This window comes from Nansenia antarctica (assembly GCF_963989245.1).
Source record: "Nansenia antarctica genome assembly, chromosome: 7".
NCBI lineage: Eukaryota > Metazoa > Chordata > Actinopteri > Argentiniformes > Microstomatidae > Nansenia > Nansenia antarctica.
This window is the reverse complement of record NC_137677.1, coordinates 64,321,691-64,382,677: the sequence shown is the minus strand read 5'-3', so window position 1 is coordinate 64,382,677 and position 60,987 is coordinate 64,321,691. Positions and strand designations below refer to the sequence as shown.

Sequence of the window (60,987 nt, the reverse complement as noted above, 5' to 3'; positions counted from 1 at the left end):
GGTGTTCCCGTGTGGAGGGAGGGAGGGGGCGTGGCCAGGGTGTTCCCGTGTGGAGGGAGGGGGCGTGGCGTGTGTGTGTGTGTGTGTGTGTGTGTGTGCTTGAGAGAGAGAGAGAGAGAGAGAGAGAGAGAGAGAGAGAGAGAGAGAGAGAGAGAGAGAGAGGGAGAGAGGGAGAGAGAGAGAGAGAGAGAGAGAAGGAGAGAGAGAGAGAGGGAGAGGGGGAGAGAGAGAGGGAGAGAGAGAGAGAGGGAGAGAGAAGGAGAGAGAGAGAGCTCATCGATCAATAAATCGTATTTCCCCAATTATTGTTTACATTGTTTAATACAATTCAATAACAAATAATTATCATACACAATAATTAGCCAGTCTACAACTTCTTACACCATAACCTATGTAAAAAATAAAAATAAAATGTTAACTACGATGTAGATCTCGCTACATACATACTCTTTAGTAGAAGTAATATAAAAACGACCTCTCACCGCCAGGGGGCAGCAAATAATCTTCTCCTGTCATGTTGGGCTCGTGTGGGCGTGTCTTTTCGTGTGGGCGTGTCTTCACATTTGTGGGCGTGTCTTTACATCGTGTGGGCGTGTCTTCACATCCGCTTTGATCATTCCGACAGATCATCTGACAGACACAGCGGAACAAGACAAGAGAGGGGGAAAGACAAACTCTTTGGAATAAAAAGAGTCATAATTTGCTTTAAAAAGCGATGGAGGAATACAGTTCCGGAGACTCGGAGGTAAGGCCTGCCTTAGACTCTGTGTTTAGTTTGACATTCTTAAGCTTTGTGATGATTATTGTGTTATTCAGCCCACTGCTACCATGGTGATGGTGAAGCTATCCAGTGCTAGCATGTCTAGCTTAGCTGGAAACGTCACACACGAGTAAGGCCCATTAACATCACTGACTAAGATTTCACATGAAACTGGACAAATAACAACAATAATAATCTGCTTAACACAACGAAATGTTGTTGATGTTCCTTCATTCATCCCTGTGCTCTGTGTTCATCTAATGTGCTACACATGATGTCATCATGGGTGTGGTTGGTCAGTAACCAGGGATGTTGATCCACACATAGTCATGTATCTGTAGTAGCTAGCTGTGCTAAGAGGCTATTATGTACGATCTGGCTATCTTGTTGAATGCTGCTGGCTGCTGGGACACTGCTAGCACAGCTAGCTAGCTAGCCATTTAAAGGCAATATTAAAAGGATGGGTTTTTATTCTTGACTTGAACATATGTGCTGAGGTTGCATCCCTAATGTAAACTGGCAGTGCATTCCACAATCTGGAGCATAAAATGAGAATGCAGCCTCACCAAATCTCTTCTTTTGTACATGTGGTACACAGAGAAAACCAGAAAACCATAAACCATTCATAAGGTTTATGAACAGTTTTTATGAACCTTATATATCTTCTTGCATCAGCAGCACTTGTTGGGTTGTCATCTCTCTCACAAAGGGAGGAGCTCTTCTAAAGCTATGAAGATGGAGCTATGATCGTGAGAACAAGCAGGGAAATGTAGGTCATAATAGCATGACCGAAGCATACAGTAGATCCAAAAGTACAAGCATGGAAGACAGTTTTGATAAATCACCTGATATTAAGAGAAAGAAACAATACAAGAAAACTAATAAGCGGTGCACAAGTACCCCAAAACATTCAGAGTCGAACACAAGCAGTGATTCCTTGGTTATAAAGAATGTGTCAGAAAATGATGGTCCCAAAAGGTATCACCTAAAAAAGCGGCTACCTGCTGCTGGAAATGAATTTCTCCATGGTGAAAAATACTCTACTATACTCTACTTTATCTACTCTAAATTGGCACTGAACAGAGGGTAAAATGATTAAATTAACATAAAGCAACATTTTGATATCAACATTAGAGTGTTCTCATTGATCAAAAAATCACACACCTGTAACAATATCATATAAATACAAAAATAAATCTGCTTACCACAGCTGTGAGATGTAGGGCAGACACTGAAGGAAACTCCTTGATGTCAAGAGGCTTCAAATTCTATGTTTCTTTCCTCTGAGAACACAGAACTAATTCCCAGTGTTCCGTAGTGTTCTAAACATTCCAACAGTGAAATGGTTGTTGTGTCTTGTTGTAGAGAGAGGAGAGACCTCAGATACAGGCCTCAGACTCCCAATCAGGAGGAGACACAGCACTCCAAACCGTGAGTTATCATCACCGCCAGAGATGTGAAGCAGCACATTCCAGGGCCAAACAATGTCCCTAAATATACCAAGCATTCCTCTAAAACATGTGTGAGGTCCCCTAATATGGGGGAGGGGGGGGGTCAGTGACCGGGATGGCTTGATGATAGGTTAGCATCAGGTTAGCATCAGCATGAATGGCAATATCAACAGCAGCAGCAAAGGCGTTTGTTTTCATCCTCTTTCAGTGAGGATAAATGTCAAATGTTTCATGTTAATCATCACTGCTCTCTCTCTCTGTTTATGTTTCTGTTCACAGGTTTCCTTCAACGCAGATGAAGCCAGCGTCTCTGTCAAAGAGGTACATTTCAAGCCTGCAAACTGCGACACTTTAAATAAATGTGCAATAACACTATTGTGCAATATGACAACCCTAGTCGTCTATCTGTACAGTATAGTACAGTGGATAGAGTACATAGCCTTTATTTATGTAAACCAGCTCCTTCCCTTCTTGTGATTTTTTTAAAAGTTTTTTTTTTTTTCTTTCCTAACACCAGGGGAGCCACCCCTCCTAAATTTCGTTGTTTGGTACCTGTACTGTAGCAATGACAATAAAGACCATTCATTCATTCATTCATTCATTCATAAATAGCTTTTCTCTTATATGCCTAACATGTTTGTGAGTCTACAGGGGTGTCTGTCTAACCCTCTAGCCTTTACTTTGATTTCACTAAATGAACTCCGGTTATTAACTTATTTCATTGGTTTTTAACTGTGGTCATGAACATTACTCTCCTTAATGATGATCTTGTGTATGTTTCAGTGTATTGAAAGTATTATCGGGGGAATCGACTACAACCAGAACAAAGTGAACCAGTGGACCGCCAGCATAGTGGAGCTCTCTCTTACTCACCTGGTCAAACCAGGCAGACTGTTCAAGTACATAGGTATGATGTTAGGAGAAGTGAATGATTGGCATAATGTATGCCATTTAGCTGACGCTTTTATCCAAAGCGACTTACATTGCAGTGTATGACATTTGCAGACATTTCAGTATATATGGTCCCAGTGGGAATCGAAACCCACAGCCTAAGCGTTGTTAGCGCCATGCTCTACCAACTGAGCCACAGAGGAACACTAACATGATTACAGCATAACATAACATTACATTACATGATTACAGGCATAACATGATTACAGCCACATCATAATAGTGTTGAAACATAGAAGAGACTGGTGGAGGTAGAAATAATTAAAAAAATCATTTTAATGCAAGGAATGGTGACAAACACACATGTTGAGAGTTGAAGTGTAAACAGAATGTAGAGAGTTGAAGTGTAAACAGAATGTAGAGAGTTGAAGTGTAAACAGAATGTTGAGAGTTGAAGTGTAAACAGAATGCTGAGAGTTGAAGTGTAAACAGAATGTTGAGAGTTGAAGTGTAAACAGAATGTTGAGAGTTGAAGTGTAAACAGAATGTTGAGAGTTGAAGTGTAAACAGAATGTTGAGAGTTGAAGTGTAAACAGAATGTTGAGAGTTGAAGTGTAAACAGAATGTTGAGAGTTGAAGTGTAAACAGAATGCTGAGAGTTGAAGTGTAAACAGAATGTTGAGAGTTGAAGTGTAAACAGAATGTTGAGAGTTGAAGTGTAAACAGAATGTTGAGAGTTGAAGTGTAAACAGAATGTTGAGAGTTGAAGTGTAAACAGAATGTTGAGAGTTGAAGTGTAAACAGAATGTTGAGAGTTGGAGTGTAAACAGAATGTTGAGAGTTGAAGTGTAAACAGAATGTTGAGAGTTGAAGTGTAAACAGAATGTAGAGAGTTGAAGTGTAAACAGAATGTAGAGAGTTGAAGTGTAAACAGAATGTTGAGAGTTGAAGTGTAAACAGAGTGTTGAGAGTTGAAGTGTAAACAGAATGTTGAGAGTTGAAGTGTAAACAGAATGTTGAGAGTTGAAGTGTAAGCAGCAGCAACAGTGTTTCCTGGTCTCTTGTCTTTCAGTGAACTGTGCCGTCATGCAAAAGAGTGGCGCTGGTCTTCACACAGCCAACTCCTGTTACTGGGACACTGCTACTGACGGTGAGAACCAGGGACCACACAACTACATTACCCAGGGCAGGGACCACCACAACTACATTACCCAGGGACCACCACACACAACTACATTAACCAGGGACCACACAACTACATTACCCAGGGACCACCACACACAACTACATTAACCAGGGACCACCCACAACTACATTAACCAGGGCAGGGACCACCACAACTACATTACCCAGGGACCACCACACACAACTACATTACCCAGGGACCACCACACACAACTACATTAACCAGGGACCACACAACTACATTAACCAGGGACCACACAACTACATTAACCAGGGACCACACACAACTACATTAACCAGGGACCACCACAACTACATTACCCAGGGACCACCACACACAACTACATTAACCAGGGACCACCACACACAACTACATTAACCAGGGACCACCACACACAACTACATTAACCAGGGACCACACAACTACATTAACCAGGGACCACACAACTACATTAACCAGGGACCACACACAACTACATTAACCAGGGACCACACACAACTACATTACCCAGGGACCACACACAACTACATTAACCAGGGACCACACAACTACATTAACCAGGGACCACCACACACAACTACATTAACCAGGGACCACACACAACTACATTACCCAGGGACCACACACAACTACATTACCCAGGGACCACCACACACAACTACATTACCCAGGGACCACCACACACAACTACCATTGCCGCCATTGGTGTGTGAATGGGTGAATGAGAGGCCATTGTAAAGCGCTTTGGAGCAGCAAAAAAGGCGCTATATAAGTGCAGTCCATTTACCATTTACCATTTACCTACCCTGAAACACTTTTTTGATTAAAACGCTATTTGATGTGTTTGAAGTACACAGTGTTATCACTACTATGATGTAACAACAAAGACATACATGTTTTATGACCTCATACCATTCCATGCATCACAGTGAGCTCGCACTGGATGTCACTTTCGAATCCTGATGTGACTGTGTGTGTTTGAATTCATTATTCTGTCGCTGTGTTCTTTCTGATTGTAACTGATTTGATGATCTCTGATCGACTGTCATCTGGACTTCTCTGATTGGTCTTTTTGTGGGTCTTTTTCTGTAGGAAGCTGCACGGTCAGATGGGAGAACCGCACCATGTACTGTGTGGTGAGCGTGTTCGCCGTGGCAGTGACCTTGTAACACAGGACCCTGTGTTTACTCTCCGGACCGCCCCCCCCCCCCCCCCCCCCTCTCACAGAGAGCCGCGCACACAAACTGGCACGCACGACGACCACCTCCAGCCTTCAAGATCCTTCGATGAGTACCTGTGACAGGAAATGTCTACCGTATAAAAATACCTCTCCATCCCCTGTTACGAATACGGTAACCTTAGGATGGGAACTCAGTGATGTTTATAAAGCGCTTTGGAAAGGGCACCTGGTGGGGAAGCACTAGCTAGATAAATCCAATTCGTTATCGTTGCGTGTGGAGACGTTGTGTTAACGTGGTGCTCTGTGGGGACCAGGGAAACAAAGCACTACTGAAACCAGTCGAGATCCTTTGAGTTGAGTAACGACAAACTTCTACTTCAAAGATGTGTGTGGAAAGATAGTATTAACTAGATCAATAAACTACTTTTTAAGATGACGATAATTCCCGTGGCTCATGCACAGTTTGCGTGAGTTGTAATACTATCTAGCTAACGTATTTATTTTAAGATTTCCACACCAGAGTGGAGTCTTTGAAGCTCAGTGATCAGTTTGAGTACATTCCCAAGAGAGGAGAGACCGCTGCGGGGGTTCCGTCTTTTTGCCAGCCTGAAGGAGCGCTTTTTAATTTAAGAACATGTTCAAGACTTATTCATTAAACATACCACAATGTATTTATTTCAAGTTAAACCCCTTCCTTTGTAGCAGGCTTCATGTATCATCTTTACCTTGCCCCATTTCTTTCAACGTCTCATATGATATGATGACTGCGATGACTCAATAATATGTTGTAATGGATTGTAACTGTATTTGTCAAATAACCGGTGTTGGTCTGATGCTCCAGGCGTTGGTCCCCCCCTTGAGGACAGTGTTACAGTTAACTGATGGTCCAGAACAGTGCTCTCTGCCGTGGCCTCTCCACCCTCCGGTCCTACCCGTGATGTGTGGAACACCTGGAGCCCAGCAGGGAACAAACACTATTAATCCAGCCATGCTGCGTCCGCTGTACTAACCTGCTTGTTCATGTATATTTCAGTTCATTAAATGTTTTATTTAACATATTTAACATGACACCGATGTCCTGTGTCTCTTTCTGAGTTGTTGAATCTGTGAAGCAGCAGGTAGATATGAGGTGCAGCAGCAAGCATACAGTAGGCAGGGTTTTTCCTGCATAGAGAATTACGAGGCGGCCGCCTCCGTCATATTTCTAGCCGCCTCCAGCTCTCGACGGTCGTATTTTCTACAAGCGTTGCACTCGGTGGATTTCTGTCATTTCGAACTGCATTTGCAAATAAGTTAGCTTTCGTGTTTGCTAGCGAAATAGCTGTTAGTTGATGTTGACTGCTCAAGGAGAATACATATGTTAAAGTACAGAATGCTTGAGAGCCTTATATTGCATTATATTACATTCTATTTTTAATGGTCATCTGGTGCCTGAATATTGTGTTCTCCTTTACATAAATAATGACATTTCCACCATAAATTGATGCAGAAAAGGCACAAATTGGTGCATCTAAATTCACCAGAATGCAAGAAATGAAGTGTTTGATGCTCGTTTAAGGACCCCCAGACAGCCTGGCTTCATGGGTCCCCCCGATGGCAAACGCCTCTGGTACCTCCGCCGCCTCATTTTGAGCCAGGAAAACCCCTGACAGTAGCTATAGGTCAGTCAGAGGTCAGTTACCTTCACATAGCGGTTTGGGAGCAAGATTCCTTATTGCAGTTCGGTCATCTTTGGGTTATAATAATAATAATAATAACTATTTGTATTGCGCTTTTCCTGCAAACGTTGCAGCTCAGTGCTTTAATCATTATATAATCTTAATTGAATTATTTAGTCATTTAAAGGCAATATTAAAAAGATGGGTTTTTAGTCTTGACTTGAACATATTTGCTGAGGTTGCATCCCTAATGTAAACTGGCAGTGCGTTCCACAATTTGGGTGCAATAGAGTCATTCTCTCCACTAGTTTTTATTACAGGAAGGAAATCAAGCTAAGGCCCATGTGAATAATCACATGTCCAAAACGATAAGTGAAACCCTTCGTTAATTCTATAAATAATGCAGTATTTAACTATACCCTGGCTTGTACACAAACATGACAAAACAGATGTTTGTCTCGAAGTGTTTATTCATTTTAAATTAAGGCGAATGTTGAGCATGAAAAGAGGCCGTCACATGAGAAATTGATCATATAGGTGAGATGGAACAAGGCTATTTCATGCCTGAGACAGGTTATGGATTTATACACTCACCAAACGCTTTATTAGGAACTCTATACTAATACTGGGTAGTAGGGCCTCCCTTTGCTCTCAAAACAGCCTAAATTATTTGTGGCATTGATTCCACAAGATGTTGGAAACATTCCTTTGAGATTCTGGTCCATGATGACATGATTGCATCACGCAATTCCTGCAGGTCAATTTTTCAGGTGAACTTTCAAGCTGTGAATCTCCTGTTCTACCACATCCCAAAGGTGTTCTATTGGATTCAGATCCAGTGACTGTGAAGGCCACAGAAGAACACTGAACTCAACGTCATGTTCATGAAACCAATTTGAGACAACTTTGGCTTTGTGACATGGTGCATTATCATGTTGGAAGTAGCCATTCGAAAATAACCTAAATAAATTGTGGCCATGAGGGGATGCACATGGTCAGCAACAATACTATAATGGTCTGTGGCATTCATGCGATTGGTATTAACAGGCCCAGAAAGCATGCCAAGAAAACATTCCCCACACCATTACACCACCTCCATGAATGAGAATGTGTACAACAAGTGTTCCTAATAAAGTGGTCGGTGAGTGTACGTTCTAGTACAACTTGTGCAATAAACCTCTGTAAATCCTCTCCCCATCAGTTTGGGCCACTGACCCTCAAGACTAGATTTATGAGCCTGGGAAACAAATGGAGTAATTGTGTTTGATTCAAGGCTAGAGATCCAAGTAATCAGGCGTGTTTACTAAATGTACCACTAGAGGGCAGTATGGACTCGGCTATGTGGTCTGATACCGTGGTCAAAACAAAACTACAGTAGTCACACATTAGATCACATGTACATTTTCTGTAGGACACTGTAATTAAAATATCACTTTTATTCATCTTAGTCTTTGTTAGCTTGATTCACAACACTGTGCGTTATATACATTTAGATTTCTCAAGGTTTTTCAAAATTCGGGTTTGGCTTTAAAGTCTTTTCAATACAAACTAGATGGATCATTCATATGATACTAAAGGTCGCTAACCCCTGTGCAACTGCATAACAAAAGATGAGCAAGTGAAAATAAATGACACAAAACAAATACATACATACATACACGCTATACACACATACAAGCTTTGAGCTAAGATGCATGAAAATGCATTTTTCACCATTCCAAATATCAACCACTTTCTTTTCAAATAGATATTGTGCAATTCTGTGTGTAATATAAATATCCTCAATAATAAATCACACCAGCATTGGCGGAAACAGACTCAGACTCAGGGACATACAATAGCACAGCATGAATTAGTAAAAGCCACAGACAAAACAACAACAGCTGCTGCTGCTCTCACAAGCTGTGGCTAGAGAAGTCCTTGGTCAGCATGCGGAAGACATGCAAGAGACGTGATACACAGAGAGAGAGAGAGAGAGTTTATCAGAGGCAGTTATCATGCATTTACATACAGTAATATGTTGGATGAGAAGATTGTTCTCTCAGTCATCATCATCAGTCATACATTAGTGCTAAGAGATCAACTGTCGCCACGTGTCATAAGCGCCAACACCTCACAGAAGCAGTGCGCATGATGATAAAGCTCTTTTTAAGGAAGTAGTAAAAAAAGCAGAGGCTGGTCACAGCTGTAAGACTAGAGGATTAAAAAAAGAAATCCAACCCTGTACAAAAACCCTACCGTTTCCCCCCCCCAACCCAACTGATATTTACGTGAAAACAGAAGAACTCTCAGGTAGTGGGAGGATCAGTACATGCACACCCCCCCCCCTGCCCCCCCACATGTGAAACTATGTAAATACAACAATACCAAAGAACATGGCTCATCAAAGCAGTAATGCACTGGAGGGAGGCTGGTGGAGATACAAACCAGAGGATGGTGCTCAATGTAATGCCTGGAACAGAATGAAGGACGGTATCAAACACATGATACACCCCGTCCTCCCTTTTCTACTTCCTCTAGCCTCGTGGAAACATGTCGATCCTCATTAGAAAGGCTGTGATGGCAGTCTGACTTCAATCAACCCAGTCATGCAGCTGAGGGACATCACTGTGTTAAAGGCTGCAGTCACCATTTTGGTTGAAAGAGTCTCTCTGCACCTAAAGGCCTAGTTTAATAATCCTGGAACATTTCCATTCTGTAGTTTCTGTAGTCCGCAAATGGACAATTCCCTATAACTCCACGGATTTGTACGGAGCTGCTGGCGTGTGTCACGTCGACCGCTGAAAGAATTGTAAGTCCCTCTCCATGGCAACCTAACAATGTCTTTTACTAGGGGGTTGGGCGGTTACAATTAAGGAGTATGGTGTCATAGGTCATAGTGGGGGTTTAAGGGTTAAACAAGATGCTAGACCATCGGGTGAGTTAGTGAGTTAGGGCCGTAGCTATGGGTCATGGTGGTTAGGAGGTTGAGACCAGAGGGCTTGGTGTGTAAACTTAACTGACAAAGCAGAGGGGTTCGTATGGCACTTAAAGGGTCACAGAGGGAGACAACAGCACCGCAGATGTTGCCTTGTGCTTCCGGGGCCTCCTCTGAACGGCACGTTTAACCAATCATGGCTCTCCTTAAGCGTTGCTGGTCTGGCTGTGGCTGAAGTCACCGTTCCTCTCGCCTGTACTCCCCTGACCTGGGACGTTGGGCACGCCCTGCGTCACCGAGTCACCGGCAAAGTCGTAGGTCAACGTGTCATTGGGCATTTCGTACACCGTGTCGTCGGACACGTCGTGGGCCGTGTCTGGGGGGACCGGTTCTTTATGAGCGGTGGTGGCGGTGGCGGTGGGTTCGGACGGTGGGTTCAGAGCGGCTTTCTCAGTTTTTCCGCCTCCGGCGTCCCCCCCCGAGGGGCGAGCGTCGCACAGCAGGCAGAGCAGGCCGGGGCAGTCCCAGAGCCCCTGGGTCATACTGGAGGAGAAGAGCTTCCGGCAGGGGTGACAGAACTGATAGAACACCAGCATGAAGAAGATGCCCAGAGCGTAGGCCACCAACAGCTGCAGCACCAGCAGCGGGGCGCAGATGAACCGGTAGAAGTCGGTCTTGTGGACGTACCACAGCAGCAGCAGCGAGGCGTTCTCCACGAAGCGCAGCATGTAGTACACCGTCATGCAGTACCAGTTCTGGGACTTGTTGATCAGGTCCGGGTCGCTGAGCTGGAGCTGCACGGCCGACCAGCAGAACATGTTGATCCCGGCGTAGAGAAAGGTGAGCAGGCAGAGGACGATGGTGGTCCCGACCCGCGTCAGGGTCTTCTCGATGTTCTCCGGGAACGGGGAGTGGCTGTGCCAGAACAGGACCCAGGGGTAGAAGAAGAAGAGGAAGAAGTTGACCAGCACCACGGGGAGGATCCAGATCTGCAGGACCGAGCTGAAGAGGACCAGGACCACCACCCGGGTGGCGATCTCGAAGCTCCGCCACAGGAAGACGCAGAGGTAGGCGCCGGGGCTCACGTCCACCTCGTAGTCGTCGTATTTGATCTTGATGGCCAGGATGTTGCAGCGCAGGGCGCCGTACACGATGGACAGGAGAGAGATCACCATCAGGGTGCCTGAGACAGAAAGAGAGAGAGAGGATTATCATTTTTAAATCCTCTTTATCATACGGCATACGGCAATTCCACAGACACTTAGGACATGGAAGACATCGACATCATCATCATCATCATCCTCCTCCTCCTCCTCCTCCCTGTTCCACAGACACCTAACCACTCAGGACAAAGACTATAAAGGACAAGGTTACAAATTCAGGACAAGGTTACAAATTCAGCATCAGACCGCCAGCATCATTGACAGTACACAAAACGTTTTCAGGCCCCAGATGCTCACTAATGTAGCTACCAAGGTTATCATTTGCGTGTGAGAGAGAGAGAGAGCGAGAGAGAGACTGAGGGGGAGAGAGAAGGGGCGGAGGGAGAGAAGGAGAGAAAGGCTAGAGGATATTGAATCGATAAAGGACAACCGTATCACCTGAGAAAGGGATATCTCTCCTACATATAGAACGGGCAATTTATTCAAGTTATCAAGGACAAAATAGACACAAACTCTTTTCCTCTGTCCTATAAGACTTTGTGGCAACCCCTCCTCATCCCAGCGGAGAGGTAAAGGCCTTCAGCACCTCAGACAGCGACCACCACGCCCTCCGTCATAGCCGGAAGGTACCGTCCCTTCGCTCAGCTGCCCCGCGTTAGGCAATCAGGCGGATGGCCGCAGGAAGCGCACCTCGACCTCGGGGCCAATCAGCCCATCCCGGTGCACCTGTGTCTCCCAGAGGCGGCACAGAGAAGGAGCCGGGAGACAGCCAGAAGGGGCTGAGAGGGGGCCGCCCGACAAGCAGTCAGAACGTGAGTCTTATGGTAGAATCACAAATATGAAAATATTAGGGCTGTCAAATATGTGTTTTTGTTTTATCATAACTTGTAGTGGTTAGAATTGCTGTGGGACAGTGTTGACCTCAACCCCGTCTCACACTGGCGGGTATGCCACCAGGTGGCAAGTGTGAGAGAGTGCAAAGGAGAGAGAGAGAGAGAGTGTGTGTGAGAGAGTGCAAAGGAGAGAGAGAGAGAGAGTGTGTGAGAGAGTGCAAAGGAGAGAGAGAGAGTGTGTGTGAGAGAGTGCAAAGGAGATAGAGAGAGTGTGAGAGAGTGCAAAGGAGAGAGAGGTTAGGTGTGTGTCCTCCTCTACACATGACAGAGAAACATTCAGACATCTCCTCTTTTTATTCCAAAATCAACTTTGTTCTATTGTGTAACGTGTTCTATTGTGTAACGTGTTCTATTCTGTAACGTGTTCTATCCTGTAACGTGTTCTACTCTGTAACGTGTTCTATTCTGTAACGTGTTCTATTGTGTAACGTGTTCTATTGTGTAACGTGTTCTATTGTGTAACGTGTTCTATTCTGTAACGTGTTCTATTGTGTAACGTGTTCTATTGTGTAACGTGTTCTATTCTGTAACGTGTTCTATTCTGTAACGTGTTCTATTGTGTAACGTGTTCTATTCTGTAACGTGTTCTATTGTGTAACGTGTTCTATCCTGTAACGTGTTCTATTCTGTAACGTGTTCTATCCTGTAACGTGTTCCATTCTTGCCTCCCCAGGAACGGCCGAGTGTGGCCAACCGAGTGGCCGTGGCGGGAGACACCCCCGAACGAGAGGCAGCTGCTCCAGGCTCAGACGAGCCATACCTGGGTCAATCTGACCCATACCTGGGTCAATCTCTCCCCTTTACCCACGAGACGAGGAAGAACCTTAGTTGGATGATTATTATTATTATTCAATACCGATTTTCTCTTTGTTTTATTGAATACGCCCAGAGTGGCTAAAGATATCCCCCGGTCTCTGTGTCGTTCTCCAGTCTGAGTGTGTGCTTTCCCCTCCCGGCCAGTACAAGTGATTGCCACAACGTGTACGTCTCAACAACGGAAATAAAACAGGAAGTGTTTGTAAACAACGTGATTCAAATGTGGCTTAACATATATACTCATGCTTATTGCAAAAGTTAGACATTTTCTCTGGCAAGCTGATGCAGAAGTGTTGCTTTTGTTATTACCCGTTTGGACTATTGTAACAGTCTCCTTTCTGGTTTTCCAAAGAAAGCTATTGGCCAGCTGCAATTAGTCCAAAATGCAGCAGCGAGAGTTTTAACCAAAACAAGCAGAAGAGCTCATATAACTCCTATTATTATTATTATTATTATTATTATTATTATTATTAGACTCTACACTGGCTTCCTGTTAAGTTCAGAATAGATTTCAAGATCCTTCTGCTTGTTTATAAAGCTCTCACTGGCACAGCATCAGAATATCTGAGAGACCTTTTGCTAGCATATCAGCCCAACAGAGCTCTCGGGTCTTCTGACGCTGTTTTTCTCTGTGTACCACATGTACAAAAGAGGAGATTTGGTGAGGCTGCATTCTCATTTTATGCACCCAGATTGTGAAATGCACTGCCAGTTTACATTAGGGATGCAACCTCAACAAATATGTTCAAGTCAAGACTAAAAACTCTTTAAAATCTATTTTCTAAAAAATATGATTGGAGCACTTTGAGCTTCAACGTTTGCAAGAAAAGCGCTATACAAATAAAAAGTTATTATTATTATTATGATTATTATTAATGAGATACTGTCAGCAGGTCTGGCTGCTCTTGAAATTAAACTGATCCAGCTTGAAAACATCCTGTACATTACATACTGTACATAAGCTACCTTAACTGTACATAGCTCATAACTGTATACTCTAAACTACCGTACATATCACTATCATTGTCATGTTTTTATATCATGTTTTTATATATATCATGTTCTTATATATCACTATATTATCACTTCTGGTTAGATGCTAAACTGCATTTCATTGTCTAGTACTTCTGCAATGACAAGTTGTTGAACAAAGTTGAATCTAATCTAATCAGCTTTGAGCTCTCTCTCTCTCTCTCTCTCTCTCTCTCTCTCTCTCTCTCTCTCTCTCTCTCTCTCTCTCTCTCTCTCTCTCTCTCTCTCTCTCTCTCTCTCTCTCTCTCTCTCTCTCTCTCTCTCTCTCTCTCTCTCTCTCTCTCTCTCTCTCTCTCTCTCTCTCTCTCACACACACACAGCTCAGAAAATGTGTTAGACAGCACCACACCAATTACCAGATACTACCCTTTATCATACTCAATATCAGAGAGAGAGAGAGAGAGAGAATGGCATTACATAACACCACTTTGAGTCATGAAAACACCATCCACTTATTTTCCACATGGCCGTTAGCTAATCAGCCCACACCACACTGACGCTGGGCTCTAGTGACTGTGTGTGTGTGTGTGTGTGTGTGTGTGTGTGTGTGTGTGTGTGTGTGTGTGTGTGTGTGTGTGTGGCTGTGGGAGATAGCTGCTGGCTCTCAGGGGGGAGAGACATGGAAGAAACTGTGTCTCAGTACAGAGGCCCTGTGGGAGGCAGCCAGCAGAGATAACTCAGCTATGTTAATGCAGCTGAACAGGGCTGAACAGGACTCCTTATAATATAGCCAGACTGGCTGGGGCCTCTTCTCTTCAGGTGGAGTCAGAGGGACAAGCATTCATCTAGCTAGTAAGACACAACCATACAAGAGCTGCATGCTTGAGTGTACGTACGTATACACGCATGTACAGTCAGACACACACTATCCACACGCATGCGACACACAAACACACTAGCGAGTACACTAGCGTGCACACCCACACACTCGAGCGACACACACCCACACACACACACACACTATCCACACACATGCGACACACAAACACACTCGAGCGACACACACACACACACACACACACACTATCCACACACATGCGACACACAAACACACTAGCGAGTACACTAGCGAGTACACTAGTGTGCACACCCACACACTCGAGCGACACGCACACGCACGCACACACACACACACACACACACACACGCACCCACACACACACACACACTCCCACTCACCTCTCCCGACGGACACGCCCTGTTGCAGGACACAGATGTAAGCCTGCAGGGTGAGCTGAGGGGCGGAGCCCAGGAAGGCCTGGATGACGGAGGTGCGGGCGAAGGCGGCCCGGTGTGTGAACAGCTTCCCCTCCGCCTGCCCCACCTGCCGCTCCACCTCCTCAGACTGACCCGCCCGGGGCATCTTGCGCTTCCTGGTGATGCTGACATAGGGCTCCTCCACGCCGCCCACGCTGCCGTAGATACAGAACGCCTCCAGACACCTGGAGACAGACCAGACAGGACAGAGAGACAGAACAGCCATCACTCTGCTTTCTCCTAACACCATATCTTTTTTTTCTTAAAGATGATGTCTAATATTTTCCATTTTTATTGACAGTTACAGTGAAGATTTTGACAGGAGGATGGGTGAGATAGAGGAGGGATGACATGCAGGATATGTCCCCGGCCGGAATCGAACCGGGAACCCTGCAGTTACATGGTCAGCGCTTAACCCGCCAAGCCACCTAAGCGCCCCAGTCACACGATACCTTACATACTCTGCATCTGCTGGTTGCAACACACAGAGACAGAGACAGACACAGACACAGAGACAGAGACAGAGACAGAGACAGACACAGACACAGACACACAGAGACACAGAGACACAGAGACACAGAGACACAGACACAGACACACCACACACCACCTGACTATAACCAATGCCTCTGGTTAACCTAACACCTACCACACACAACAACAGCAGCAGCAAGACCATCTACAAGTACCTATCCCATCCACACTTCAATGTGATTAGAGCTCAGTTAATGACACACTGAAGGCCTACAGTCATCTGCCAGCGGAGCACTAAAGTGGCTAAAGGCCTGGGTCTGGGTCTGGGTCCGGGCCCACGGCCAGGCTGTATAACTCACTCTGTTGGGACGGTTCACCGCTCTGCTCCACAGCTCCAATACAGGCCAGGCAGGGAGCAGGGAGTCAGCAGAGCAGCAACAGACAGGCTGATTATCAGGCTAAGCCACATCCCGGTGACATGCACAGTGGCTGTAGAGATGAATCAGCTGAGTGTTAGTGCTATACTCAGGGTTCCTACTCAGGAAGTTTCAACAAGTCAAATTTAAGACCTTTTTAGACCTTTTTTTAGACCTCTTTGAATAGAAAAGTTGACCTATTCGCGACACCATATCATAGCTTTTTGTCATCCTGTCGTAGCTTCGTTTGCCAATAATTTCTCCCGGGGGCAGCGAATTGGCATTTTTTGGGTTCCAGCTTGATTCATTTCCACGTAAATAGATGTGGTCGGACTGATTTCCTTGCAGGACAAGCTAATCTAATTTCTTAGACCTAGCACCTCATTCTTTAGACCTAATAGCTGAAACTTAAGACCTTTTTAGGCCTTATGAATCTGATTGCCGGATTTTAGACTTTAAGGCTTTTTAAGAACCAGCGCGGGAACCCTGCATACTAATCCTACTAACTGTTACTGTACACACCTGCTCAATTGTGGGGGGAAATATGCCTACTAAGACATTAACACATAAAATCCGCTGTATCTAGACTTTCTGGAGGAACCTTTGACTGTCAGGCTCGCATGATATGCTGTAAACTTTCCTCCTTTTGCAAAAGTAAATTAAATACCTTTTCCTATGCAATTTGAAACGAAGCAGGCTGCCTTTTTTAAAAATTCTATATTTAGATATAATCTACGACACAATACAGGGTTCACACGCCATTGAAAATACAGTATATCCTCCACATACCAAGCAGACCTAACTACCTCAGGGATTAGTCCCACATTTCCGGTCAGCCAAGTCCATTGAGTAAATGAGTGTGTGTGTGTGTGTGTGTGTGTGTGTGTGTGTGTGTGTGTGTGTGTGTGTGTGTGTGTGTGTGTGTGTGTGCGCGTGTGTGGTAACTAAAGACTGCAGGGGATTGACACTGGAACATAATTAAGTGTAACAGAGGAATGATCACATAGGCCTGCCTGCATGCAACAGAGAAGATCTGGAGCAGATACGTTTAGAGTGCATAATGGTTAAATTAATAAATAAACCAAGCTGAACCACTGCTGGTGATTATGCCAGAAAGGAGATACACACCGAACACCGAACAATCTCCAATAGAGGATATAGCTTATTTCTGGAATTCAACTTTTTCCAAATGAGCTCTAGGCAGCAAGAACCTTACATGGTTGTTTATAGACTTTCGTTGCGGGGCATAATAACATGTCTTGACAAGAGAGCTGCAGCCTATATGTGCTAGTGTGTATTTCCAGGAGGAAGTGTGCCTCTCTGCTTCAGTAATGACAGACACAACCCCTCTAGTTGTGTTGTCTCAGATAAGAGCCTTGCAGCAGCAGTAGCAGCAACACGTGCTATTCTTAGAGCCGGGGTTGTGCAGTGGAGCTGTTGGCAGACGTGCTTTTACCAATCATTCAATTTGAGACTGGGGCAGGCCCGTATCCAGAGGTCATTACTGGGGCATCAACACTCCTCCTGCTTCAAGTGATGTGACATCATATCATCATCGTATCCATCTGTTGGACTGGTGCACAAAACACAACACAACACAACGACAGTAAGAGTGTAAGAGAGAGAGTGTTGTCTTCTGTTTAACAAAGCCACCGATAGTTTGTACTGTTAGCCTCAAGCTTTGCATACTTTGAAACTAAACAACTCAACAGGGGGGGTCAAGGGGTCTCATCTGCCAGTTCTGGCTTGCTTTCGGGAGGATTCTCAGATTTGCATATTCCATAGCTGTGGGCTACAACGTTCCGTTGTGTGTGTGTGTGTGTGTGTGTGTGTGTGTGTGTGTGTGTGTGTGTGTGTGTGAGCCTCCCCCCTGTCCCAGTGACGGCACACTCGTGAAGTCCTATTACGAATATCTGCAATAATTGGCAGCCGGGCACATGTGGAGGAGAAGGTGTTGTACCTGTACCCTTAGACTCAGACTGACTCAGACTGTATAAAGATACTAAAATGTGTGTGTGTATCTGTGGCCAAGGGTGCTTTGGTTTGCCTATAATTGCGTAGCTGTCCATTCCATGATATGCGTGTGTAGTCAGTAGAACAGGCGATGGTTTGTGGGGCTCTGGATGGGATTAGGCTCGGATTCCAGCAGATGGCCTGGCCAGTACTGGGTTTACTCAGGGCAGCAACAGGCCTTCAATGGTTTGTACTGGGTTTACACCAGGCTATGCGGCACATCAATCAGTACCAGACCACATACACCCAGTATAACATATAGGCCTATGCTATGGGGATCACCATCATAAACAGCTGGGCTAAAGAAGGTTACTGTCAGAATGTCCGTGAGCTTAGAATGATAAGGTTCTATCTCCGTTTAGAATGATAAGGTTCTATCTCCGTTTAGAATGATAAGGTTCTATCTCCGTTTAGAATGATAAGGTTCTATCTCCGTTTAGAATGATAAGGTTCTATCTCTGTTTAGAATGATAAGGTTCTATCTCCGTTTAGAATGATAAGGTTCTATCTCCGTTTAGAATGATAAGGTTCTATCTCCGTTTAGAATGATAAGGTTCTATCTCCGTCTAGGGCAGGTCAGAGATATTGAGCGTCAAAGTTTTTACATTCCATTATGTTTTGTGAGATGGAACCTTTGTATTTTATGAATTACTAACTCAAAAATGTCAACATTTTTAAAAAATAACACCACACAGGCATTAATAAACACCTAATGGATCAGATTATGTAAAAAAAAAACTAAATTTTGACAAAAATTGAGATAGAACCTTATAATTCTAACGTCACGCTGTGCCTTTAAATTAATGGCTATGGGTATTATAGGTTTACTACCAATACAAAATAGTATTGTTGGGACTGCTGAACTGCATCAACATGGGTCAATTTACAAATGTAAACAAAACAAACAATAATGCTTCTATGTCGGTTAATGTTCTCATAACACAAGTAAAGGATATTGAATTATTTTTTCTGTTAGAATACGTGTTGATTGAAGTGTGTTGTTTATTGTGTGTTGGTATTTAATTACAGTGAAGATGACGACTCGCTGAGCCGGATTTTAAATCAAGGCTCCTCTCCCCGACACGGGCTGCCGCAGTGTGGTGGCGTATTACATCAAACACATCGATGCGAGTATTGACAAAGCTCTGCGTTTATTTCCACCCTCCATTGACAGACAGACAGACAGACAGACAGACAGACAGCGCTCAACATATGTGGCCTATTGCAAAAACAAAACACCAACAACAAAGGGGGCATCACTGATGCGCGCCACACGCTGACCAACAAACATTCTGCAAGCTGTTTATGCCTCAACACTAAAGCATTCACCCCACATTCACTTAATGGTACACCGCCGAATCTCACATTATTAAACCTCGTTTTGATTCAGGTTCTAATAAAGAGCACCCTCCTTCCAGGGCGGGATAACATAACGATCAATCCTCGAATGACTCTAATATCAGCTGGGCTATATCTGCAACTCCACGCTGTTGAGAGCGACATTCTGCAAAGCTGTTTATGCCTAACACTAAAGCATTCACCCCACATTCACTTAAATGGTACACCGCTGAATCTCACATTTAAACCTCGTTTTGATTAAGGTTCTAATAAAGAGCACCCTCCTTTCAGGGAGGATTAGATTCTAAAGGATAAAGGATTAGATTGCTGGGGTTTCGTTAGGTGATCAGATGCAGGAATGCACAGAGAGATACACAGACACACGGATACACAGACACACGGACACTCAGTAGGATCCAGCCCAGCCCAGCCCAGGGACACAACACAGCCCAGCCCAGCCCAGGGACACAACACAGCCCAGCCCAGCCCAGCCCAGCCCAGCCCAGCCAGGACCACCCCACCCCACCCCAGCCCAGCCCAGCCCAGCCCAGCACTAACCTCACAATGGGTCCGAGTTGCAGGATGTGCAGCAGCAGCACGAGCGGCCGGTCCCGGCTGAGGTCCCGGTGGATGAAGGTGAGCGTCAGCTGCACGAGCACCGAGGGCACCAGGGTGAAGAGCAGGGTGAGCCCCTGCCAGACCCCGTCCCCGGCGGACAGGTACGTGGAGCTGAGGTACAGCGCTGCCGTGGTCTCGGCCGTGAACAGAGACACCGACACAAATATGGAGCTCGGGAGGCGCATCCTCACTCACTCAGCCATTGCAGACTCTCATTGCAGGCTCTTTCCCCTCCAGCTCCACTCGTTTATACCATCGTAGGACCAGTGACTCCGAGCCGGAGATGCTCCCCCGGCGTGTATTCATGCATTTGACAGGTTGTTTTCTTATCCCATGCTGCTGTCCTGGAAGTGATCTGGAGGTGGCGCAGTGAGCTCATCGCCGCTCCCACACAGAGAGAACCGTGAGTAAACCCATGTACTATAAATGAAACCCTCCCCGCTCCAGATTGTCAGGCCCCTCAATCCCTTCTCCGGTCTTAAAGGGGTAACCTGGATTTTGGTAAATCATTTGTTTTACTTTTAAGTTCATTATATAGCCATTGATTTGCGGGGAAATTGTCTTGGCAAGTTTATTTGTATAGCACATTCACATTTCATACAACAGGGGCAATTCAAAGTGCTTTACATGCATTCTTTAAAAATACAGCAAGAGGAGCATGAGAAAATAAAAATTACAATGAATAAAAGCAAATATAAGAAGTAAATAGATAAAACATTTAAAAAGACAATAGTTAATGGAAAAAATACATTGATAGAAGTGTTTGTGTTTAACTGGTGCAAAACATGAAGGTTTTTAGCTTAGATTTAAATATTTTAAGGGTTTGGGCCTGTTTGATTTCTTCAGGGAGTTTGTTCCAGGAGCATGCAGCAGCGTGACTGAAAGCTGCTGCACCGTGTTTTGTTTTTACAATGGTAAACAATGTAATTGTAAACAAACGCTGTTGTACTTTGTTACGACCCCATATAAGGTCTAGGGATGTTTGGTGTAACAATTAGATCAAACCGGGGGGACAAGAACTAGAGGAGATGGGAGAATATAAAATAAACAAGATTTATTGTAAAATGGTAACACAAACAGGTTTCCACGTGAGAACCACATGAACTGAAATCATTATACGTATAATAATAAAGGTATATAAAGTAAATTACTTAACTGACCAAGTGGTAACCCTAACTCTAACCCTAACTAACCGATCAAATACAAATAAGACTAAATGGCTACAAACATAAGATTAGCAAACACAACCTACAAAACTAGAATCTCCAAAACTACAGCTGCTGTATCCAAACAAAACCAACACAAAACCAACTTGGAATGTCTCTCCCAGGCTTTTATCCTCCCTCCACCCTCAAGGGAGTGATTGAGCACACCAAACATAAGATTAACAAACGCAACCTACAAAACTAGAATCTACAGCTGTATATCCAAACAAAACCAACACAGCCGTAACATACTTCAAGACATGGTTAAAACTATCATTTTGACTGATGGGCAAACACATAGGTAGTGGACCTGAATTGATGTTAGTTCTTTGTACACATTTAGAATCATTTCCTCAAGTGTAAAGACACAGACTCAGAGGTCAGTGGTTTGACTTTTATTAGTCAACACTGAACTGGTGAAGTGGTTGAAAGTCATTTAAAGGCAATTATGTTGTGTGGGGAAAAGGCTTTTAATAAGGCCTAGGGATCTGCCCCTGTTAATGAAATGGGTTCTGGAATGAGAAAGAAACAACAGACATAATTTTCTTGGCTTGACACCCAGCTGTGTGTGTGTGTGTGTGTGTGTGTGTGTGTGTGTGTGTGTGTATATATATATGTGTTCTGAGAGTAGAATGTAAGCATAACACAGACGACCCAGTTGGTGACCAAGTGTCAATTTTCCTCACTATACCGTTATGCACAATACAAATCCTACAATGTCCCATAAGAATCATATCAACACTAGAAAATGAATCACTTCAACCACGGCATTATAAACACAATCAGTGAACCAGTCAGTCCACACAATCTAACTTTTCACACAGAGAGAGAGAGACTGGAGAGCGTGGAGCTCGTTCCTGACATGCCCTTGAACAACAGACTGTAAACACACTGAAGCCTGCTGTCCTAAACACTTATTTAAACAAGACGTCAGCAAACCTGAGAGACATGGGCGAGAGAATAGGAAGCGTACAGTAGGGGAAGGTCGAGGGGTTATTATGAGTGAGGAAATAAGATAAGAGGCCGACGGGAACAACGGGAAGTTGAGATTGGGGGAGGGGGGGGTCAGCAGGAAAACCCCACATATGTACACCAGGACAGTGTGGTTCCAGTGTGTATTCTTGCGTATTATTTTGAACTAATTGGAGATGTGGGCAGCCTGGTAAAAGTGGATTGCAGTGATCAAGTGGATGTCTAGACAATTTGATGGCAGCTACTAGATTGTAATCAAGTGCAATACTGAAATACAACTGTGAACATTTCAAACCTGCAAACTGCGACACTTTAGATGAATGTGCAATAACACTATGTGCAATATGACAACCCTCGTGTACATAAGGTTCAGAGATAGGAAATGTTAGGATATTTATAGCATAGCATAGAGTACAGCACAGTGTTTTATTTGTATAGTATAGTGGATAGTGTACATAGCCTTTATTTATGTAAACCAGCTCTTTTCCCTTCTTGTTTTTAGTATTTTTTTCCTAGCACCAGGGGAGCCCCCCCTCCCAAATGTCGTTGTATGGTACCTGTACTATATCAATGACAATAAAGACCATTCATTTATTCATTCATTCATTCATTCATTCATTCATTCACTCATAGTGTTTACTAGAACACAAGAGGGTCCAGGAGAGGCGTGTGTGTGCGTGCGTGCGTGTGTGACTCGCTATGTTATAATGTCCAAGATAATATGGCATCTAGATGCAAATGTAGAGCCATGGGGGGGCTATGCTTACAATGGGCTTTGTGGTGGAGTAATATTAGTTATTGAGGGTCTCCAACTCTGATGGTTCTCTGGTGATATCAAAGGAAAGTAAAGTCAGCTTCCAGCAAACCAGGGCTATGCCCACAGCCTTGGCACCGATGGCATGACTCGATTCATTGCCTCTTCTCTCCTTTGTGGCCATGGATCAGAGAGGACAGGATAGGTAGATGTGCAAATTCACCCAGGGATCGAGTATAATGACTGAAAAAATGCCTTGTTTTATTTCATAGAGTCCGCGCGCAGGCTAGTGTTTTTTCGTTATCATTGTGCTGATTATTGCAGTACGCCAACTAAAAAGGACATAGATATCTACCGGTAGATGGCGCTATAGACACACGCAACATATGAACCCAGTGTTGCTAATCATGGCCATCATATCATGCCTACACTGTCCAACACCCTCCATCTAGCTGCATCAACATGTAGTAGACTTGTAGGCGAGTTGACCTTCGAGTTCAGTTTTTAATTTAGGCCCTTAAAAACATGTGTGGACCAATCAGGTTTGGTAGGCCTAATTGATAGCTGAATGTTTTATGCCAAAAATATCAAATATGGCATATTGTAAGGTGTTCTATTATCCTTATTAGAAAAGCATTACCACTATACGATCATCATTATATGTACAGGCAGTGTATTGTACATTGTATTATTATTATATATTTTATTTTATTTTATTATAACAGTACTAATGACTAATTTGTCACTGTGTTCCAGACTGTGAGAGAGAAACTTTCTGTTACAGAAAAAGTGTGTTGAAGTGACCTTCCAGTAAAACACTGAAAGACAGTTCTTGTGTCCTGTCTATTCCCTGGGTGGTTGTGTGTTAAACGCGAACACACAAACACACACACAAACACACACACACACACACACACACACACACACTATTTCTAGATATCTTTTTCATTAACACTCTCTACCATCATCCTAACATCACTCAACTTCTCCACAACCAGGAAGAGAGAGAGTGTGTGTGTGTGTGTGTGTGTGTGTGTGTGTGTGTGTGTGTGTGTGTCTAAGGTGCATATCAACTGTACCCAAATCAGTAGTCTGACACAAAAGCAATTGACACGTGCCTACAATGCCAAGAGCATTGTTTATTTGTTTGTATGCATAAAGAAACGTATAAGTACAGAGGAGTAAGACAAGATTGAATCTGAATAGTATTTGAACATTCCAGTTGTCAAGCAAATTGATGAATCTGAAAAAGACAAGAGCACTGCAATCAGAGGAGGAGGAAGAGGAGGAGAGAAAGATGGATGGAGAAAATATGAAGGTGGAGGTTACAAAGACACGAGGACGGAAGAGGAGCTCCCGAAAAGGGAGAGAGAAGAGAAAGCGTTAGAGGAGTGAAAGAGAAGAGACAGAATGAAGGAGGAGGAGAGGAGGGAGTGTGAGAAGAGATGGGAGATAGAGAGAGAGGAGAAGAGATGAGGCAGGAGGTGAGTGATCGAGAGAGAGAGCTGGAAGAGGAGAGACAGAGGATAGAGAAACTGATGATGATGATGATCCAGAAGCAGAGAAATAAGAGATTATGCGATGGAGAGATTGGAACAGATGAACGTGGCAAGGGAAGACTGGCCCAAGACAGCAGCTCAACATCAAGTTTCAACAGCACACTTACACAATAAAACAACACCAGATCAACAACAACAAATAGACTAAATACAATTTGATCAGAGCAATAGGATAAAACAACGGGACTTTCATATAAAATATAAAACAGGAGCAAGAACGATATGATTAAATAGAATAAAATAGAATAAAATAACGGGACTTTCATACAAAACAGGGGCAAGAACGATGCGAGGCTGATTCCAAGGTTTCCAATTACTCACAAGGTTTTTAAATGTTCCAAGAGAAATGAGTTCTTTCAAGTTCAGAGTGCTCTGTAATGAATTCCAGGCAGCGGGCGCAAAGTACATGAAGGAGTGCTGCTGAATTCAGTTTGAATTTTGGGGACATTTAGGAGATAACAGTCGTTGGAATGTAAAGAGTAAGTACTCTGGGTTCTTGAAATATAACCACTTAAATATTGGGGAAGTAGGCCAGTTGGAGGAGGAGAGACAACAGAGGGATGACAGAATAAGAAAGAGAAAGATGGAGGGTGACACAATGCAGGTGAAGAATAAGACAAAATGGGAGGAGAAGATAATGAAAGAGATGGAAGGAAACCAAGAGAAGAGAGTGAGAAAGGTGGAGGGAGAGAAAGAGGAGGAAAAACATAGATGAGAATGTTTTGGAAACAATTGCCACAATAGTGACCAAAGTATTGAGCTTTGAAAGGATGACCAGAACAGACAGAAGGAGGAAAGGAGAGAAAGAAATGAGAGGGGAAAAAAGAAAAGATTGAGGAGAGGAACGGTGGCCTAAAGATGGAAGGAAAGTTGTTAATAAAGAGACAGGACTGTCTTCTGCAGCTTCAGCGACCACAGCACACAGTAAGAACAGGAGACTGAAGTGGTAGCACTTTTGTTAACTACTAAAGAGTTCCAGAAAACTCACCACTAGCGACACTCTAGAAAGTTAACTAAATGAGTTAAGACAGCCCAACACAAACTAATAGCAAAACCGTTGAGAATTCCTCAAAGAATATTCAGATGATTCTTGACTGTAGGCTATATGCTTTCTGGTAGTAGATGTCTTTGATTAACCTGAATGCATATTCATACAGTATATCCAGTTCCAGTCTGGCTTCCGCCCCCTTCACAGCACAGAAACAGCCCTCCTCAAAATCACAAATGACCTCCTGATGGCAGCTGACTCCGGACTCATATCCATCCTCATCCTACTCGATCTGAGCGCCGCTTTTGATACTATATCGCACTCCACCCTCCTTAACCGTTTAGCCTCCATTGGTATATCTGACACCCCCCTACACTGGTTTCATTCTTATCTCTCTGGCCGCACTCAGTTTATACAGTTAAAATCATTCACATCCCATCCGTCCCCCCTCTCCTCTGGTGTTCCCCAGGGCTCTGTCCTTGGCCCTATCCTCTTCATCATCTACCTCCTCCCACTTGGTCTGATTTTCTGTAAGTACAACATCCATTTCCACTGTTATGCGGACGACACCCAGCTCTACGTTTCCTCCAAACCCACTTCCACCCTCCCTCCCTCCTCCCTCTGTGCCTGTCTACATGAACTCAAATCCTGGTTCACTTCAAATTTCCTCAAACTAAACAGTAATAAAACAGAGGTAATTCTCATTGGCTCCAAATCCACACTCACCAAGCACCCCAGTTTCACCCTCACCGTAGACAACTCCTTGGTTTCCCCCTCCCCCAGGTTAAGAGTCTGGGTGTCGTCCTCGACAGCAACAGCGCCGCAATCCTGGTCCACTCCCTCGTCACTTCCTGCCTAGATTATTGTAACTCCCTTCTCTTTGGTCTCCCCCACAAACTGCTCCACAAACTCCAACTGGTCCAGAACGCTGCTGCCCGTATTGTCACCAGAATCCCTGTCATCAGTCACATCACCCCCATTCTACACCAACTCCACTGGCTCCCCATCAAACACTGCATCGATTACAAAATCCTTCTCCATACTTTCAAGGCCATCCATAACCTCGCCCCTCCATACCTGTCCGACCTCCTCCACATCAACATTCCCACCCGGTCCCTCAGGTCTGCCTCCTCCATCAACCTGACTGTCCCCCCAGCCCGTCTGTCCACCATGGGGTTTAGAGCCTTCAGCCGCTCCGCCCCTCGCTTCAGGAACTCCCTCCCCCCCGACATCAGGAACATTGATTCAATCTCCTCATTCAAAACCCACCTCAAAACCCACCTGTTTACGCAGGCGTATCCCTGTTGATTTACTGTTCCCGTGCTGCTCTGCTGCTAGCTATGTTTATACTGTATATTTCTATGTATTTTGTATTTTGAATGTTGTGACTGTTTTTAAATTTGTTGTACGGCGACCTTGAGTGCCATGAAAGGCGCCTTGTAAAATAAATGTATTATTATTATTATTATTATTAGTTAAGTTCCTTATTATTAACTTAACTAATAATAATTACTTAATTATTAGTTAAGTTCCTGGGAACCCACATCTCAGAGGACCTCACCTGGTCAGCCAACACCACAGAGGTGGTAAAGAAGGCCCAGCAGCGACTCCATTTCCTGAGAGTTCTCAAAAGAAACAGGGTGGAGGAGAAGCTGCTGGTAACCTTCTACCACTCCATCATTGAGAGTGTGCTGACATTCTCCATCACAGCATGGTACGCTGGCTGCAAAGTAGTGGACAAAAAGAGACTGCAGAGTGGTGAAGTCAGCGGAAAAAATAATCGGCTGTCCCCTGCCCTCCCTGGATGACGTGGCACGCTCTCGGTGCCTCTCCAGAGCAGGAAGGATTCTTAAAGACCACCTCCACCCTGGTCACCACCTGTTCAGCCTGATGCGCTCTGGAGTGAGGTACAGGAGCATAAAGGCTAGAACAAACAGGCTGTCCAACAGTTTCTACCCATGGACCATCAGAACACTGAACAGTAGACATAAGACATGTTCATAAATGTTTATCTTATATGTGTATATGTTTGTGAATATGTGAATATGTTTTGTGTTTTTTTTGCACCTTCGGAAGAGCCACTACAATTTCATTGTATAGGCAACTGTACAACGACAATAAAGTCTATTCTATTCTATTCTATTCTATTATTATTAATATATCATATGAATACCACCTACTTCCTGGAAATATCAGTCTTAACTAAATAATAGTCTGTATACTGTATAGACAAAGAAGATATTCTATCATACATGTATTTGGCTGGAAAATACTCTTCATGATATACAGATATCATCTATCTGTCATTTTTGGACAATGAATGAATGAATGAATGGTCTTTATTGTCATTGCTATAGTACAGGTACCAAACAACGAAATTTAGGAGGGGTGTGAGAGAGTGTACCAAAGCGCTGTCTTTCTCCAACTAAACTGTCTGCCAGAATGTTCCAGAATGTTCACCGACCAAGACTCCAGAATGTTCACCCACCAAGACTCCAGAATGTTCACCCACCAAGACTCCAGAATGTTCACCCACCAAGACTCTATCCCATTACGATGTTTATGACATAAACATTATGACATTAAACATTATGACATTATGACATTATGTCATAATATATTATATTATATATTGTCATATTATGACATTATGTCATTATGTCATTATGTTATTATGTCATTACGATGTTTATGACATAAACATTATGACATTAAACATTATGACATCGTGCCACCCAAAACTCCTTGCAGACTGACTACATTTCTGGCCTGCCCTTTTTATTTCGCTACATGAGGTCCGCTGAACACCGCCAGGCCGTTGGGATGGGCACGGGGGGAACGGGTTAACCGTTACATAAACTGCAGAATGTAAACTACCTAACTGGAGACCAAATTCTAAGTTGAACAGTTAACATAATTTCCAGCACACAAAGTACTAGGCAGAGACTAAAGGTCTTAACATAGTAGAATGGAATCCAGCCCACAACTCGTGACGTTAGAATTATAAGGTTCTATCTCCATCTTTGGTCAAAATGTAGTTTTTTACATAATCTGATCCATTAGGTGTTTATTAATGCATGTGTGGTGTTATTTTTAAAATGTTTACATTTTTGAGTTAGTAATTCATAAAATACAAAGGTTCCATCTCACAAAACATAATGGAATGTAAAAACTTTGACGCTCAATATCTCTAAACTGCCCTAAACGGAGATAGAACCTTATCATTCTAAACGGAGATAGAACCTTATCATTCTAAACGGAGATAGAACCTTATCATTCTAAACGGAGATAGAACCTTATCATTCTAAACGGAGATAGAACCTTATCATTCTAAACGGAGATAGAACCTTATCATTCTAAACGGAGATAGAACCTTATCATTCTAAATGGAGATAGAACCTTATCATTCTAAGCTCACGACAGTTGGCGTCTTCGAAAGGCCACTCCCGCTGTCCCGGGTCCTGAAAGCCAGTGGATAGGATCGGCTGCTCTCCATGGTACTGATATCCAGTGCTACGAGCGACAGCGCAGCGATTATTAATTAGTGATGTTCGTTTCAAATCGATTTGGAGCAAGCATATTCTATTATTATTATTCTATTATTATTATTATTATTATTATTATTATTAGTAGTAGTAGTAGTAGTAGTAGTAGTAGTATATCAGCACAATTACACCCACAAGTGGCCAAGCGTTGTTATTGCAAACTTAATTGAATTAATATAGTCCTGAATTACCGGTTAGCCTACACGTTTGACTTAATCAGAACATAATTTGACGGTCATGATTCATGACTTTGTGATATATGTGCTTTCATTCATTTCGACTTTCATTCAGATGTGTCTCTGCAGCAGCTGTAAACCAGTAACACAAGTCTGAAGGAGAATAGCAAGTAGTCACCTGAGGGGAACGTTGGTCGCCAGGCAATCTGAAATGTGATATAAATTGTGAACTATTTTGTTCAATCTTCATTTGAGAGAACAGAGACAGCAACAGGGGAGGTGAATGTCACATGAGATTGAACAGGGAAATAAAAGGTTATCTCCCTCTATGAAAGCAGCGCCCACCTCCCATTCTTATTAATGAATGTCGTGACCTTACAATTCTTAAATATGATTTTATATATGATGTTTATATTGTGAGCCACATGGTGTCCACCTGAAGCCGTATTCATTGTCCACCAATGAAACACAATCAACTTTGCTGCACACCCACAGATGATTAGCAAGGACCGTAGTTGGACCACAGACAGTCACTGTCTCGTTGGATATGGTAAATGGACTGCACTTATATAGCGCCTTTTTTGCTGCTCCAAAGCTGCTCCAAAGCGCTTTACAACGGCCTCTCACTCACCCAATCACACACACATTCACACACACATTCACACACCAAAGGCGGCAAGCTGCCATGCAAGGCGCCGGCCGGCCCGCTCACTGGGAGCAATTTTGGGGTTCAGTGTCTTGCCCAAGGACACTTCAACATGTGGCCAGCCGGGGCTCGAACCGCTGATCTGCCAACCTTGTGATCATTAGACGGCGACTCTATACCTCCTGCGCCACACAGCCACCCCTAAATGTTCTGTATCAGTAATTGCTAAGGCAATTGCTGCTATTTTTGAACCAGAATTAGACTCCAGGATACTGGGCATCCTAAGAATGTGTGCAGGGCAAAATGAAGCTGCTTGCTATCCACCTCTGTTCATCTGAGGCACAAAGGATAGTGCCCAGTGTGCACAGTTAGAGATGATCAAGACTCGAGGGTTACCAAGGGTTACCATCACCTATTCAGTAGACTGATTACACTCATGGTTAGTGCACGTTACGTTTCTCGCTCTGGAGCATTGAATAAGAGCAGTGAAGTCACTAGGTCTGTCATTCCTTACAGCTTACTGCCCTTTACTTAGCTTTTCACTTTCCATCCTGAAAATGTCAAGTCGTGACGTTAGAATTATAAGGTTCTATCTCCATTTTTGACAGAATTTAGTTTTTTACATAATCTGATCCATTAGGTGTTTATTAATGCCTGTGTGGTGTTATTTTTAAAATGTTGACATTTTTGAGTTAGTAATTCATAAAATGCAAAGGTTCCATCTCACAAAACATAATGGAATGTAAAAACGTTGACGCTCAATATCTCTGAACCGCCCTAAACGGAGATAGAACCTGATAATTCTAAGCTCACGAAGTCACAATCCCCAGCAACAACACTGTACCCACTGTCTAACAGAACAAAACGTAGGTGTTTCCTGTGACACTATTTACCTATAGGCCTAGTTAAAATAAAAAAATAAAAAATGTTTTGTTTGTATTTCTGAGCAATATATCGGGTCATGTCAGAACAATGCCTACATGAGATACACATATGGGGCCAAAAAAGAGAAGGTTATCAACTCCTGAATAACGGGACGACCTTTTCAAGCTTCTTTGGAAACTCTCCATGTCCGTTTCTAAGATAAACTGAAAATCGAAGCAATTTTGGATTATGATACCTCAACGTGATGAAGACTGAGAACAGCATTCTGTAAGAATCTCCATTGAGGGGGACAGAGGGGACAGACACATACGGAGTGGGAGAGGCTGGTTAGAGGTAGACATCTGAGGATGGGCTCATTGTAATGCATGGATCAGAATGGGGATTGGTTGGTATGAAACATGTGCATCATAATGCATGGAACGAAATGAGTATCAAAACATTCCAACATTCCATGCATTTACAATGAGCCTGTCCTTCGATTTCTACCTCCACCAGCCTCCCTTGAGTCTGGCCATGTCTGTGTCACGCCCTCCACTTCCAGTTAGCCTGCATGTAGTCCCCTCCTCCCCGGCTTTCTCTCTCTCTGATTACAGGAGAGGAGTCAGGTGTGTGGTAGTCAGGTTACCAGCTGTTTGCCATCACCCCCTTCATTAGCCCTGCCATAAATATCCGGTCTAGACTTTACCAGAGCATAGTTTCAGTTTCACTGTTAGTCACGCTGCCAGCCGTTGCTAATTACTGTTCCATCAGTCTACTCAGTATACTAACCCCTGTTTCCCTGTGCCTCCTGCAGTACTCCAGCCTGACTCCAGCCTGACTCCTGCCTCTGGACCGTTTACCATCACCATTACTACCGTTACACGTGGACTATCATTATAAAACCACCTACCTCTTGTTCCTCTAATGATTATAATAAATGGATGGTAAATGGACTGCACTTACTGTACATAGCGCCTTTTATCCAAAGCGCTTTACAACGGCCTCTCATTCACCCATTCACACACACATTCACACACCGATGGCGGCAAGCTACCATGCAAGGCGCCGGCCGGCCCGCTCACTGGGAGCAATTTGGGGTTCAGTGTCTTGCCCAAGGACACTTCGACATGTGGCCAGCCGGGGCTCGAACCGCCGATCTGCCAACCTTGCGATCATTAGACAGCGTCTCTACCTCCTGAGACACAATACATAACAGTAGAAAGTCTCATAAAATGTCTCTGTAGCCTTGGGATTATGGTGCCCAATGAAAAGCGAACGCCCCAATCAACAGGTGTTATGGACAAACTGGACGTAGGTAGAGGATGTTCTGACCCAGAGGCATGCAGACAACTGAGAAATTAACAAATGTGAAATTAACATCACGGTCATTATTATTGATGCTTATGTCATGAATGTGAAGGTGTAAACTCACTATTATGTATTTTTTTATTCAATCTGTTGGACCAATCAGCTATCAGTTGGAGCTGATCCCATCTCAACATTCTCAGAACAGGACGTGACGTTAGAATTATAAGGTTCTATCTCCATTTTTGTCAGAATTTAGTTTTTTACATAATCTGATCCATTAGGTGTTTATTAATGCCTGTGTGGTGTTGTTTTTAAAATGTTGACATTTTTGAGTTAGTAATTCATAAAATACAAAGGTTCCATCTCACAAAACATAATGGAATGTAAAAACGTTGACGCTCAATATCTCTGAACTGCCCTAGACGGAGATAGAACCTTATCATTCTAAGATCACGAGGAGGCCAGAGGAAGAATTATAGATGTTGTTTTCGAACCTGCCTGTCACCATTAATCTGTAACACTTTGAGACTTGCAAATGTAAAGTGCATTACAAATAAAATGATTCAAATTCAGAACACAACATACATTAATCATCCCACTTAACACAGTGACTCATCCAGAAGAAGAGTGCATGAACAAAATGGTTACCCACCCCAGAGCTTCATATTGTCTAGAAACCTCAAGAGAAATAAGCATCTTTGATTTGAGCAATCGGAGTTATAAGCCTCAACCTGCACAATATGTTTGTTTGTTTTTCTTCACCTGTTTTTTTCCACCTGTCTTGATTTTAAAGTGCAACAAATAAATCAAATCAAAATTATTATAATGACAATATTAATTAATGTAAGCATTGGTGTTTGTCCTCTTCACAACATGTGTTTGCTATTAGGGGTGTGACTATTCAGTCAGTGACTCTGGTCGTCTCCTAATAAGGATTGTGATAAACAATCTGCATTTGACCAATATCAAATTCATTGGTCCACTTTTAGGCTACTTTGGCCTTTATGGCCTTTTTGGACTCACAGTTAACTCACAGTTAACTTAAAACCATCCATTCGTTAAAGAACAATGGTCTACCCACGCAGTCCGTCTCGGCAGAAATGATGGTGACCAGGTAAGCAGAACAACCATCCCATCGAGTCTCATAGACAGAATTATCCCTCCTCCATCCCTCCTCCATCCCTCATCCATCCCTCCTCCATCCCTCCTCCATCCCTCCTCCATCCCTCCTCCATCCCTCCTCCATCCCTCATCCATCCCTCCTCCATCCCTCCTCCATCCCTCCTCCATCCCTCCTCCATCCCTCATCCATCCCTCATCCATCCCTCATCCATCCCTCATCCATCCCTCCTCCATCCCTCCTCCATCCCTCCTCCATCCCTCATCCATCCCTCCTCCATCCCTCATCCATCCCTCATCCATCCCTCCTCCATCCCTCATCCATCCCTCATCCATCCCTCCTCCATCCCTCCTCCATCCCTCCTCCATCCCTCCTCCATCCCTCCTCCATCCCTCCTCCATCCCTCCTCCATCCCTCCTCCACCCCTCCTCCATCCCTCCTCCATCCCTCCTCCATCCCTCCTCCATCCCTCATCCATCCCTCATCCATCCCTCCTCCATCCCTCCTCATCCATCCCTCCTCCATCCCTCCTCCATCCCTCCTCCATCCCTCCTCCATCCCTCCTCCATCCCTCATCCATCCCTCCTCCATCCCTCCTCCATCCCTCCTCCATCCCTCCTCCATCCCTCCTCCATCCCTCCTCCATCCCTCCTCCATCCCTCATCCATCCCTCCTCCATCCCTCATCCATCCCTCATCCATCCCTCCTCCATCCCTCCTCCATCCCTCCTCCATCCCTCCTCCATCCCTCCTCCATCCCTCCTCCATCCCTCATCCATCCCTCATCCATCCCTCCTCCATCCCTCCTCCATCCCTCCTCCGTCCCTCCTCCATCCCTCCTCCATCCCTCATCCATCCCTCCTCCATCCCTCATCCATCCCTCCTCCATCCCTCATCCATCCCTCATCCATCCCTCATCCATCCCTCATCCATCCCTCATCCATCCCTCCTCCATCCCTCCTCCATCCCTCCTCCATCCCTCCTCCATCCCTCATCCATCCCTCCTCCATCCCTCCTCCATCCCTCATCCATCCCTCCTCCATCCCTCCTCCATCCCTCATCCATCCCTCCTCCATCCCTCCTCCATCCCTCCTCCACCCCTCCTCCATCCCTCCTCCATCCCTCATCCACCCCTCCTCCATCCCTCCTCCATCCCTCATCCATCCCTCCTCCATCCCTCCTCCATCCCTCCTCCATCCCTCATCCATCCCTCATCCATCCCTCATCCATCCCTCCTCCATCCCTCATCCATCCCTCCTCCATCCCTCCTCCATCCCTCATCCATCCCTCATCCATCCCTCCTCCATCCCTCCTCCATCCCTCATCCATCCCTCCTCCATCCCTCATCCATCCCTCCTCCATCCCTCCTCCATCCCTCCTCCATCCCTCCTCCATCCCTCATCCATCCCTCCTCCATCCCTCCTCCATCCCTCCTCCATCCCTCCTCCATCCCTCATCCATCCCTCCTCCATCCCTCCTCCATCCCTCCTCCATCCCTCCTCCATCCCTCCTCCATCCCTCCTCCATCCCTCCTCCATCCCTCCTCCATCCCTCCTCCATCCCTCCTCCATCCCTCCTCCATCCCTCCTCCATCCCTCATCCATCCCTCCTCCATCCCTCCTCCATCCCTCCTCCATCCCTCCTCCATCCCTCCTCCATCCCTCATCCATCCCTCCTCCATCCCTCCTCCATCCCTCCTCCATCCATCCCTCCTCCATCCCTCATCCATCCCTCCTCCATCCCTCATCCATCCCTCCTCCATCCCTCATCCATCCCTCATCCATCCCTCCTCCATCCCTCCTCCATCCATCCCTCCTCCATCCCTCCTCCATCCCTCCTCCATCCCTCCTCCATCCCTCATCCATCCCTCCTCCATCCCTCCTCCATCCCTCCTCCATCCCTCCTCCATCCCTCCTCCATCCATCCTCCATCCCTCATCCATCCCTCCTCCATCCCTCCTCCATCCCTCATCCATCCCTCCTCCATCCCTCCTCCATCCCTCCTCCATCCCTCCTCCATCCATCCTCCATCCCTCATCCATCCCTCATCCATCCCTCATCCATCCCTCCTCCATCCCTCCTCCATCCCTCATCCATCCCTCCTCCATCCCTCCTCCATCCCTCCTCCATCCCTCATCCATCCCTCCTCCATCCCTCATCCATCCCTCCTCCATCCCTCCTCCATCCCTCCTCCATCCCTCCTCCATCCCTCCTCCATCCATCCTCCATCCCTCATCCATCCCTCATCCATCCCTCCTCCATCCCTCCTCCATCCCTCCTCCATCCCTCATCCATCCCTCCTCCATCCCTCCTCCATCCCTCCTCCATCCCTCCTCCATCCCTCCTCCATCCCTCCTCCATCCCTCATCCATCCCTCATCCATCCCTCCTCCATCCCTCCTCCATCCCTCCTCCATCCCTCCTCCATCCCTCATCCATCCCTCCTCCATCCTTCCTCCATCCCTCCTCCATCCCTCATCCATCCCTCCTCCATCCCTCCTCCATCCCTCCTCCATCCCTCCTCCATCCCTCCTCCATCCCTCCTCCATCCCTCCTCCATCCCTCCTCCATCCCTCATCCATCCCTCCTCCATCCCTCCTCCATCCCTCATCTATCCCTCCTCCATCTCTCCTCCATCCCTCCTCCATCCCTCATCCATCCCTCCTCCATCCCTCCTCCATCCCTCCTCCATCCCTCCTCCATCCCTCCTCCATCCCTCATCCATCCCTCCTCCATCCCTCATCCATCCCTCCTCCATCCCTCATCCATCCCTCATCTATCCCTCCTCCATCTCTCCTCCATCCCTCCTCCATCCCTCCTCCATCCCTCCTCCATCCCTCATCCATCCCTCATCCATCCCTCCTCCATCCCTCCTCCATCCCTCATCCATCCCTCATCCATCCCTCCTCCATCCCTCATCCATCCCTCCTCCATCCATCCTCCATCCCTCATCCATCCCTCCTCCATCCCTCCTCCATCCCTCATCCATCCCTCCTCCATCCCTCCTCCATCCCTCCTCCATCCCTCCTCCATCCCTCCTCCATCCCTCCTCCATCCCTCATCCATCCCTCATCCATCCCTCCTCCATCCCTCCTCCATCCCTCATCCATCCCTCCTCCATCCCTCCTCCATCCCTCATCCATCCATCCCTCATCCATCCCTCCTCCATCCCTCATCCATCCCTCATCCATCCCTCCTCCATCCCTCCTCCATCCCTCATCCATCCCTCCTCCATCCCTCATCCACCCCTCCTCCATCCCTCCTCCATCCCTCATCCATCCCTCCTCCATCCCTCCTCCATCCCTCCTCCATCCCTCCTCCATCCCTCCTCATCCATCCCTCATCCATCCCTCATCCATCCCTCCTCCATCCCTCCTCCATCCCTCCTCCATCCCTCATCCATCCCTCCTCCATCCCTCATCCACCCCTCCTCCATCCCTCCTCCATCCCTCATCCATCCCTCATCCATCCCTCATCCATCCATCCCTCCTCCATCCCTCCTCCATCCCTCCTCCATCCCTCATCCATCCCTCATCCATCCATCCATCCCTCATCCCTCCTCCATCCCTCCTCATCCATCCCTCCTCCATCCCTCCTCCATCCCTCATCCATCCCTCCTCCATCCCTCCTCCATCCCTCCTCCATCCCTCATCCATCCCTCATCCATCCCTCCTCCATCCCTCACCCATCCCTCATCCATCCCTCCTCCATCCCTCATCCATCCCTCCTCCATCCCTCCTCCATCCCTCCTCCATCCCTCCTCCATCCCTCCTCCATCCCTCCTCCATCCCTCATCCATCCCTCCTCCATCCATCCCTCCTCCATCCCTCCTCCATCCCTCCTCATCCATCCCTCCTCCATCCCTCCTCCATCCCTCCTCCATCCCTCCTCCATCCCTCCTCCATCCCTCATCCATCCCTCCTCCATCCCTCCTCCATCCCTCATCCATCCCTCCTCCATCCCTCCTCCATCCCTCCTCCATCCCTCCTCCATCCCTCCTCCATCCCTCATCCATCCCTCCTCCATCCCTCCTCCATCCCTCCTCCATCCCTCCTCCATCCCTCCTCCATCCCTCATCCATCCCTCCTCCATCCCTCATCCATCCCTCCTCCATCCCTCCTCCATCCCTCCTCCATCCCTCCTCCATCCCTCCTCCATCCCTCCTCCATCCCTCCTCCATCCCTCATCCATCCCTCCTCCATCCCTCCTCGATCCCTCCTCCATCCCTCCTCCATCCCTCATCCATCCCTCATCCATCCCTCCTCCATCCCTCCTCCATCCCTCCTCCATCCCTCCTCCATCCCTCCTCCATCCATCATCCATCCCTCCTCCATCCCTCCTCCATCCCTCCCCCATCCCTCATCCATCCCTCATCCATCCCTCCTCCATCCCTCATCCATCCCTCATCCATCCCTCCTCCATCCCTCCTCCATCCCTCCTCCATCCCTCCTCCATCCCTCCTCCATCCCTCCTCCATCCCTCCTCCATCCCTCCTCCATCCCTCCTCCATCCCTCATCCATCCCTCCTCCATCCCTCCTCCATCCCTCCTCCATCCCTCCTCCATCCCTCCTCCATCCCTCCTCCATCCCTCCTCCATCCCTCCTCCATCCCTCCTCCATCCCTCATCCATCCCTCCTCCATCCCTCCTCCATCCCTCCTCCATCCCTCCTCCATCCCTCATCCATCCCTCATACCATCCCTCCTCCATCCCTCCTCCATCCTCATCCATCCCTCCTCCATCCCTCCTCCATCCCACATCCATCCCTCATCCATCCCTCCTCATCCCTCATCCACCATCCCTCCATCACCCCTCACCATCCCTCCTCCATCCCTCCACCCTCCTCCATCCCTCCTCCATCCCTCCTCCATCCCTCCTCCATCCCTCCTCCATCCCTCATCCACCTCCTCCATCCCTCCTCATCCATCCCTCTCCATCCCTCCTCCATCCCTCCTCCATCCCTCCTCCATCCCTCCTCCATCCCTCATCCATCCTCATCCACCCACCTCCATCCCTCCTCCATCCCTCCTCCATCCCTCCTCCATCCCTCCTCCATCCCTCATCCATCCCTCCTCCATCCCTCCTCCATCCCTCCTCCATCCCTCATCCATCCCTCCTCCATCCCTCCTCCATCCATCCTCCATCCCTCATCCCATCCCTCATCCATCCCACCTCCATCCTCCTCCATCCCTCATCCATCCCTCATCCATCCCTCATCCATCCCTCATCCATCCCTCCTCCATCCCTCCACCCCCTCCATCCCTCACCATCCCTCCTCCATCCCTCCTCCCATCCCTCCTCCATCCCTCCTCCATCCCTCCTCCATCTCTCATCCATCCCTCCTCCATCCCTCCTCCATCCCTCATCCATCCCTCCTCCATCCCTCCTCCATCCCTCCTCCATCCATCCACCATCCCACCTCCATCCCCATCCATCCCTCCTCCATCCCTCATCCATCCCTCCTCCATCCCTCCTCCATCCCTCCTCCATCCATCCTCCAACCCTCACCATCCATCCCTCATCCATCCCTCATCCATCCCTCCTCCATCCCTCATCCATCCCTCCTCCATCCCTCCTCCATCCCTCCTCCATCCCTCATCCATCCCTCCTCCATCCCTCCTCCATCCCTCATCCATCCCTCCCTCCATCCCTCCTCCATCCCTCCTCCATCCCTCCTCCATCCCTCCTCCATCCCTCCTCCATCCCCCATCCCTCCTCATCCATCCCCCATCCATCCCTCATCCATCCCCTCCTCCATCCCTTCCTCCATCCCTCCTCCATCCCTCCTCCATCCCTCCTCCATCCCTCATCCATCCCTCTCCATCCCTCCTCCAACCCTCCTCCATCCCTCATCCATCCCTCCTCCATCCCTCCTCCATCCCTCCTACATCCCACCATCCATCCCTCCTCCATCCCTCCTCCATCCCTCCTCCATCCCTCCTCCATCCCTCATCCATCCCTCCTCCATCCCTCCTCCATCCCTCATCCATCCCTCCTCCACCCTCCTCCATCCCTCCTCCATCCCTCCTCCATCCCTCCTCCCATCCCTCCTCCATCCCTCCTCCATCCCTCCTCCATCCTCATCCATCCCTCCTCCATCCCTCCTCCATCCCTCCTCCATCCCTCCTCCATCCCTCCTCCATCCCTCCTCCATCCCTCCTCCATCCCTCCTCCATCCCTCATCCATCCCTCCTCCATCCCTCCTCCATCCCTCCTCCATCCCTCATCCATCCCTCATCCATCCCTCCTCCATCCCTCCTCCATCCCTCCTCCATCCATCCCTCATCCATCCCTCCTCCATCCCTCCTCCATCCCTCCTCCATCCCTCATCCATCCCTCCTCCATCCCTCCTCCATCCCTCCTCCATCCCTCCTCCATCCCTCCTCCATCCCTCCTCCATCCCTCATCCATCCCTCCTCCATCCCTCATCCATCCCTCCTCCATCCCTCCTCCATCCCTCCTCCATCCCTCATCCATCCCTCATCCATCCCTCATCCATCCCTCCTCCATCCCTCATCCATCCCTCCTCCATCCCTCCTCCATCCCTCCTCCATCCCTCATCCATCCCTCCTCCATCCCTCCTCCATCCCTCATCCATCCCACCTCCATCCCTCATCCATCCATCCCTCATCCATCCATCCCTCATCCATCCCTCCTCCATCCCTCCTCCATCCCTCCTCCATCCCTCCTCCATCCCTCCTCCATCCCTCCTCCATCCCTCCTCCATCCCTCATCCATCCCTCCTCCATCCCTCCTCCATCCCTCCTCCATCCCTCATCCATCCCTCATCCATCCCTCCTCCATCCCTCCTCATCCACCCTCCATCCCTCATCCATCCATCCATCCCTCCTCCATCCCTCCTCCATCCCTCCTCCATCCCTCATCCATCCCTCATCCATCCCTCCTCCATCCCTCCTCATCCACCCTCCATCCCTCCTCCATCCATCCATCCATCCCTCCTCCATCCCTCATCCATCCCTCATCCATCCCTCCTCCATCCCTCCTCCATCCCTCCTCCATCCCTCCTCCATCCCTCATCCATCCCTCATCCATCCCTCCTCCATCCCTCCTCCATCCCTCCTCCATCCCTCCTCCATCCCTCCTCCATCCCTCCTCCATCCCTCATCCATCCCTCCTCATCCATCCCTCCTCCATCCCTCCTCCATCCCTCCTCCATCCCTCCTCCATCCCTCCTCCATCCCTCCTCCATCCCTCCTCCATCCCTCCTCCATCCCTCCTCCATCCCACATCCATCCCTCATCCATCCCTCATCCATCCCTCCTCCATCATCCCTCCTCCATCCCTCATCCATCCCTCCTCCATCCCTCCTCCATCCCTCCTCCATCCCTCCTCCATCCCTCCTCCATCCCTCATCCATCCCTCATCCATCCCTCATCCATCCCTCCTCCATCCCTCCTCCATCCCTCCTCCATCTCTCATCCATCCCTCCTCCATCCCTCCTCCATCCCTCCTCCATCCCTCCTCCATCCCTCATCCATCCCTCATCCATCCCTCCTCCATCCCTCATCCATCCCTCCTCCATCCCTCATCCATCCTTCATCCATCCCTCATCCATCCCTCCTCCATCCCTCATCCATCCCTCATCCATCCCTCCTCCATCCCTCCTCCATCCCTCATCCATCCCTCCTCCATCCCTCCTCCTCCATCCCTCATCCATCCCTCATCCATCCCTCCTCCATCCCTCCTCCATCCCTCCTCCATCCCTCATCCATCCCTCCTCCATCCCTCCTCCATCCCTCCTCCATCCCTCCTCCATCCCTCCTCCATCCCTCCTCCATCCCTCCTCATCCATCCCTCCTCCATCCCTCCTCATCCATCCCTCATCCATCCCTCCTCCATCCCTCATCCATCCCTCCTCCATCCCTCCTCCATCCCTCCTCCATCCCTCCTCCATCCCTCCTCATCCATCCCTCCTCCATCCCTCCTCATCCATCCCTCATCCATCCCTCCTCCATCCCTCCTCCATCCCTCCTCCATCCCTCATCCATCCCTCCTCCATCCCTCCTCCATCCCTCCTCCATCCCTCCTCCATCCCTCCTCCATCCCTCCTCCATCCCTCCTCATCCATCCCTCCTCCATGCCTCCTCCATCCCTCCTCCATCCCTCCTCCATCCCTCCTCCATCCCTCCTCCATCCCTCCTCCATCCCTCTTCCATCCCTCCTCCATCCCTCATCCATCCATCATCCATCCCTCATCCATCCCTCATCCATCCCTCATCCATCCCTCATCCATCCCTCATCCCTCCTAAATTTCGTTGTTTGGTACCTGTACTGTAGCAATGACAATAAAGTCCATTCATTCATCCATCCCTCATCCATCCCTCCTCCACCGAATCGGGCTGGGTGTGATTGGATGACGCACGCGGCCAATGCACTTATAGACCCGCGCCGATGTGGACTTTATAAAATGTCTAGGATTTTTTTACAGTCTTGGTAGATCAGTAGTTTTTTTTTAATGATTTCTTTCAAGGCAGATTGGATCTATTTTGTAATTGTGATAGGCTTTTTGCGAAACTAATAAGAGCTACTTTGGTGCAAACCATTTGAGGATTTAAAGTTGCTGCACTTAAAATGTCTATGGAGGAGTCGTTTATTTTAAACCCAGAGGTGACGGACATGTTTAACGTATCCCGGCGGCGGGTGTATCCCGGTAACGACACAGGAGTCCCGGAGCATTACATTTGGCTGCCCGGTATCGCTATCGCCACCGTTTATGGAATAATCATTATCATTGGACTTATCGGGAACGTTACCCTGATGAAGACGTTCATCACTGTGAAGTCAATGCGCACGGTGCCCAACGTGTTCCTGTCCAGCCTGGCCCTGGGGGACCTGCTGCTGCTCGTCACCTGCGCCCCGGTAGACGCCAGCCGGTACCTGGCGGATGAGTGGCTGTTCGGCCGCGTGGGATGCAAACTCATCCCGTTCATCCAGCTCACCTCCGTGGGGGTCTCCGTGTTCACGCTCACAGCTCTCTCCGCGGACCGGTAAGAGATACATACAGATACATACACGCGCTGATAAGTGATACATGTGCCGAACTTCAGACGTTAACGTGGGAGTCTGTCTGGGGCTCGGAGAAGCCACGATTCACTTACTTTAGACACATGTACTAGTTGGGATATGTTGGATATAAAAAGCTAAATCATGAGCTTAGAATGATAAGGTTCTATCTCCGTTTAGAATGATAAGGTTCTATCTCCGTTTAGAATGATATGGTTCTATCTCCGTTTAGAATGATAAGGTTCTATCTCCGTTTAGAATGATAAGGTTCTATCTCCGTTTAGAATGATAAGGTTCTATCTCCGTTTAGGGATATTGAGCGAGATATTGAGCGTCAAAGTTTTTACATTCCATTATGTTCTGTGAGATGGAACCTTTGTATTTTATGAATTACTAACTCAAAAATGTCAACATTTTAAAAATAACACCACACAGGCATTAATAAACACCTAATGGATCAGATTAAGTAAAAAAATAAATTTTGACAAAAATGGAGATAGAACCTTAGAATTCTAACTTCAGGAATTGTCGAACATTTTAATATAAATCTAAGTCGTAGCCTACGCTATTTGTTGCGTCGTTTTCTACTTCGCTCTTGAGAAAAGTAGATTGTATATTTTACAGATTAAGCCTTTCTGCTGGCAATACTCTTATTCGTTTAGGACCGTATACCAACCGTTTGATCCCTTTTGATCCCAAAGAAAAGCAATCATTTTTGGTTCAACATTTGGCCTACATGAGGTCTTTAAGATAACCCCTTAAGGGTTAGGTTTAGGTTAGGGTGAGGGTTAGGTTTAGGGTTAGGTTTGGGGTTAGGGTGAGGGTGAGGGTTAGGTTTGGGGTTAGGTTTGGGGTTAGGGTGAGGGTGATGGTTAGGTTTGGGGTTAGGGTTAGGTTTGGGGTTACGTTTAGGGTTAGTTTTGGGGTTAGGGTTAGGTTTAGGGTTAGGGTGAGGGTGAGGGTGAGGGTTAGGTTTAGGTGAGGGTGAGGGTGAGGGTTAGGTTTGGGATTAGGGTTAGGTTAGGGTTAGGGTGAGGGTGAGGGTTAGGTTTAGGTTAGGGTGAAGGTTAGGTTAGGTTTGGGGTTACGTTTAGGGTTAGGGTTAGGTTTGGGGTTAGGGTTAGGGCTCCCATTGGAACACTATGATTCTGCCCCAGGTAGTCAGATAGAGGAGACCGCTGCCCGTGAGCCTGTTGGTTGTTATACACGTAGCTACAGAAGAAACAATATTTTAACAAACAATGTTATACTGTAGCTAGCAAAGTGTGTATGTGTGTGCAAACATTCTGTTTCTCAGAAACACACAGAGGCCTGAGAGGAAGGCTGATGAAGTGATAGTTGTACTTGGAGTGGTAGAAGATAAAAGTGTGAGGGAAGGGGGGATGTGGTCATCAGATTAGCTGAGTTGGAAGCAGCAGAGAAGATGACCACATACAGATGCAGAGAGGACGGGCTCCTGGAGACCAAGAAGCCATGGCAACGACTACCATTAGTCTTAGTTTCTAAAATGCAAGTCAATAGATAGGCCAGTCAATGTTCTAATATAGAATCGCTTTAATTCACCATATTTCTTTCAAATGAAACATATGCTTTTAACAGTCTTAAATTGTGTTGAAAAGCCACTTTTGCCCGATGGTTCTCGAGCCTAACGGCCCATAGGAGCAGGAGCCTAGCGTGAGGCGGCTTGATGTACAAGTACACCCCCTGGACATGACGCTGGTATGTCGCAGGGTCTTACCCCCCCCCTTCAATCCAACCCTTAATGCTGAGTGTCAAGCAGGGAGGCATCAGGTAGCATGTTTATAGTCTTTGGCATGACTCGGCCAGGGATCCAATCAGGACCTCAGGCTGGACACTCTCTGAGCTGGTGTTTAGACAGAGTGTCGTAGGTTAAGTAATTATCTAGTTTGGGAGGAGGGAGAAATCGATCAATTACTCCGCCTACCATTGCATAGAATCTGCAAACACACCTTCCTTCTGAATCAGAATCAGAATCAGAATCAGAATCAGAATCAGAAGACTTTATTGCCATGACATGTAAACATGTTAGGAATTTGGGTTTGGGACAGTGGAGCACGGTTTACAGCAGGACAGGTGCAAGACAGGACAAGACAAGTGCAAAACAACATCATAGTGCAAGAGTCATAAATAATATAAATATAATTATACAACAGTTAGTTCCGACCAAGTAATTTGATTGGACAAGAGGCATTCCATGAGTTACGATATACAGTATAACAGCAATGGGATATGTATCACTATGTATATGTATATGTATCACTCCGCCGCACAGATGTTCTACTAAATGACCGTTAATTAGACTACATGTTTGTGTTCAGGTTACTAGGCAACAGTCCATTTGAAGTTCAGTTGCGGAACTATTTTTTGTTTATTTTTATGATTAAATAAACAAACAAATCATAATCTGTTGTCGCTTATTACTGTTAACTAATAAATCGCGCTGTAGAACTGTTGTATAAAAGCAATATCACACGAGAGGTCGTGCTGTTATACTGAATATCAGCACGGCTGTGATTCGGTCGTAGGTACGAGGCCGCAGGCCGAGTACCGAGTACCGTGATATTCAGTATAACAGCACGACCTCTCGTGTGATATTGCTTAAGTGCAAAGATCAAGTGTTCAAGTGTTCATGTCCAGACAGTCCAAAGCTCTCTGGGTGGGGGTGGAGGAGGGAGGGTAGATAGATTCTCCTGTAGACTTCCGCCTCCCTCTCGCCACCACCTGGTTCTCCTTCATTCATTGAGCTGGGAATCACCTGGGAACCATCTTCTGGTGATCTCTCTATAGGTCATAGGTCATCTCTCTATAGGTCACTGGGGAATTCTCTCAGCCTGGGTCCGTGACCAGGTGGGAGTCCAACCACAAGTCGAATCCAGGCCAAACAATATTACCTACCTGCACACTATCCCATTAACATCTGTCTGATTTTTTTTTATGATTAATAGTTTTTATTATTTTCAATAAACAAACAATGAACAGACATCCATCACAAGTAACAGTTGACATTGGACAATAAATTAAAAAGACAGCAAATAGACACAACAAAACATAACGGTGATGTACAGAAATGTAAAACTACAGCATTGTCTAACAGTCATACTTATAGCAGTTTACTTTTTTATTTCCACGTTTTACATATTGGAATATTGCTATTTATTGCTATTTACATGAGCTGGAATTGCCATTATTTCTCAATATATGAGTGATACTGCTGCTCCCATTTCAAGCGATATTCTTCCACCTTATCAAGCAGCCTATATGATAGTTGTTCTAGGGCAGCCAACTGCCCAAGAGAAGTGAAGAGACGGTGCTGGTTTAACATCCGTCTGATTAAGTGAAACAGAACTTGTGGACTGGCAGATAGTGATGGTGATTAACTTCCATTGGCCCTCAAGCAAACACTTGTCATCGTGCACAGAAGTACCTTTGGTGTTAATCAGGGCAGTAAATGGTTTAATAACTGGTGCTCAACCTGCTCTAATCTGTCTGCAACAGTTTTCCTTTGGTCTGTGTTTTGTCTTGTTCTGTTTTACTTTGTCTGGTCTGCCTTTACTCCTTTGTCTGGTGCTATGCTGTTGTCCTGCTTCATTTCGCCCCATGCTCAGTTCTATTCAAATTCATTCTATTCTAGAATTCTTATTCAGATTCTTATTTGTTTTGCTTTGTCTTGTTCACATCTGTATACTGTGAGGATTTATTCCATTCTGTTCTGTTCTGCGCTTCAATTAATTATATTGAATTGCGGCCTGTAATAATAATAATAATAATAACTTTAATTTCTATAGCGCCTTTCAAAAACCCAAGGACGCTTTACAATTCTACGGGAAATGATCAGACAGACAAAACAGAAAACAAACAAAGCAAAACTGAAACATTGACTAGGGGCCAAAGGCCTTGGTGAACAGATGGGTTTTAGCGCTGATTTGATGGAGTCCCGTCTTCATCTCTGTCCATCAGATTAAATGATGCTACTGTATATTTTATGTGAACAGTGTCAAAGAGACCACACTCTCTCAGCACCGGCTGTAAAAGCATAATGAGTTCTTAGAGGTTTTATTCATTCAGCTGTGAGACTGAACCTTTAGGTGGGTTACACCTCTGGACTACCCCCAGAGATCTGTCATCTCAGCTCCTTCATCCAATATTGAACATCCACACTCCTAAAGACTCGGAATTAATGGTCCATATTCATTAACATCTCTCACTCTCAATTCCCTGCTCATGCTCTGTAAACCATCAATAATGTAACCAACCTGGGCAGAGGTTATTAATATGTATTTGTTGTTCTTTGTTGTTATTTAAATTCGACCTTTTATCTTCAGTGTAATCAATAGACTTTGATTCAGAGAATCAATCTCCCTTGATGTTAATTATTACCAAACATGAAGGACGCGTGAAATTCCAATATTCGCTTTCTTTGATGTCCCTGGCATTATGAATTTAGGAATGGTCTGTTTGATCTCTCTTCTAATAGAAATGATTGGGTCATTTTTTTTAATAGGGTGCCATTTGGACTTCATAACTTGTGAAAAATAAATTGTTGATTTACCTATATATATTATTTTTTTCTGAGTGGGGCAGTCCCACTAATATTTGTCATTTTTATTGACAGATACAGTAGAGATTTTAGACAGGAAGGATGGGTGAGAGAGAGAGAGGAGGGATGACATGCAGGATATGTCCCCGGCCGGAATCGTTATATAAAGGACATATCTAACTTGCTGAAAAACATAGTGGTCAAGCTCAGGCACCTAAATAGGGCTAACAGAGTGGACACTAACAGGGTGGACACTAACAGAGTGGACACTAACAGGGTGGACACTAACAGGGTGGACACTAACAGAGTGGACATTTTGAGTTAAAGTTAGCCTTTAGCCTGCCTGTGTTAGCATAATGCCTAGCATGACCATGAATACTTGATGAGGAATCTAATTTGCACTAAACACTTTTTTTTTTTTATTATTCAATTTGATTGATCTCCTCAATATTTAGGCCTAACAGGGTGGACACGTTATGGTCAACCACATTAAACTCACTGGATAAAAACATCAAAATCAGATGGTAAAAGAGGTGGAAAATCACACAGCTTACCATATTTGATTTCCCTCCACTGATGTGATGTCACCTCATGAGAGTGATGTGATTGAGAAATATGTTAACACAGCTCAACAGGGTGGACAGTTCCTCAGCAGGGACAAACATAACCTTAATTTCTTTGTACAAAATTAGATTTTTTTAAAATAAAAAGTATATTTGATTCAATAGATATTGCTCAGGAAAATGTAATAATAATAACATATTTGGAAATGTATATGTTTTTATTAGTTACTTTTTAGATTGAAGTTGAATGAACAACACTGGGGACATGGCAAAATCCCATTTACGTCTTTAACCAAAGCTTTTAAAATGTAAAAAAAAATAAAAAACGTAGAAGCCCATATCATTGTATTCATAATAAATAACAATTGACTATACATAAAAAAAACTAATGGAATTAGTATTTGTCCAAAGACAAAATACAACATGATTTGTACTGGGGATGGAAAAGGCACCCTATTAAAAAAATGACCCAATGACCTATTTGAATAAACTATCAATCACAAAACCTCATATCCTTTCAGGTACAGAGTCATTGTCAAACCAATGGACATCCAGTCGTCGAGTGCCACAGCGAAGGTCTGCTTCCGAGCCGCGGCGATCTGGCTCTTCTCAATGACTCTGGCCGTACCCGAGGCGGTGTTCTCTGACCTGCACACCTTCACCATCGGCCAGACCAACCAGACGTTTGTGACGTGCGCCCCCTACACCCACGTGGGGGACCTGCACCCTAAGATCCACTCCACGGCCTGCTTCCTCATCTTCTACGTCATCCCTCTGCTCGTCATCTCTGTGTACTACTGCTTCATAGCACACAGCCTCGTCAGGAGCACCGCACACATGCCTGTGGAGGGACACGCACACATCAAGAGACAGGTGTGTGTCTGTGTGTTTGTATATGTGTGTGTGTATGTGTATGTATGTATGTGTGTTATATTATTAAAAAGATATAGAAACTCACTGCATGTGTGTGTGTGTGTGTGTGTGTGTGCATGTGTGTTATATGATTAAAAATATATCGAAACTCACTGCATGTGTGTGTATGCGCGTGTGTGTGTGTGTGTGTGTGTGTGTGTGGTGCATGCGTATGTGTGTGTGTGTGTGTGTGGTGCATGCGTATGTGTCTGTGTGTGTGTGTGTACAGTGCATAGTGCAGCATAGCCAATCATCTCTTTTCTATCCCCCTACAGATTGAGTCCAGGAAGCGCCTGGCTAAGACGGTGCTGGTGTTCGTGGGTCTGTTCGCCGTCTGCTGGCTCCCCAGCCACGTGATCTACCTCTACCGCTCCTTCCACTATGGCCAGGTGGACACTTCCCTGGGCCACTACGTGGCCAGCGTGTGTGCGCGGGTCCTGGCCTTCACCAACTCCTGCGTGAACCCCTTCACCCTCTACCTGCTCAGTAGCGGCTTCCACAAGCAGTTCAACAAACAGCTCTGTTGCTTCTGCCTCCCGCTGGTCAGATCCAACATCCAGCAGCAGGGTACCGGGCGTAGCAACGGCAACACACGGGGGGCCTCGGTCAAGAGCACCAATCACTCGCTGGCCAACTTTAGTGTCGTCTACGGGGCTCAGCTTGGTCCAGAGGGCTCTGTGTAGCTATTCTAACCTTTATTTATACAGGTAAAAACACATTGAGCCCCAAGGGGCAAGTGTGGGCAAGTGTGACCTGTTCACAGGCATACAACAACAACATCCACCACAAACAAATACAATACAAAACCTGGCCTACATAGTCTAAAACTAAACTGAAACTACAAAACCTAAAACTAGACAGCTAAAAGAGCTAGGGACAGGGAGGGGTCAGCAATGGGCAAATGGGAGGGTCAACTCAATTGCGAGAACAAATCATAGACTCGCACTGTATGTCTCTCAGCAAGAGCTTGAAACTGGAAAGAGGGATCAGATGAGACAGTTTCAGACTCTGCTGTAAAGAATTCCAAGAGGAAGGGGCTGCAAATGAGAACGCCCTCTTGCCTTTCATATTCCGGACCAAGGGGATGGAGTATGTGATGATGTCCTACGCTGCTAGAAGGGGTGTGTTTGTGATACAAACGTCAAAGACAAAACCGGTAAAATATCCAGCATAGAAAATGACAGACCAATTTCCCTGGCTAGCATCCTCCAAAGTATTAGAACAAATTCTCCTGTATAGGCTTCAAGAATACACAAAAACCACTGACAATCAATTTGGTTTTAAAAATAAACATGGCACAGATGTGTGTATACACTGAAGGAAGTTGTTAGTAAGTATAGAAGACATAACACTATGTATGTGTTTTCTGGATGTATCCAAAGCTTTTGACCAAATTAATAATGGTAACTTGTTTGTTAAACAAAAGCGAGGGGTCCCCCCATATTTGATAAGGACCTTGCACTTTTGGTATTCGCATCAAACCATGCAAGCTAGATGGGGTAAGGGTATATCCTAGTGACTAACAGGGGGGTAGTGGTGGTCTAGAGGATAATGAGTTGGACTGGTGATTGGAAGGATGAGTTGACTGGTGATCAGGAGGTTATGAGTTCAAATCCCACCTGAAACACCACCACTAATGTGCCCTTGAGTAAGGCACTTCGCCCTCAGTTACCCCAGGGGGAATGTCCCTGTAATTCGCTTTTGGATTAAAAGCGTCGACTAAATGGCTAATTTAGGGGTTCGACAAGGTGGAATACTGTCACCTGTTCTCTTCAATCTGTATATGGATGATCTTTGTAAAAAGTTAAGACTGTATGTAAGAGATGGACAAGTGCAAGTCATGTGTTTGTGACTAGTAATGTTCCCACCTTGAGGATTTTTATGTACAAATGTATGTGTCGATTAATTGATTAAAAAAATGTAATCCTAATGGCTTTAACTGAGCCCACAAAAAGTGACACACGGTACTCAACCCTAACAAATGTCTGTGTATTTTAATCACTGTGGACTTTTGGACTGATTATATTTGTGATGTTGTCCTGGTATTTTATTGTATTATCGTTTATACTGATATAGACCTATGTGTGAAATAAAGTTACATTGAATTGAATGAGTCTCGTAGATCCCGTCCAGGATCGCTACAGATCAGTGTTGTGTTCTATGTTCTATGTTCTATGTTCTATGTTCTGAACTGGTTGAAAGTGAGTTGCAGCCCACCGTAGCCCACCGTCTTTGGCCTCTAATGACTTGGTTTTGTTTCTCCTCTGTATCAATTACTGTGGGTTATTGGAGAAGATAAGAATCAATTCAGGGATAAATCAAATGCTCATGAATGAGTAATGAGAGAGAGGAGAAGACCCCTGGGACAAATTAAGCCCCAACTGTTAAAACCCCATGATTCATTATAGTTCAACATAGATATAGATATAGATATATTATACTGTATATAAACTCCTCAAAAAAAGTTCTGAAACATTATGTTGGTCAATTATTCCTCCCCTTTAATAATACCAATTGGTATTGTATTTTATATCGTTGGAAAGCCTGATTAGTCACCTTTACAATGAGGTACAACTTGTAAGGGTCATGCATTCTTGGAATGAGCAACACATCTAACCGTGTGGGTAGCGGCCCAAAATAATTTGCCAAAGTCCCCTGCAATATTCTTCAATGGGGGCAGTGTCATGGTGTGGGGCGGTATCTCTCTCACAGGCAAAACAGAACTTGTCATCATTGAATGCAGTGAGATATCGGGATGATATTCTGGAGCCAGTGGCGATCCCATATGAATCTGGGACCTAACTCCATCCTCCAGGATGACAACGCTCGCCCCCACAGAGCCAGGATCATCACAGAGTACCTCCAGAATTTGGGAGTGGAGAGGATGGAATGGCCTGCCGTGAGTCCAGACCTTAACCCAATTGAACACTTGTGGGATCATCTTGGGCGTGCTGTACGTGCCAGAGTGACCAACGCAACCATGTTGGCTGACTTGCGGCAAATCCTGGTTGATCCCACAAGATCATCTTGGGCGTGCTGTACGTGCCAGAGTGACCAACGCAACCATGTTGGCTGACTTGCGGCAAATCCTGGTTGAGGAATGGGATGCCGTCCCACAGCGGTGTGTGACCAGGCTGGTGACCAGCATGAGCAGGAGGTGCCAAGCTGTTGTGACTGCGTATGGATCTTCCACACGCTACTGAGGTCCCTGACAGTGTAAAATGAATAAAGTGTAAAAATGGCCAATATGTGTTGTTTTTTCCTTATTACTGTGGGAGAGTGCAATCATCCAATCCACCAAGCAACTCAAAACGAGAGTGAAGACCAACGGAAGAATATTGCAGGGGATTTTAGCTTTTTTGGGGGGGGGCTGCTACCCACGTTTAGCTGTGTTGCTCATTCCATGAATGAGTGATCCTTACAAGTTGTACCTCGTTGTAAAGGTGACTAATCAGGCTTTGCAACAATATACAATACCAAATACAATACCAAATGTAGGTGTTACACCGAGATACAGCGTGTGCAAATGTGAACGTGCCCGTCAGCCCAGTAATGTAACCTGTTACTCCAGAAACGTGTTGAGCATGGATGCAGAATAAATATCCCCCCCTCCCGTTTCTGCATAGAACTTCAAATATATTTTCAAATGATGTTGAATTTGTGAGGGGGCACATATTTCTCATCATTTTTTATTATATATATATTTTGTATTATTATCAATATATCCATACAACAAACTATTTCAAGGCAAGGCAAGTTTATTTATTTATTTGGAGATCTGTTATGTATTTTGGTCCAAGGCCACCCTGACCTAAAGGGCAGCCTCTTCTTCATAGTCCGGGAGCCATGGGGTTGAACCTTGTTTTGTCGGGTAAATTAAAAAATAATAAAAAAATTAAATAATAATAATACATTTTATTCATGGGCCGCCTTTCAAGGCTATCAAAACATTAAAAGCAACAAAGCAAAATGAGCTAAAAACAGAAAAATCTGATAACAACAAACAAAATGCAGGAGATCAAACCAAGTAAGCCATTGTGAAAAGGTGTGTTTTAAGACTGGATTGTGAAAGTGGTGAGATTGTCAATATTACGTATGTTAGGTGGGGAGCAGCACGGTTGAAGGCTCTAGATCTCATCGTAGTCAGGTGGGCAGAAGGGATGACAAGTTGGTAGGCAGAGGAGATATGAGACTATGGGAGGGAGTGTGAGTAAGAAGGAGTTCAGAGAGGTATGAGGGTGCTAGGCTACGGAGAGCCTTAAAGGTGAGAAGGAGAATCTTAAAATGAATACGGAATTTGATGGGGAGCCAATGAAATTGTTGGAGAACTGGAGTGATATGGTGAATGGAGGGATTTCTAGTAAAGTTTTTTTCTCTGCTAACCCTAACCCTAACCCTAACCCCAACCCTTGTTGCTTGGGGGTACCAGATATTAACCCCTTCATGCCCGAAATGCCAAAATCCCAGATTTTTATTTATTTATGAGATTTCATGCAAAATACTAAAATCAAATGCATCAAATTTATGTTCACTCATGTTTACTCATAAAGGAGGTCGTGTACAATGTATTTTTTGTGTTACTATTCATTACTTTTTTTAAGTAAGTAAGTAAGTAAATTATATAGCACCTTTCATACAAGAAATGCAGCTCAAAGTGCTTTACAACAGGAATAAGAACATAAAGTAAGGCAGTGGCTTGGTCGAGGACTTGCTGGAACGGTGCATCCACATTACCAATGGCTGATAGTTCGTACTCAGCTTTCAGGACTTTGATGACAGAGCCTTTTCCAAACCCCGATTGCATCCCGATATGGCATGGGCTGATGAAAGGTTCTGAATGCTTGGCCAGTGTCGACTTGATGTCCACTATTGCCCTTTCCTTGCGGGGGGATTCCATGATGAGTGGTACATCCAGTCCTGCCTTAAGGTGATGGTGAAGGAGGAGGACAAACACGTCTGTGTCGTCAGAAACCACAGAGATCTGATGGGCTTCTCCAGCACACATCAGGACTTGTTGGACAACGATGGTGTCAGCTTCTTCCTGCTGATCTTCTTGATCATAGTGGTTCCTTCTTTCTTCCATCTTGATCTCGATGGGGCATGGGTCCTCCCCTGTCACCACCAACTTGTGTTTGTTGGTGCTCCGTGGATGGAAAAGCCTGTCTTGGGTCAGTTTCTCATATAATAACAGGTTCATCTGTTTCTTGTTGTAAATGGATGACAACCTTCTGGGCCGGTAGCTTTGTTGATAGGAGGAGATTATGTTTCTTGTTGACCCCTGTCTCTCTGACATCTCTGGTGACAGACTTGATACTGTAATCACGACAATAACAACAACAAACGCATGCACCAAACGCCTGCTGGATAAACTCCAGGGAAACATCAAATGGGCACGAATGGAGATTAAACCCAGTAAGTCCCGCAGTATCTCCATTGTCAAAGGCAAGCTTGCCAATGAGAGGTTCCACGTCAACAACGAGCCAATACCAACAGTTCTGGAGAAGCCTATCAAAAGCCTTGGCCGCTGGTATAGCGCAGAACTCAAAGACTCGAAGCAGGTGGAACAACTCAAGCAGGATATAATCAGTGGCCTCAAGCAGATCAACAACACTGCTCTCCCTGGGAAGCTGAAGCTGTGGTGCTTTCAGTTTGGACTGCTGCCCCGTCTCATGTGGCCAATTTCCATCTACGAGGTCACACTATCCCATGCCAACCGGCTGGAGAGACTGGTGAATGCACAAGTGAGGAAGTGGCTTGGACTGCCGAGAGGCCTTAGCAGCATAGGCCTGTATGGCAACGGAGCCCTCTCCCTACCAATCTTAAGCCTGGTGGAGGAGTACAAATGTGCCAAATCAAGGCTGGAAATGACTCTCACAGAATCCCGGGATCCATTCGTCAGAGGTGCTGCTCCAATCCTAGCAACGGGGAGGAAATGGAAGCCATCTGCAGCAGTTGCGGTGGCAAAGACCGCCCTCAGACACCGGGATATAGTGGGGCATGTCCAACATGGCAGAGGGGGCCTTGGCTTAGAAACAACAACACCCACATGGCAAAAGGCTACTCCAACAGAACGGCGGAAGGTGGTGGTTGAGGAGGTGCGCCACCAGGAGGAAGCAGCCAGGTGCGCCAAGGCAGTCTCCCAAGCCCAGCAAGGCCGCTGGATGAAGTGGGAGAGCGTGGAGAGGAGGACAATCACGTGGAACGAGCTGTGGAGCATGGAGTCTAATAGGCTAAGTTTCATCATCAGAGCCACATATGATGTCCTGCCCTCTCCTACCAACCTACATCTCTGGTATGGAGAGGACCCAGCCTGTCTCCAGTGTGCAGCCCCAGCAACCCTCAAACACATCTTGGTGGGTTGCAAGACCAGTCTAACTCAAGGAAGATACACCTGGCGCCACAACCAAGTGCTAAAGTGCTTGGCTGCCGAACTTGAGCACAAGAGGGTAACCACCAACGCCATGCCTCTAAATGCCCAGACTACCTTTCCACAGAAAACAACCTTCATCCGGGAAGGGGAGAAACAGCGGACCAAGCCATCACCTCCAGACTCAGGCCCACTGAACGCAGCCCGGGATTGGGAAATGCGGGTAGACCTCAGCCAGAGGCTCACCTTCCCACCCGAAATTGCAGTGACCAACCTGCGCCCAGACCTAGTCCTCTGGTCCAAGTCCTGCCGGCGTGTCTTCATCGTAGAACTGACGGTCCCATGGGAGGAGGCCATCGATGAGGCATTCAAACGGAAGAGGCCAATTTAGCAGTCGAAGCAGAGGGGCGGGGCTGGAACGTGAAGGTGTGGCCAGTGGAGGTGGGCTGCAGAGGCTTTGTAGCCAGCTCCACCACAAGGCTCCTGAGGGCAGTAGGGATCAGAGGACAGGCCCAACGGAAGGCAATCAGAGAACTGTCCACTGCAGCAAAACGGAGCAGTCACTGGCTGTGGCTGAAACGTAGGGACCCAACATGGGCTCCCAAATGACCACGTGGTGCCACCGTGCGACACACACCCAGGCCTGATCAGCCTGTGGTGGGCCAACCTCGGCAGAGGATGTCTTGTGATAACTGGCCGAAACACCCAATGAGGTCGGGGACCACAACTGAAGATGTGTCGTACTGGTGGCACCACGTGATCATTGCAAAATTCCACTGCACCCAAGAGGACATCTCCAACTCCACTCAATTGTTGTGCTGAATATTTAGGGATTTTAACAACCAGTCCTATTAAGAATCCATAGTACCTGTCGAAGATGAGGTAGACGTCACTGTCTGACAGGTATGAAGTCAGTCTTGTCTTTTCTTAGGGAAAGATTTCAACCACTATGCCTTGTGGCTCTGTTCAGAGGCTCTAAAGCGAGTGGCACTCCAAAACGAGCTGTAGGGGTAGGAAAGGGAATCGGGATCGGGCCCAAGTCCGTCACCAGAGATGTCAGAGAGACAGGGGTCAACAAGAAACATTATACAGGGTCATCCCTATGTTCCCATAACCCAATGGTCCCACAGCCCAATGGTCCCACATTTCTAATATTTCATAGGTGGGCTAGGGATAGGGTTAGGGTCAGTGTTAGGGTCAGTGTTAGGGTCAGTGTTAGGGTTAGGATTAGGGCTAGGGCTAGGGTTAGTTAGATTACTTAGAAATGGGGGAACATTGGCCGTGGGACCATTGGGCTGTGGGACCATCGGGCTGTGGGAACATAGACACTTGACTTACTTGACTTAGGTCCTTTTTCTTCGGGTGTGAAGAGTAGGGCCTCCAACGAGTTTACGCCACCGGTCTCTGTCCCTCGCCACAGCAGCCGCCGCCTCCCAGGATCTTAGACCCAGCATGTCACGCTCCCTCTCGACGGTTCTTCTCCAGGTTTCTTTGGGGCGTCCCCTTTTTCTTCGTCCATCAGGGGTCCATCTGAGGGCTATGCGTTGATGGTCATCCGGGCTTTTCCTCAACACGTGGCCGATGTACTTCCATCTTCTCTTTCTGATCTGCGTGCTTACCATCTCTATACCAGCAAGTTTTCTGACTTCTTCGTTTGACACCCGTGTAGGCCAGAATATTCTCAGCATCCTTCTTAGGCATTTGTGGACAAATGTGTCTAGGCACTGTTCGTCAGCCGCTGTCATCTTCCATGTCTCACAACCATATAACAACACTGAGATTACATTTGACTGAAAGATTTTCATCTTGGTCTTCCTCCGATACTGACTGCTGTTCCACAACTTCTTTAAACGATGGTAGGCGTTCCTTGCTTTTCCTATACGAATCTTCATGTCTTCAGAAGCACCACCTGACGTTGTCATTGTTGCACCGAGATATGTGAAGGTGTTGACGTCCTTGAGATCTTTCTCATACACTGTGAAGGCTGTGCTTTTCTTGGCGTTCATCCTCATCGATTCCGTTTTGTTTGCATTGATCCTTAGCCCTGTTTGTAGACCATATTCATTCAGACGGTCAAGCTTTTGTTGTGCATGACTCCATGATTCTGCTAACAATACTATATCATCTGCATAATCTAGATCTTCTAACATGTTCATCATTTGCCACCTGATCCCTGTCTTTCCTCCACTCAGTGTTCTCCTCATTATCCAGTCTACAACTAGTAGGAACAAAAAGCCTGACATCACGCAGCCTTGCTTCACACCTGACTTTACCTCAAACCACTGAGACTTCCTGCTGCCATGCAGTACTGCCACCTTGCAATTCTTGTAGAATGCCTTAACCATTGCAATAAACTTGTCTGGTATTCCATATGCCTTCATGATCTTCCATAGGGTGTCCCTGCTAATAGAGTCAAAGGCTTTCTCATAATCTACAAAAATGAGGTAGAGGCTAGAATTCCATTCAAGTGATTGCTCTATGAACATAGACACACTCCCCATTATACAACGGATAGATCCGGTCCATTGTCTCTATTGGTCAGTTTGCGTTCTAGCCGTGCTGATATCCATGATATACGCACGGCTAAATGGAATGTTGACACATCTTTTCATATTACTCCGCGTTTGTATATATTACCGTTATCGAAGTTACATTCTTACTGTTGCTTAGCAACCAATAAACAACTGTTCAGAGGATTAATACACTTACAAATATAATATACTATAAAACATAGTTCCATTCAAATACATTAATTAAAAGTTTGTCTTGTCTTTCTTTTGTGAAATATTGATAGATAAACGTGGTAACCGTTGTATAAAAGCGTTATGGAACTCGAAGCTTCTCGTTCCATAAAGCGTAATCATCTCCTCCTATCAACAAAGCTACCGGCCCAGAAGGTTGTCTCGTCATCCATTTACAACAAGAAACAGCTGAACCTATTATTATTATATACACAGTCACCAGCATGAAGTCCTCAATCTGCGCCTTGGACCCCATTCCCTCCTCCCTAGTCAAGGCCTGTCTCCCCACACTCACCCCACTCATCACAAACATAATGAACTTCTCCCTGTCCACCAGCATTGTCCCCCCTGCCCTCAAGCTCGCTGCTATTACACCCATACTTAAAAAACCCGGTCTCGCCCCTGACACCCCCAACAACTACCGACCCATTTCCAATCTCACCTTCCTGTCCAAAATCCTTGAGAAAGTTGTTGCTGCCCAACTCAAATCCCACCTCGACTGCAATAACCTGTATGAACCATTCCAATCTGGCTTCCATTCCAAACACAGCACTGAAACAGCACAACTAAAAATCACCAATGACATACTCCTTTCTGCCACCTCACCATCCTCATCCTCCTCGACCTCAGCGCCACCTTTGACACCATCAACCATTCCATCCTCCTCGCCCGTCTCCAACACATTGGCATAACCGGCACCGCCCTCTCCTGGTTCAAGTCCTATCTCTCAGACAGACATCAATACATCTCAATAAATAACAGTAAATCCTCCACTGCTCCAGTCACCCACGGTGTCCCCCAGGGTTCAGTGCTAGGCCCCCTCCTCTTCATCCTGTACATCCTTCCCCTTGGACAGGTCCTCCGCCGCCATAGCCTCCGCTTCCACTGCTATGCTGATGACACCCAACTCTACCTCTCCTCCAAAACCATCTCCCCTAACACCCACTCAACTCTCACTACCTGCCTCAACGACATAAAATCATGGATACAATAACATTTTCTGAAACTCAACTGCAATAAAGCGGAAATCCTCATCATCGGCCCAAAGTCCCTCACCCGTTCCACCCAGACATTCTCACTCAACATCGATGGCTTCACCGTAACCCCCCCCAACCACGTCCGCAACCTCATCTTTGACCCCAAGCATCATCTTTGACCCCACCCTCTCGTTCCTTCCCCATGCCAACCAGGTCACTAAATCAGCTTTTTTCCCACATTGCCTGCACCCGACCCTCCCTGTCCTTTTCCGCTGCTGCAACTCTCATCCACGACCTTCATGACTTCCCGACTCGACTACTGCAACAGCATCCCCTACGGTTTAACAACAATAACATCCTAAACAAATTCCAATACGTCCAGAACTCTGCTGCCCGTCTGCTCACCTCCACTTGCTGCTGTGACCACATCACCCCTGTCCTCCAAAACCTACACTGGCTCCCGGTAAAATACAGGATCCAATTCAAAATCCTACTCACCACTTACAAAGCCATCAACAATCTGGCCGCTTCCTACCTTGCCGACCTCGTGCCCCTCCACACCCCCTCCCGTTGCCTCAGGTCTGATGACCAAACCACCCTCAAGACCACCAGGACCAAGCTCCAGACCTGGGGTGATAGGGCCTTTTCAGCCACAGCCCCGTCCCTCTAGAACGCACTACCTCAATTAGGCCCCTATACTTCTATTTACCTTTTGTTTCTTTTTATTATTACTACTCAATCTTTTCAGTTTGTAAAGCGTCTTTGAGTGTCTAGAAAAGCTCTATATAAGTCTAATGTACACTACCGTTCAAAAGTTTGGGGTCACTTAGAAATTTCCGTATTTTTTAAAGAAAAGCACAGTTTTTTTCAATGAAGATAACATTAAATTAATCAGAAATACACTCTATACATTGTTAATGTGGAAAATGACTATTCTAGCTGCAAACATCTGGTTTTTAATGGAATATCTACATAGGTGTGTAGAGGCCCATTTCCAGCAACCGTCACTCCAGCGTTCTAATGGTACATTGTGTTTGCTAATCGCGTTAAAAGCTAATGGATGATTAGAAAAACCTTGAAAACCCTTGTGCAATTACGTTAGCACAGCTGAAAACAGTTTTGCTGGTTAGAGAAGCTATACAAATGGCCTTCCTTTGAGCTAGTTGAGTATCTGGAGCATCACATTTGTGGGTTCGATTATACTCTCAAAATGGCCAGAAAAAGATAACTTTCATATGAAACTCGACAGTCTATTCTTGTTCTTAGAAATGAAGGCTATTCCATGTGAGAAATTGCCAAGAAACTGAACATGTCCTACAACGGTGTGTACTAGTCCCTTCAGAGAACAATATGGGCAAAAGAACACAGACATTGGACAGAGGAAGATTGGAAAAAAGTGTTATGGACAGACAAATCGAAGTTTGAGGTGTTTTGATCACACAGAAGAACATTTGTGAGACGCAGAACAAGTGAAAAGATGCTGGAAGAGGGCCTGACGCCATCTGTCAAGCATGGTGGAGGTAATGTGATGGTCTGGGGCTGCTTTTGTACATGGTAAAAGGGATTTTGAATAAGGAAGGATATCACTAAATTTTGCAACGCCATGCCATACCCTGTGGACAGCACTTGATTGGAGCCAATTTCCTCCTACAACAGGACAATGACCCAAAGCACACCTCCAAATTATGCAAGAACTATTTAATGAAGAAGCAGGCAGCTGGTATTCTGTCTGTAATGGAGTGGCCAGCGGAGTCACCAGATCTCAACCCCATTGAGCTGTTGTGGGAGCTGCTTGACCGTATGGTAACGCAAGAAGTGCCCATCAAGGGAGGTGCTTCAGGAAGCGTGGGGTGAAATTTCTTCAGATTACCTCAACAAATTAACCGCTAGAATGCCAAAGGTCTGCAATGCTGTAATTGCTGCAAAGGAAGCATTCTTTGACGAAAGCAAAGTTTGAAGGACAAAATTATTATTTCAAATAAAAATCATTATTTCTATCCATGTCAATGTCTAGACTATATTTTCTATTCATTTTGCAACTCATTTGATAAATAAAAGTGCAAGTTTTCATGGAAAACACGAAATTGTCTGGGTGACCCCAAACTTTTGAACGGTAGTGTATTATTATTATTATTATTATTATTATTAGTAGTAGTAGTAGTAGTAGTAGTAGTATTATTATTATTATTATTATTATTATTATTATTATTATTATTATTATTATTATTATTATTATTATTATTATTATTATTATATGAGGAACTGACCCAAGACAGGCTTTTCCATCTACGGAGCACCAACACACACAAGTTGGTGGTGACAGGGGAGGACCCATGACCCATCGAGATCAAGATGGAAGAAAGAAGGAACCACTATGATCAAGAAGATCAGCAGGAAGAAGTTGACACCATCATTGTCCAACAAGTCCTGATGTGTGCTGGAGAAGCCCATCAAATCTCTGTGGTTTCTGACCACACAGACGTGTTTGTCCTCCTCCTTCACATCACCTTCAGGCAGGGCTGGATGTACCACTCATCATGGAATCCCCCCGCAAGGAAAGGGCAACAGTGGACCACTATTATACTAAATCAAGTCGACACTGGCCAAGCATTCACAAGAAATTGTCAAGAACCTTTCATCAGCCCATGT

General features: G+C 46.1%; 3 protein-coding genes across 3 annotated transcripts; 2 read left to right on the top strand and 1 right to left on the bottom strand.

Annotated features, from left to right (window-relative positions):
* The first annotated feature begins 642 nt into the window (after positions 1 to 642).
* Positions 643 to 5,493, top strand: LOC308161462 (dynein light chain Tctex-type 3-like). Its single transcript, XM_080535485.1, has 5 exons — positions 643 to 745; positions 2,491 to 2,532; positions 2,995 to 3,118; positions 4,175 to 4,252; positions 5,381 to 5,493. The coding sequence occupies exons 1-5, from the start codon at positions 716 to 718 to the stop codon at positions 5,455 to 5,457; spliced, it is 351 nt and encodes a 116-aa protein (XP_080391611.1). The 5' UTR covers positions 643 to 715; the 3' UTR covers positions 5,458 to 5,493.
* Positions 5,494 to 10,249: 4,756 nt separating this feature from the next.
* Positions 10,250 to 20,248, bottom strand: xk (X-linked Kx blood group (McLeod syndrome); the record flags this gene model as incomplete). Its single annotated transcript, XM_080537035.1, has 3 exons — positions 10,250 to 11,226; positions 15,127 to 15,389; positions 20,004 to 20,248. 3 exons carry the CDS (start codon positions 20,246 to 20,248, stop codon positions 10,250 to 10,252), a joined length of 1,485 nt encoding a protein of 494 aa, XP_080393161.1.
* A 21,540-nt stretch (positions 20,249 to 41,788) lies between these two features.
* On the top strand, positions 41,789 to 48,936 carry grpr (gastrin-releasing peptide receptor; the record flags this gene model as incomplete). The annotated part of the gene is made up of 3 exons (XM_080537034.1): positions 41,789 to 42,204; positions 47,863 to 48,214; positions 48,529 to 48,936. The coding sequence occupies 3 exons, from the start codon at positions 41,789 to 41,791 to the stop codon at positions 48,934 to 48,936; spliced, it is 1,176 nt and encodes a 391-aa protein (XP_080393160.1).
* Positions 48,937 to 60,987: the final 12,051 nt, after the last annotated feature.

Bases quoted from the DNA above. Each gene is read 5' to 3' on its own strand.
- LOC308161462 (XM_080535485.1), top strand. From the start codon at position 716: ATGGAGGAATACAGTTCCGGAGACTCGGAG. The intron at 2,533-2,994 runs GTACATTTCAAG...TGTATGTTTCAG, and splicing joins CCAGCGTCTCTGTCAAAGAG to TGTATTGAAAGTATTATCGG. The intron at 4,253-5,380 runs GTGAGAACCAGG...CTTTTTCTGTAG, and splicing joins CTGGGACACTGCTACTGACG to GAAGCTGCACGGTCAGATGG.